Raw genomic sequence first — 65,781 nt, forward strand, 5'->3', positions numbered from 1 at the left:
AAATTTATAGTAGAAATTATATATAATTTTTAACAATACAACATATGTGAATCTAATTATTAAAAGTTCATAAATGAAAACCATTTTACCTAATTAACTCCAATAATATAATTTCAACTACATAATTTATGTATGAATTATTTGCATAGATTTCTAAAGAGGTAAAATTTTTAGCAGTGGGGTAAACTATAAATGAGAACATAATAAGCTATCAACTAGTTTGTGAATCAATTTGAGCTTGTTCAACCAAAAAATGAGCTAAGTTTGACCAAGTAATCTAGCGTGTTGATGAGCTTGAGCTCGACTTGTATTGGAATAAATTTTAATCAAACAATCTTGAACTTTTAATACTCAACTTGGCTTGGCTAGTTTACAACCATACTTTCAATTGAATTTGGCAAACTAAGGGTACTTACTATGTTCCAACAACCCTTCTAGTATTTGCTTGGTCTTCATCACCTCGAAAAATCCGAGCCGTACCAAAATCTGATATTTTTGGATGTAGCTCTTTATCCAACAAGATGTTACTTGCCTTTAGATCTCTATGAATAATCCTTAATCTAGAATCCCTATGAAGGTAGAGCAGACCTCGACCAATTCCTTCAATAATTTTGAAGCGTTTTCTCCAATCTAGCGGATTTTCTTTTTGTGGATCTAATGAATTAAAACAAAAGAAACAAGAGAAAGAAAGTGAGGGTTAAACTTATAAGGTGAATGAACATGAGGTTTGCAAAAGAAGTTCATTTGGTGGAAGTCATTAGAAAACTATGTTCCAAGTGAATTACCACAACAAAGAATATTGTTCCATCGTCTCCTAATATACTGACACTATTTCTAGGCACAAATTTAAAAATTTAAAAATATTTTGGTAACAACAAATTGTATCAAAATTAACTAACCGAAGAGAAATGCATCCAAACTTTTGTTTGGCATGTATTCATAAATCAACATCCAATCTTCTCCTTCAACACAGCAGCCGTGGAGCCTAACAAGATTCCGATGTTGGAGTCTAGAAATTACTACCACCTCATTCATAAATTCTTCTAACCCTTGTCCAGAGGTTTTGGAAAGTCTTTTTACTGCAATTTCTTGCCCATTTGACAACATTCCCTATAAACAAACATCAAATCATTAACTAGATATTCAAATTACAACACAAAAAACTTCTAGTAGAACAACCATTACCCTGTATACAGGACCAAATCCACCCTGCCCAAGCTTGTTAGATTGATGGAAGTTGTTTGTTGCACTCGCCAGCTTCTCAAAATTGAATAGCGGCAGCTCCTGGACTTCAACTTGGTTCAGGTTTTCTCCAAGCATGTTTTCATTTGGAAATGTTTTATGTGCTTCCCCTCTCTTCAACAATAAGATTCCCTTTGCTTTCTTTTTCCTTGCTGATTTCCACTGAAGTTGTCAGTAATCTCTAATATTTAGCAACACTTCCTAGTCCATTGTATTAATTTTAGTCGGAATATTACCTTTATGTTTAGCTATCCACCTCCACAATATGAAAGTGCAGATTGAAATGAAAACTGTTCCTATTACCACTGTGATTGTGACAATTTTTTTCAGATCTCCCTCTGTATCTGTTAACAGAGAAAAAGTATTATACTAATTTTGCGGGCATTGTTTATCGGGAAAAAAAAAAAATCTTACAATAAGGCTTATTAACTTATTTCTAGGCCCAAATTCTCAAGGCTTAATAAACTAAGTTGCTGGAATGTTTTCTAAGTAACAAAGAAAATACATAAAGTTGAGAGACAGGGGTTATTGAAGCAAGCATCTCAAAATTATTTGGGGTTTCTTTCAAGAAGTTGTTTGGAAGATTTCATTGCCGTGAAGGCAAGTTTTGTAAAACTCCCGGAGGTAATCTTATAAGTTGGTGATAAAACTATTAGGGTTAATTATAGCGCTCCACCTTTATAACCAAAGATATTAATTTATGATGTCCTTCCGGATTAATGGATAGCTATCTAAAGTAAACTATAGGAGTATAGGTAATGTACATACAAAACTACAAAAAATTATAAGATTGATTAAGATTAATTTGATCATATATGATACTTTTAACACTAATTTGGAAGGTAGGTGGATATTATATAGAAAGAAAGAAAGAAAGAAAGCAAGTATAAGAGGATGATGTGGTGGAAGTTGGATTTGGGTTCACGATGGAAATCTTAGGGGCAAAACCAAAGAGTGCGCGTTGTGTAGAAGACCATTGTAACTTGTTGATTACAGTGGATTATTTGAAGCTCGATCTATTGATGTACGTTCCATGTGTTTGATGATTTGTCTCTTTAAAATTATATATCTTGCTTGCTTAACCTTGGTATTTGTTGGGTTCAATCTGGTCTCCACCCTATCTCACAATTAAAAAATAATAATCACATGTTGGACCCCAATTAAAGGGTAGCTCAGGTAGCTCACATGTGAAGAGAGAGTGTAAGATTAAATGATTAAATTCATTATTTCTTAACAACTTAAGTTTTTGAGAGAATCGGTAATTTATCAACCGCTATGTTAGAAAATTTACACATGATTAAAGATATCTGTTGAGATTTTTCTCTCACCATGAGGTGGTATTTTTCCCAATATATTTTGTAAAAAATAGATTACTAGATATGTTTTCTTTTCTTTTCTTTTTTTGGTAAAATAAATTGGCTTTAACTAGGATTTCATTATCTAGGGGAACTGGGGGGTGGGTGGGTTGAAGTTGGAAGAAAAGGCAACCATTTTACCTAATTAACTCCAATAATATAATTTCAACTACATAATTTATGTATGAATTATTTGCATACATTTGTAAAGAGGTAAAATTTTTAGTAGTGGGGTAAACTATAAATGAGAACATAATAAGTTATCAACTAGTTTGTGAATCAATTTGAGCTTGTTCAACCAAAAAATGAGCTAAGTTTGACCAAGTAATCTTGTGTGTTGATGAGCTTGTTCATGGGAAGCGATCAAAATAAACCTCATGCCCCCTTTGTTGCCCACTAGTGCCCTTATGGGGTTGGGATAGCATCTATGGCTCATTAGATCCCCTATTTGCAGGTCGAGATGGTCATACCCAGTGGCCCAGGTAGGAATGCTACTCTGGTCACCCCTTCCTATCCTTTTTTTAATAATTAAAAAAAAAGAAGCAGTGCATGATTTGAAGCTTAAGATAAATTTAGACAGAAAACTAAATAACTCACCGAGTTCCAAATAGGCAAGACGAATGTAAAGATCAACTCCGCTGCTGGACGATTGGATTGTGTCAATTAAGTTTCTAGTCCATGACATACACCCTATGCCAATGTCATATGCATAAGCTATACATGAACAATTCTGTAAACACTGCTGCCTGCAGTCATCTTCAAGAGCAGCTGACCATTCTGCAAAGTCTGGCACCTTCATCATCTTCAGTTTCAAAAACCCATCCATTTTGCCGGCTTCACTGCCAGTACTGTTCACCCTCCCACACTGTAACGGTGTCCTCCTCACACATCCACTAGTCCAATTTCCTCTATTCCATTCTTTTGCGTCATTTGGCTTAAACCCCCATAAACAGCTGCAAATTGGTGAGTTCCGTGAATAACAGCTTCCAAATTCACCACACTTACCATAAAAATGGCACTCACTCTTCATAGCTTTCCACAAGACCTTCCAATCTTCCTTCTCATTATCCCAATATCTTAGCTCCATATCTCCTTGCGTAGTCAGGACAATATGTGACAAAGACATGTTCACATAAAAGAAACTTAAAACAAATGTTCCGTATTGATCCTCTACGAAACTAAATCCATTTTGAAATACACGATACATTTCTTGCATCCCACTAAAGGTCCGACCGCCCCATGGGCCACTGCGCCAAAATGGGCTCCCGTCTTTCCAAACGAATGCTTGAGGAGGATGTAGAGGTTGAACACCACTCAAGAAGCTTCCGATGGATGGATCAGAAGGGCTTTTCCATGATGTACACTGAACTTTCTTACCTGTTCTTACATTACTACTAATTTTCATATGGGGAAACATTGTTTTAGTAGGAAATTGGAAACTCTCCCATATGATTGTCCCTGTAATGTCTTGTAAGACAAGGTTCCCTGAATCTAAAAGCTGGGCTTTTGAATTGACAACAGAGTTTGTGACTTCTGATGACCAAAGAATCTTTTTTTGTCCATCTAATATGACAATATTTCCATCCTTAAATATAGTAAGAACCCCAGAAGCATCTTTGAGGGGTTTTTGTCTGTTAGCTACCCATACCCATTGGGCTGGGGAAACAGAATTTTTATTATACCATATTCCGACATAGCGATTGGTTGAATTTACTGGGCTGAAGAATCCCAGTTTGAACGTACTACCATTGGAGATTATGTAATCAGAGTCTTTGTCTTTGATGGATTGAGAAGATCTAATGGTGTCTATGGCAAGGACTAAGTTTAAACAAAGGCAACAAAGGACAGACAAGAAGTTTATCATACAAACAGGCCCCATAGCTTGTTCCAACAAACTTGGTGTGAGAATGCAGAACAGGGGGCCATGTTTACATAACAATTTATGGTTGGTTGCTTTCTAGGATAAATCTCCAGACTTTCGTGAGTCTAACAACCCATAAAATACGTCAAGTAATAAAAATTCAACAAAGACCTAAAAGTCTCCATTTGCTCTTTTCAATAACATTGTGTCACTTACTAAGGGTTTGTAACTCAACTAGCATTTTCTTATGTTTCTAATACAGATGTTCAAATTCTCCCTCACCAATTGTAACTATTAAATTATCAAAAGAAATATGGATTAATATTCATAGGCACACTTTACCACCCCATAATTTTATTACTAATTTCTTTCTTATACATAAATTAAAAGGGGAGCCCACAATTAAATGGATTTAATTGATTTGGGCCTAAGATATTTAAATTAGATAATTATTATAGTATAAGAGGCCCAAGCGAGACAGCATAAGTATATATATATATATATATATGGGCCTTGATAAGCTTTAAAAACCCTAACCTTTTTTCTCTTAAGCTACATGTGTATATATATAAGAGGATTCCTTTTGTTTCAACCACAACACATTGTTAAGCTTTTCTTTTCTTCTATGTGATATGGGTTTGTGCATGAATTTATTTTAGTACCTATAAGCGTCAGTCCATGAACCTAATCTATCATTATATTACAGGTAAAAGGACTCCTATGATTGTTACCATACTTAGACTAGGCAAGTACATATAGGCATGTGTCATGGAATGGAGCTAAGAGGCATTGGTCTCATGATTCTCCACCTATCCTTATATTAATGGAAAAGATGTCCTATAATTGTTATTATATTATATTAGGAATGATGCATATAGCTTTTTGTTTTTCCCCTGTTTTCATCCCCAAATATAAAAATGACCCTTTCAGCAACTTGCAGGTTGAGATGACTTCTTAAAACAAGAAATTTTCAACAAAGAAAACTATCTAGATATTTCTTATACCCTTTCCAATGACATCAAAATATGGCCTTCATTGTTTTTCTATATTAGCAAAGAAAACGTCCACTAACTGGGAATGAAATTGGGCAATAAAGAGGAAAAGAAATTTGAGCAGAACTAGGCCCTACATATAGTTTGAACTTATAAGGTAGCCTTCAGTGACTGCAATCAGAGTAGCGCAGCGGAAGTGTACCTCAAAGTATCTAACATCTCTGTAGGTTTTAGTATTGATAGATAATACTATTTAAGTGTGAAAATAGATTTTTAAGTGGGAAATTCGTGTTTTGATGGACCTATTTTTGGTGTTGCTAGGTTCTAATTCTATTGATTATTGTGACTCAAGGGTGGCTGATTTCATTTTTGCGAATAAGAGATAAGTGATGTTTACTATTTTTTTTTTTTGGGAGGGGGGGGGGGGGACCATATCTCCTTGCGTAGTCAGGACAATATGTGACAAAGACATGTTCACATAAAAGAAACTTAAAACAAATGTTCCGTATTGATCCTCTACGAAACTAAATCCATTTTGAAATACATGATACATTTCTTGCATCCCACTAAAGGTCCGACCTCCCCATGGGCCACTGCGCCAAAATGGGCTCCCGTCTTTCCAAACGAATGCTTGAGGAGGATGTTGAGGTTGAACACCACTCAAGAAGCTTCCGATGGATGGATCAGAAGGGCTTTTCCATGATGTATGCTGAACTTTCTTACCTGTTCTTACATTACTACTAATTTTCATATTGGGCAACATTGTATTAGTAGGAAATTGGAAACTCTCCCATATGATTGTACCTGTAGTGTCTTGTAAGACAAGGTTCCCTGAATCTAAAAGCTGGGCTTTTGAATTGACAACAGAGTTTGTGACTTCTGATGACCAAAGAATCTTTTTTTGTCCATCTAATATGACAATATTTCCATCCTTAAATATAGTAAGAACCCCAGAAGCATCTTTGAGGGGTTTTTGTCTGTTAGCTACCCATACCCATTGGGCAGGGGAAACAGAATTTTTATTATACCATATTCCGACATAGCGATTGGTTGAATTTACTGGGCTGAAGAATCCCAGTTTGAACGTACTACCATTGGAGATTATGTAATCAGAGTCTTTGTCTTTGATGGATTGAGAAGATCTAATGGTGTCTATGGCAAGGACTAAGTTTAAACAAAGGCAACAAAGGACAGACAAGAAGTTTATCATACAAACAGGCCCCATAGCTTGTTCGAACAAACTTGGTCTGAGAATGCAGAACAGGGGGCCATGTTTACGTAACAATTTATGGTTGGTTGCTTTCTAGGATAAATCTCCAGACTTTCGTGAGTCTAACAACCCATAAAATACGTCAAGTAATAAAAATTCAACAAAGACCTAAAAGTCTCCATTTGCTATTTTCAATAACATTGTCACTTACCAAGAGTTTGTAGCTCAACTTGAATTTTCTTATGTTTCTAATACAGATGTTCAAATTTTCCCTCACCAATTGTAACTATTAAATTATCAAAAGAAATATGGATTAATATTCACAGGCACACTGTAACACCCCATAATTTTATTACTAATTTCTTTTTTATACATAAATTAAAAGGGGGCTCACAATTAAATGGATTTAATTGATTTGGGCTTAAGATTTTTAAATTAGATAATTATTATAGTATAAGAGGCCCAAGTGAGATAGCATAAGTGTATATATATATATATATATGGGCCTTGATAAGCTTTAAAAACCCTAACATTTTTCCTCTTAAGCTACAAGTGTATATATATAAGAGGATTTCTTTTTGTTTCAACCGCAACACACTGTTAAGCTTTTCTTTTCTTCTATGTGATATGGGTTTGTGCATGAATTTATTTTAGTACCTATATGTGTCAGAACCTAATCTATCATTATATTAATGGTAAAAGGACTCTTATGATTGTTACCATACTTAGACTAGGCAAGTACATATAGGCATGTGTCATGGAATGGAGCTAAGAGGCGTTGGTCTCATGATTGTCCACCTCTCTTTATATTAATGGAAAAGATGTCCTATAATTGTTATTATATTATAGTAGGAATGATGCATATAGCTTTTTGTTTTTCCCCTGTTTTCATCCTCAAATATAAACATGACCCTTTCAGCAACTAGCAAGTTGAGATGACTTCTTAAGACAATAAATTTTCAACAAAGAAAAATATCTAGATATTTCTTATACCCTTTCCAATGACATCAAAATAATGCCTTCATTGTTTTTCTATATTAGCAAAGAAAACGTCCACTATCTTGGAATGAAATTGGGCAGTAGAGAGGAAAAGAAATTTGAGTAGAACTAGGCCTTGCATATAGTTTGAACTTATAAGGTAGCCTTCAGTGACTGCAATCAGAGTGTCGCAGTGGAAGTGTATCTCAAAGAATCTAACATCTCTGTAGGTTTTAGTATTGATAGATAAAACTATTTAAGTGTGAAAATAAATTTTTAAGTGGGAAATTCGTGTATTGATGGACTTATTTTTGGTGTTAGTAGGTTCAAATTCTACTAATTATTGTGACTCAAGGGTGGTTGATTTCATTTCTGCAAATAAGAGATAAGTGGTGTTTACTAATTTTGGGGGGTTTTCCCAAAACAGTTTTGATTATGAAACTATCCTTATATCAAAGAAATATGTTGATATTCTATAAATAGATTGATATCCTATAAATGTTTAATGTGCACATTGTATGGAAATGTTGACTATTTGTTATATGAAAAACTTGTGGGACAACCTAAACTTATTTAAATTTGTATGTGTGGGGAAATCTTTGTGTTTTTGAGTATTATGATGGGATTATTTGTTGTGAGCATCTTGAATTTGTTTTGAATCCTATGGCAAGTCGTGATTAAAGCTCAATGTTGTATTAGTCCTTAGTAAGGGACAATCATACTGTAGCTAGTCCTTAGCAAGGGGCGGTCTCAGAAAAGGGGACAATGCACATTTGGTAGCTTCTTAGCAAAGGAATATACCATTGAGGATCCGAAAAGGGAGCTCCTTAGCAAGGGAGTGCACCTTCAGGTTTCAAGGGAGCCATCCTAAAGAAAATGGACGAAAAGGAGGTTCTAGTCCCAAAAAGGAGATAGCATAGTCCTGTCAACGAGACATAAACATTGACCATAAGAAAAGTCTAGGAAATTTTATATATGATGGTGTTGGTATATTATGATGGCTCACAATATAATTATATTTTTTTTATATGAAATATTTGATGCTAATTATATGAAATATTTGATGCTAAAAATATAGATGGTTTGAAAGTTATAAATTTGTTGTATGGATTATTCATTTAAAAGGTTTGTTCCAACACCTCAATGTTAGTGAGAAACATTGAACAAAAAGATAGAAAGAATATTTACTTTTTAATTAGAAATATCTAAAAACATTGAACCAAATAAAACAAATTTTAATATTTAATTTTTTCTTATCTCTAATGTGGCACTTGAGAATATTTCAATTCTTTTTCCCAAGAATGTGCCACTTGGTAGAATCTCATCATTTCTCACATGAGGTCTTTGCTTTTATATATATTCTAGTACGTTGCCCATGTGATGCATAAATAATGTTGTCATGTTTTATGTAATTTTTCTTTGGAGAATGTTATACATATATTATAGTATTTGTTATAAATCTTTGTTGCTCGTGCGATGCACAGATAATGTTGTAATGTTTATGTAAATTTTTTTTGGGGAATGTTGTACATATATTATAGCATATTTGTTATAAAACTTTATTAATAATGAGTTCATCATAAGAAACAACAGTTATAAATTGCACATATATATCCATTATAATTATTCAGTTTAAGTAATGAGCAATAAAAAAAAAAAAAAAACTTTGGAGTAATTTTGTATAATAAAAGTTGATAAAATCATATTAATTCATTCCATATTGTTTATCTTTATTATGTGATGTAATAAAGAGCTTCATTATGAAATCTTGTTTTTTTTTTTTCTTCTTCAATGCTTTGTTATTGCAACATGATGACGCTTGTAAAGATTGTTAAGGGTATGTTATCATCATCTGTTTCTTCATCTTCAACATTTAAAGTTTGGTCCATCCATATTTGTTCATTTTTAACTTTCATCACTTTTCATTTTGTTTCATCATTTGCGTTAATCATTAAAGAATTTGCACTGGAAGATTCTTGATTGGATCTTACAAAGTTTGGACTTGCGGATTTGTTGTCGCTAAAATTTTTCATATGTATTTGCACTTATATTAAATTTCTGTGATGTGACAGTTTTTTGTAAATGTTTTTATATATTTTTTAATTTAGGAATAGTGTAGCAAAATAATTAATATAGCATATTGGATTGTGTATTTTTTTTCTTCCATATGTTTTTGTCATTTGAAGGTGCATAAAAAATCTTTGCAACTGTGTAATTTTCAAAATCATCCTTTAGATTGAATTCATTCAAGTGAAGTACAAAAATGCATTTTTTTTCCCTAAAATTTTCTTCAAATCATATGGGATTCCTTCCCCAATATCAATATGTATATGGGGAATTTAATATATGTTATGTTCAATAGTTTTACAATAATTTAATAATTTAAATAAGTTGTACCTTAGTTTATTTTTTTGCAAGACCTCTTGCAGATATATTTAGGATTTTCTAAGCATCTTGATCAAATATTACAAAAGTTTTTGTCAGTTGCATTTGAAACTTCAATTTGAATCTTGTATTTGAAGTAGTTTGCAATTGTATATATAGTAGTTATAGTGAGATGAATATATTATAAATATATGGAGATTGTATGTAGTTAATGTGAGTGCCTCTAGGATAGGGAGTTTTGTTTTTGTTTCACTTTTTGCACACCGAAATGATCCTGATTGTGGTTTGACCTTCCTTCCACAAAGCACACACGAAATGTAATACCAACCAATTGTTGTATCAATGTTGCTTATTGTTGCAATACTCCAGCTATTCACATCTTGCAATGAATTTTGAAGTTAATATGTATTATTTTTTAATGTAAATAAAATGATGTATTATTATTTTTTTCATGTAAATGATGAGTATAATTTGAAATGATTAACAAACTTGTTTCGTAGGATCTCATTCAATGCATTTTATTTCTACTATTGTTTTCATATTCTTTAAAGATAAATGCTCCTATGAAAATTGTTTTGTTTGTATTTTTGGTATTTCTTGTATAGGATCATGTTTTTGACCATTCCTATCATTGATTTGTTTTATAGAAAATATTATGTAAATGGAATTTTGTGAGATATTTTATGCTATTTGTTAGACCCTTTTTGTTATTATAAATTTAAAAAATATGCACTTGTCAATTATTTTAGCAACCTTAGGAATCTCAAGATTTATATAAATTTTTGTTGCACTAGTTGATGACAAAGAGAATTTGCTAGCATAAATTGCATAGAATGTTATTAATAGACAAAAGCTATTGAATTAAAATTGAGAACAAAGGAAGACATGATTTCATGAGAATGAGATTTTCTAGAAGTATTATTTATATGTGGGGGAGGAGGAAGAAAGTTTGTAAATGGGTAGGAGTTTTGGCCTTGATTTACACGTGAGAAGGGTTAGACTTGAGTCATAATATGTAAGGTAATAACTGGGCTTGTGATTTTCATAAGGTTTTGTTTATTTTTAAAAGGTAGTCCATTTTGTAGAGAATAAAATTTGGTCTAATTGTCAAGAGCAGCTCATATTTTATATAACAGTAAAAATAAGTTACTATAATCTATTGGGTAAGGGTAAAAAAACTTAATAAAAAGAGGTAAAAATGACTAAATGCAAAATTAGAGCACCATATGGCAGGATCTCATGCACTCCTACATGAGGTCTCTACTTATATATATATATATATATGTATGTATGTATGTATATATTGACTAGTAACTTGCCCGTTCGATGCTCGGATAATGTTGTAATGTTCTATGTAAATTTTTTTTGGAGAATATTGTACATATACTATAGCATTTTTTTGTAAAACTTTGTTAGTAATGAGTTCATCATAAGAAGTAACAATTATAAATTATTTTGTTCAAGTAATAAGCAATTAAAAAAAAAAAAAACAACTTTGGAGTAATATTGTATAATAAAAGTTGATAAAAGCATATTAATTCATTTCATATTATTGATTTTTATTATGTGATGTAATAAAGAGCTTCATTACAAAATCTTGTTTTTTAGTTTCTTCAATGCTTTTTTTATTGCGGTATGGTGATGCTTGTAAAGCTTGTTGAGGGGTATGTTATCATTATTTGTTTCTTCATCTTCAACGTTTGAAGTTTAGTTTGTTCCTTAGTTCCTAGTTGTTCAATTTTTGAGCTTTCATCACTTTTTCTTTTTGTTGCGTCATTTGTGTTAGTTACCAATGAATTGGCATTGGAAGATCTTGACTGGATCTTACAAAAAGTTTGGACTTGCGGATTTGTTGTCACTAAGATTTTTCTTAGGTATTTGCATTCATATTAAATTTCAGTGCTGTGACAGTTTTTGTTAAAAGTTTTTATATTTTTTTTATTAATTTTGGAATAGTGTAGCAAAAGAATTAATATAGCATATTGGATTGTGTGTATTTTTTTTTTTTTTCCTTCCATACCTTTTTGTCATTTGAAGATACATAAAAAATCTTAGCAACTGTGTAAATTTTCAAAACCATTCTTCCTTTTTTTTTTTAATTATGAAAATTCATTTTTTTCCTAAAATTTTCTTCAAATCATGTGGGATTTCTCTCCAATATCAATAGTTTTACAATAATTTAATAATTTAAATAAGTTGTACCTCAGTTTGTTTTTAGCAAGATCTCTTGTAGATTTATTTAGGATTTTCTCGGCATCTCGATCAAATATCATAAAGTTATTTTGTCAATTGCATCAAAAACTTCACTTTGAATCCTGTATCTTAAGTAGTTTGCAATCTATATAGTTATAGTGAGATGAATATATTATAAATATTTGAAGAGTATGTAGTTAATGTGAGTGCCAAAATGATCCTGATTGTGGTTTGACACTCCTTCCACATAGCACGAATGAAATGTAATGCCAACCTATTGTTGTATCAATGTTGCTTATTGTTGCAATACCCTAGCAATTCGCATCCTACAATAAACTACTAAGGTATTGAAATTGATAAAAAATGAAGACATGATTTCGTGAGAATGAAATTTTCTAGAAGTATCATCTATACGTGGGGGAGGAGGAAGAGAGTTTGTAAGTGGGTAAGAGTTTTGGCTTTGATTTATGCAGGGTTAGACTAATATGTAAGGTAATAACTGGGCTTGAGCTTTCCATAAGGTTTTGTCTATTTTTAAAATGTAGTCCATTTTGTAGAGAACAACTTTTGGTCTAATTGTCAAGAGCAGCCCATATTTTATATAATAGTAAAAAGAAGTTACTATGATCTATTGGGTTATAGCAAAAAAACTTAATAAAAAGAGGTAAAAATGGCTAAATGAAAAATTAGAGCGCCACGTAGCAGGACATCATGCTTTGCTGCATGAGGTCTCTACTTATATATATATATATATATATTGATTGATTGATTGATTTGCTTTTACTACCTTAGCAGATCTCTTCCATTCAAATGTTAGATATCCCTATAGATTATATAGATAATAATTATTGTAGTGTTGCATTTAGTTAGTTAGTTGGTTAGTTAGTTACAATTCCAAGCATGTTAATCACGGATGACATGGTATCATTTGATATAAAATACTTTTTCCTTTAACAAAGTCTCAACCTCACAAACTATCTACGGTGCATATGTATAAGCTACTGAAAAATTGTGTTTTTAGTTTAAAATGAGTGTTAGTAAAAAGGTTCAAAAAAAATAATGGATAGGTATATCTCTCTGACATCATAAGTTCATCCACACGGATTCAATGATGTGGACCATCTTCCTAGATAATCGATTATTCAAATTCCTTCTTGAATTATGCTTTAACTAATATTTAAATATCAAAGGATTTGATTGCGTTTTCTATAAAATTATTATTTATAGAACTATCTGTTAATTATGAATTTTGAAAAACGTATATTAAAAGTTTAGGTAAGTTTTAGAATATGTTTTAGCTCAATGATGATTATATCAATAAATCACTAGCAACAGACCAAAAAAAAAAAAAAAAAATGGAAAAAAATATACAAAATTCCCATGTGGTTTCTTTGTAAAACATGTAACTCCCTGAAATTTTGAATGTAACACTTAGCCTCTTTATGGCAATCTTTTATATACAAACCATTAATTGTATAAGAGTTAATCACTTTTGGCTTTTAAATGTAATACAAATTGGACAAAGTTTGGTTACAAACTTGGTTGTAGCCAATGACTACAACTTCCACTTAAAAAATTAACATGGGTACATATTTTGAAAATGTAATCATTTGATTACATTTTTTTATTTTTTATTTTTTGTGTTCTTAATACATGTAAAATTTTGTGTCAATCGGATGTTATTTACTATTAGATCTATAAACTTCATTATTATGCATAATGTCAAACTACAAAAATTTGAAATTTAAACATTTAATTGATGACATAGATATTGATCTTTGATTTTCTAGAAATTTTTTTATTATGAAGGATATAAGGAGAAAATGTGATCTATGGCGGATTTATCAATGTTTACATTCAATAACAATATATTTGTTGGGTTCTAAATATTTGGATATAAATATTTAGATTTTAAATACTTTATGTGTTGACAAACCGAGTACATAAACTTGTCTAGGAATAGATCTTAGTGTCTATGAAGTGTTTTAGACATTGCTCAAAGTGCTACAAGTTAGAATTCAAGAACATACAAGTAGTAGAAAGAAGTGTTGAAAATCTGAAGAGCTCAATCGATTGAGAGAAAGGCTCGACTAATCGCGCAAAATGTTTAGGGTTACAGTCCAAAACTACATGGTATATAAGGAAAACCCTAAAACACATTTTTTAAGTCTTGGAGAGATACTCTTTTGAGATCTAAGCGGTTATTGTACTTTCTAACTTTCAAGCATCTACTAGAGATCTCACTCATATTGCTAGAACTGGAGGGATAAAGTTGCAGCAAAGCTTCAACTATCAAGTGCACTAAAGATCAAAGACGTTAACTGGAGGTTCATATTGGAGCAAATCTACATCAAAGAAGTCTGAGAGGTTCAGAGCTAGACTTGATGATCTTAGTTAAGTTTACTACGAATGGTATATTTTTAACTGTAAACTTCTATTTGAAATAGTGGATTGTTCTTTCCCCAAGTTTTTTTTAATCTTGAAACTAGTTTGTTTCATTGGTTTTCTTAGGTCATCATATCTTGTGTTATTTATATTTTCTGTTGCATAATATGTGTGATGAATGTTTAACCTAGATCTACATAATTGACCTAAGTAACAACTTGACTATTAAATTAGGTTAAACACTGTGTTTTCAAGGGTCTAAAAACTAACAATATTGAATGGAGAAACTACACTGGGGGGTTTTTGTATACTTCTGAAAATTAATTTTTTTGATTTGATATTATCCAGAATTTGATATCCCACTGTCTCTCATATTGACAAAAAGACCTTTGAATAATGAATGTTAGATCAAGGACTAATAGGGATGTCGTTGGAAACGTACTGTTTTAGGTTTGACTGTGAGAGATCATGACTCATTCATCATGACTGTGTACGTGCAATGTCCATGTCCAGGCCCGGCGGCCTGGCCGAGCTCCACATATTCATTCTTCATGACTGTGAGAGATCGTGACTCATGAGAGATCTGGTCCTTGCAATTTATAGCTGGAACTCATGTCAAATATATTAGGTTTGAGGACAGTTGAATGAAAGGAATGTAATATACATTCATTGAACCTAACGGCATATTTTCTCCTTGAAGTTGATATGAGGATTCAATCCTCATCTTACTCATTAAGTCATCATAAAAAAAAGAAAAAGAAAAAGAAAAAGAAAAAAGAACATTTATTTTCAATTCAAATGTTCACTTTCATTGACGAATGATTAGTCAGGGACAAAATGTCAAAAACTCTATTTGTTGTTGTTATTATTATTATTTGATTTTTTTCCCTTTAAAATTTCAAATATTTGTTCCTTTCGTTTGAAGTCTCCATTCTCCTTTGCCTTCGTAGGCCAGCATTGGTTATGTGTGTGTGTGTTTTTTTTGGATAAATCACTAAGCTTTCATGGATAAGAAACCAACAATACAAAACAAAGGCCAATACAGGCCCAGACAACAAAACCAGGGGAAAAGAGAGGCTCCAAAGAATACAAACAGAGTCATTGAAGGCCCAAACCACTGATGCAGCCTATAGCCTATGGATTATGGCCACTCTCATTGATCATTCATTTTGAAACTTTCTTAAGAGCTCCAACGACTTCTTAAGCCCTTTTCAATGGAGTTGAAGAGCTCTCCATTGGCCTCAACTTCGTACTTTTTTTTTTTCTCATTGCCTTACAATTTTTATAATAGTTCGATATATACTTTTAGTTTACTAAATCATTCAAATTCCACCAATGGTGTTTATATATAAACATCCTTTTAATTGATATACATGAAATTTTGTAATTGATACTAACATAAAATCATGAAAGAGTGATAAATAAGGGAACCTTTGGCCTTAACTTTTTTCCCCCACCAAATATCATCTTTCTAAATTGACCTCTGTTGTGTGTACGTGTTATAATATGCATGGAACAAATTTTAGCTACAAAACTGGTTAATAAACATTACTACATATTTTAAAAATTTAAGCATTAAATTTCATGTTTTATACGCTTTTAATATACGTGTCAAATTTTGTGTTGTTTGGTTTTTTTTTTTTTTTTTTCAATATGAACTATAAGCTTATGTTTTTAGTATAATTTTAAACTATAAAAACTTGTAATTTAAACAATTTCTCTCTTCTCCATTTTCTATCCTCTCTATTCCACCTCAATCAAATAGACATTGTATTAGGTATCTTTCACTTAGCACAATTGGTTAATAAAGGACAAATTTATTAAGCTACACGAGAGTGACATGACATGGGAGACCTTTTAGACCTATCTAGCACGTAAGAAGAAAAAAAAAAAAAAAAAAAAAACTTAGCAGGTCTAGCACGTTGAGGAGGAGGAGGAGGATAGTTCAGGTATTACCTACAACTTAATGCCTATAAAATTAGTTTTTCTCCACTATTCTCTTCTCCATTTTCTATTCTCTTGTTTCACCTCAATCAAATGGACATTGTATCAGGTATCTTTCATTTAGCACAATTGGTTAATAAAGGAAAAATTTATTAAGCTACATGAGAGTGACATGACATGGGGAGACCTTTTAGCCTATCTAGCACGACGAAAAAAAAAAAAAAAAACTTAGCAGGTCTAGCATGTTAGAGGAGGAGGGATAGTTTAGTCATTACCTGCTACTAAATGCCTATAAAATTAGTTGTTTCTCTACTATTCTCTTCTCCATTTTCTATCCTCTCTATTTCACCTCAATCAAATGGACATTGTATTAGGTATCTTTCACTTAGCACAATTGGTTAATAAAGCACAAATTTATTAAGCTACACGAGAGTGACATGACATGGGGAGACCTTTTAGCATGTCTAGCATGAAAATAATTCATCTCTTTGTGTTGAATTTTATGTGATTCGGAAATATTTCTAAATCTTATATTTAATTGGAAAATTTGAGGACAATCAGCTAAAAATCTATCTTCAACTTTATTTAAAATGCCTATAAAATAGGGTATTTTCTTACTAATTCATGACATTAAAACAAACTTTTCAAAATTTAAGTTAAAAGAAAAAGAAAAAAAATTATGATACTTAAAAAAAAAAAAAAAAAAAAAAAAAAACCTTATGTACATGCATAGGGTGTCTGATGAAGCTAGTTTTATGTAAGAATTTAGCCAATAATCATGACTTTAACATGTGTCAATTATAGGATGAGTTTTGAGTACATGTTGCTTGCAGTTGAAGAGAGTAGGCCACGACCGCCAATCTAACAATGGATCTGGGTTGAGGTGTTACGTATGATATTGTAAGTGAGGTATTTGTGGCTTTAGTATCATGCGCATGTGATACGANATTGATGACATAGTTATTGATCTTTTAATACATATGTCAAATTTGTGTTGTTTGGATATATTTTTTTAATATGAACTATAAGCTTATGTTTATAGTATAATTTTAAACTATAAAAACTTGTAATTTAAACAATTTATTGATGACATAGTTATTGATTTTTAATTTTCTAGAAATTTGCAAGCATGGAAGATATATGAAGAAGATATAGTCTAATGGTAGATTTGTCAAACTTCACTTCCAATAAAAAAGATATTGAATAAGATTGCAGTTTAAGGGTACAACCACTTTGTAGCTAAACTATGTCCATATGGTGAAGGTAATTTGGTGTTGATTACTTAGGCAAATGCATATGATGAATGCACTACTGGAATTAGTTGGAGTTCGGACAAAATGAAAAAGGTAATGCTATTTTTTTTATTAAAATAAAAAATACTACTTTTTTAAGGCTAAATTATAAGTTGCACCATTTAAGTTTGACTGAAATTCATTTCAATCCTTTAACTTTAATTCAATTGAGTTCTTTAAGTTTCAAATTTTGTTCATTAAGGCATTTTTTCCAATTCCGTTAAAAAATTTACTGTTAAGTATGCAATTAACTAATGAAAAAGTTAGTTTGAAAAAAATTATCTTTAGTATCATGCGCATGTGATACGAATTGAATCAACTACGTGAAAAAAGATACGAATCGCAGATAAGTATTGATCATATTTATGAATCGTATGCTATACGTATTGTATAAAATCGAGTGACAACTGTACAGAAATAGATGGCTTAGAATTACTTGTGCAAAACGTCTAGGACCAAGACCACACATATAAAACCACAACTCTCTGTGTGGTAGGCAACGAGTAATAGAGAAAAAGTTGTAGGTCCATTTAAAAGTAACAAACAATTAATCATGATCAATTATGAGACGTGTTACGTTTATAATATTTTTACTAGTTATGGGTATATTTTTTTGAGAAAAAAGTGAAATTTACATCTATTATAATTTGAGGATTACTATATATTTCAATTCCAAAATACTTAGGGGTGCGATAAAAAAATAACTAAGACTGTAGTGAGTATTATGCGTTTGTGGATGAAATATTTTTTTTATCACACTCTTAGTTATTTCGTGATTGAAAAATGTAATAATCCCAAATTATAATAGATGTAAATTATTATTTTTTCTTAAAATAATAAAAGAGCCTCTAAGCATGCACATTAAAGGATCTTTTCTTTTTTTTGATAGTATCTATTTACTTTTTTTTTTTTTTGGGATAAACTTGAGGACGTTAAAAAAAAAAATTTTAATTTGAAGATAAACTTGAGGATGATTTATTTTAAAGGGAAAAAAAAAATGAAAAAACAACACCAACAAACGTATAGTTGACGTGATATAGTTTTTTTTTTTTTTTTTCCTCAAAGAAACTGTAAGACGAAGAGAGAAAAATTAAATTAAAATAATATAAAATAGAAAATGCAGCCACAAAAGATGATACCAAGAGGAGGGGTCATTCTACGGTACCCATGCTTTTTTTAGGGGGGTACGGTACCCATGTAAATTTTGACCGTAGATCTTACTTGTTTTAATCTTGGCCATTTATTTATTTTTAATGGAATACTTGTCACCGGTCAAGTAGGTAATGTATAAATTTAAAAAAAAAAAAAAAAAATCTTTGCTCTTGCATTCTCTCTCAAATTGCTTCCCTCTCTTGCATTCGGTGAAAGATTCTCAGAAAAAACAGACTTACCCCATTCTCTCTTGCATTCTCTCTCAAATTGCTTCCCTCTCTTGCATTCGGTGAAAGATTCTCAAAAAAAACAGACTTACCCCATTCTCTCTTGCATTCTCTCCCTCAAAATTCTTCTCTCTTAAACTTGTTTGATCGAAATTGGTTTGTTATCATTGAAGCTAAGGATGAAAATGACAAAACCCTAAGTTGTGAAATCTCAGAATTAATTATTAGCATGTTTGTTTTCTTTCCCCAAGTTGTTTGTTAGTTTTTTGGATTCAACTATTTTTTAGATCAACTGATTAGAGTTTATTGCACCTCTAATCATTGATCCCTCTCTCTATTTGATATGGCCGTAGTCTAATTTTGTATTGTGGGTATTGTGTATGGGGTGGGTGGGGAGGAGGACTAGAGGTACAGGTTCTGGCAGCAAAAGATGATGCTATATTTGGTTAATTAAATTATCTCTATAAACTTCTACTCGTTTTTTTTTTTTTTTTTTCATTTTACTTTATTTGGTTAATTTAAATAGGTCAAGTAGGTAATGTATAAATGAAAAAAAAAAAAAAAAAAAAAAATCTTTTCTCTCGCGTTCTCTCTCAAATTGCTTCCCTCTCTTGCATTCGGTGAAAGATTCTCAGAAAAAACAGACTTACCCCATTCTCTCTTGCATTCTCTCCCTCAAAATTCTTCTCTCTTAAACTTGTTTGATCGAAATTGGTTTGTTATCATTGAAGGTAAGGATGAAAATGACAAAACCCTAATTTCATGCAAGTTGTGAAATCTCAGAATTAATTATTAGCATGTTTGTTTTCTTTCCCCAAGTTGTTTGTTAGTTTTTTGGATTCAACTATTTTTTAGATCAACTGATTAGAGTCTATTGCACCTCTAATCATTGATCCCTCTCTCTATTTGATATGGCCGTAGTCTAATTTTGTACTGTGGGTATTGTGTACGGGGTGGGTGGGGAGGAGGACTAGAGGTACAGGTTCTGGTAGTAAAAGATGATGCTATATTTGGTTAATTAAATTATCTCTATAAACTTCTACTCGTTTATTTATTTATTTATTTATTTAAATTTTACTTTATTTGGTTAATTTAAATTATCATCTCGATAGTAGTAGAGATGCCATATCCATCTGTGCCAACAATTTATATGTTTTTTAGTTTTCTAAAGTACATGAATTATATTAACTAGAACATCTAAGTAAAGTATTATGAATTTATGATTCATATTGCTTGTTGGGAGAAATTGCCTTCCTATATATGTTTGGATTTATATGTTCTCTTTACTATTAAAACAATAAGACCTAATTTTCTTTTGTAATATTCTAGATCTGTGTTCCTATTACTGCAATAATGGTCTATACTACTCATTGTTAACTAGAGCAATCCAAACTCATTGACAACCATATATCTCAACCCCTAGACTTAAAGACTGTTTGTTAAAAAAAAAATGATAGGTAAGACTCTTTGAATTTATGCTGGATTTCCCCTGTTTTTGAGTAGGGGTTTATTTTGCTTTAGGTTGGTCTTTGTGATTTAGAGGTCTGATGGTTTGGTTGTTTCAAGTGTGAGGTCTGATGGCCTAGACTTTGTAAAGTTTTAAATTGATACCCTTTCGGTTAATTAGGAGAAGAAAGGCCTAAAGCTTTCAGATCGCTTTCTGCAAGTGTTGTTTGTGGACCTTGAATGTTTTGATCTTTAGGATGCAAATATGATAAGGCTTTTGGTAGATAGTTACAACAAGCTAATTCTAGTTATTATGGAGATTCCTTCCAAAGACCATCCTTCTGATCCTGCACATGATTTTGTTCTTTTAGGAGTAAAGTACTTACTCTCTGTAGAATCAATGGCATCTTGGAGGCACTAGTCACAGATATTTGCTTGATGCATCATTGTTAAGTCATGTTTTATCCATCTTCCTAAATTCTACATTAAGATGTTGTCTTGAGTTACGCAATGCCAATTATAAAATTCCAATTTACATTTCTAATAATTTGTATGCAAATTGTGATACTTATTCTAATAAATGATATTTTAAAACAATTACAAAGGTAGAGTTCTAAATCCAAAAAAAAATGTGAGTTCTAATGTTACAAGTATTGAATTTAATCAATGTTCAAGCTATGCAAGCTTCTCACTGTCATTCATTGACAGATATTTACCTGAATCCTTGCATGTTTATGCATGTCAAATAGAGAGAAACAGTTGGCCACATTGATGTAGATGCAAGTTTTCTCTTACTAGCTTCTCACTATCACTCATTGACAAATATTTCCTTGAAACCTTGCATGTTCATGCATGTCAATTTTTTTTTGCTTGGGCTTGACTTGTTTATTAAACGAGCCTAAAACTAAGGCTCAAGCTTCGCTTATTTAAAATTAAGGCTCAAGTTGAATGCTAGAAAATACCAACTTATCTATGTTTTGGCAATGAACTTTGAGAAAGTAACTTGTGCTTAATTGTTAAAGAAATTTTAATCATGGATTTCTTGCTGTTTCTTTACATATAAATTTTTTTTTTTAAATGCTTCACATATTATAATTTTATTTTTGAATGATAAAAAAACTAGTCTCCCTTTCAAAAGAAAAAAGAAAAAGAAAAAGACAATTCACTAAATCACCAAAGATAAACATTCAATCTCCCATTCATTAAATATAAAAACAATTCACTAAATCATAAACAGTCTCTCAGTCATCATTTAAAACAAATCATTGTCATTTTAGTAACCAAAAATAATCATGTAGCAGAATTTTTCTAGCATTTTCTATAATTTTGGAACATTCATTTTCTTTTGAAAGTACTAGATTTGATGCTAACTTATATCACAAATGTTCAGACTAGTTGTGCTTGGCAAAAAGCAATTATTAAGTACAAAACTTAACAAAATTACATATCAAATTATTATTAAGCACTAAGAGAAAGAAATAATACCACTGTTTGCACGCTTTTTGTTCGCATGTCTTGCCCAGTTGTGCTTGGCAAAAAGTCCAATATATGTATACATCTTTCTAAACTAAAGTCAATGATACATAAGTACTAGTGATTATTATTGTCATTCATAGGGATATAAATCTACAAGTACAAATTAACAATGTATTAGTATGTGTTAACGCAAAATACAAAGTGCGTTGAGTAAAATTACATGTTCACAAAACATCAATTATGACATATACTTGTCATCGTCCTTATACGTATTTTTAAACCATTCCAGTGTGGGATTGCCATCTTCATCAATCAATTTTTGCTTCAAGCATATATATAAAGAAATAAGTAAGTATAAAAGTACTATTAGATGTGATATTGGTACTACTCAGTGTGACAATGGAACTATCAAATGTGAGAAAAAAATTAAGGGAACCACTAAATGTGACAAAAGATCTGTCAAATGTGATGTTGGTACTGCCAAATGTGACAATGGAACCTTCAATGTGAGGAAAAAAAAAAAGAGAACCACCAAATGTGACAAAATAACAGTCACATGTGATGTTGGAACTGTACAATGTGAAGATGAAACCGTTAAATGTGAGAAAAAATAAAGGAACTATTGAATGTGACAAAAGTATAGTCATATGTGATGTTGGTACTGCACAATGTGAGGAAGAAATCGTCAAATGTGAGAAAAAAAATAAGGGAACCACCAAATGTGACAAAAGTACTGTTAAATGTGATGTTGAAACTGCAATATGTGAGGATGAAACCGTTAAATGTGAGAAAAAAAATAAGGGAACCATCAAATATGACAAAAAAATTGTCACATGTGATATTGAAACTGCATAATGTAAGGATAGAACTGTCAAATGTAAGAAAAAAAAAATAAGGGAAACATCAAATGTGACAAAAGTATTGTCAAATGTGATGTTGAAACTGTACAATGTAAGGATGAAACTATCAAATGTGAGAAAAAGAATAAAGGAACCACCAAATGTGAGAAAATAACTGTCACATATGATGTTGAAACTGCACAATGTGAGGATGAAACCGTCAAGTGTGAGAAAAACATAAGGGAACCACCCAATGTGACAAAAGAACTATCATATGTGATATTGAAACCGCAAAATGTGAGGATGGAACCGTCAAATGTGAGAAACAAAGGTAAAGGAAGCACCAAATGTGAGAAAAAAAACTATCACATGTAATGTTGGAACTACACAATGTGAGGATAGAACCGTCAAATGTGATAAAAAAGTAAAGGAACCACTAAATGTGAGAAAAGAACTATCACATGTAATGTTGGAACTGCACAATGTGAAGATGAAACCATCAAGTGTGAGAAAAAAGTAAGGGAATCACCCAGTGTGACAAAATAACTTTTATATGTGATGTTAGAACCGCACAATGTGAGGATGGAACCATTAAATGTGAGAAAAAGAAAGTAAGAGAACTACCAAATTTGAGAAAAAAACAATCACATGTAATGTTGGAACTGCATAATGTGAGGATGGAACTATCAAATGTAAGAAAAAAGTAAGGGAACCACCAAATGTGAGAAAAGAACTATCACATGTGATGTTGGAACTGCATAATGTGAGGATGGAACTATCAAGTGTGAGAAAAAAGTAAAGAAACCACCCAATGTGACAAAATAACTATTATATGCAATGTTGGAATCACACAATATGAGGATGCAACCGTCAAATGTGAGAAAAAAACAGTAAGGGAACCACCAAATATGAGAAAAAAACTATCATATGTGATGTTGGAATTGCACAATGTGAGGATGAAATTGTCAAATGTGAGAAAAAAATTAAGGGAACCACCAAATGTGAGAAAAGAACTGTCACTTGTGATGTTGGAACTACACAATGTAAGGATGGAACCGTCAAGTGTGAGAAAAAAAATTTCACCGTGATGTTAGAACTATACGATATGAGGATGGAACCGTCGAATGTGAGAAAAAAAGTAAGGAAACCACCAAATGTGAAAAAAAAACTGTTACATGCGATGTTAGAACTGCACATTGTGAAAATGGAACCGTCAAATGTGAGAAAAAAGTAACCTAGTGTAACAGGTTACCTACTAGTGGGTACCGTACCCCTTTTTTAGGGGTACCATACAATTACTCTTCATTTAAAGGTTCCCAACTGAAGTGTCCATATGTTGGTGTATACCACATCTTGAAAGGAAGCTTTAATTTCCTAAAATTATTTTGAAGATCTTTGTCATTATTTAATTTGAGTCTTAAAAAGAATTTATTTCTATGCGAATTTTTTTTTCCTAAAAGATAAAAAAGAGATTTCTTAAACAAAAACTATCTCTGAGAATAAAATAATTTTATTTCAATCTTGTTTCCAAGGATAATGATAAAATTTCATTAATATCACAATGTGGATAAGAGCTCATTAGTCCATATTCTTTCTGTATCAATAGATTTAATATAAAACCATATCTAGCTAACACATAGGCATCTGTGCTGGAAATCTTTGAGGCTATCCACATACCCATAACTTTCAAAAGTCTTCCTTTATATAATTTAAGAGGAAAAAACACAAACGACATTTCTGTTGGAAAATTTAGAGCCCAGTTGATAGAATTAACAAGTTTTAAACTCAAGTTGTTAATTAGATTTATTATGAATAAAACTTGTTAAAAATAAAAAAACATCAATATCATGTCAAAATCATGTAGCGGAAATAATAAATAAGACAAGATATGATGACCCAAGAAAACTAATGAAACCAACCAGTTTCACAATAAAAAACCTAGGGGGAAACCTTCCCAAAAAGCAATCCACTATAGTAAAGAGAAGTTTCAAATCTAGTACAAAACCTTTGTCCCTAGACTCTACAATCCCTGTAGATGAACTCACAGCAGAAATCTTCTACTACTTCAGAACCTCTGAACTCTTCAATATATGAACGCCACCCTTTGATGTTGCACGAATCCCAATATATGACTAACTCCTTTGCACGAATCCTAGTACGTGACTCACTCACCAACTTGAGGAAAAAGAATGTTGGCTGCAAAGCTTTTCACTTCATCAACAATAAAGATCAATAAGTACTTGGTTACAAAACCCTAAGGCGCAAAGACGCAGTAGCTTCTTTCAGAGAGAATAAAGCATCGGTCACCTATTGTATATGTTCTCCTTGTATTATTTTATGTGACGGCCTCTAAAATAAACCTTATATAGGTCTAGGGTTGTGAAAAAAGAAACCCTACACAAATACATAAGCTTAGCCCAAAAACAGAAATCTGAATTTTTGTAACCTCGACAGATAGCAGGTGTCGAGCAGGTGTCGAGAAGGTGTCGAGGTTTAATGAATCTCAACAGATACAGCTATCGAGAAGGTGTCGAGCAGGTGTCGAGGGAACAGAAGCTTTCTCGATTGATCGGCCAGCTATCGAGAAGCTATCGAGATTGCGATAAGAATCAGCTGAAGAGCTCGATAGATAGCTAGGTGTCGAGGAGGTGTCGAGCAGCTATCGAGCTATAAAATTCAGCACTTTCTCACTTGATTCTTGGATAAACTTGCATGGCTTTAACACTTGAACTTGAAACAAGGTTTCTTTAAGTATTAAACACATCCTAGATCTACCTAAATACAAGTAAAGTGCGTTTTGTCAAAGGATTAGCCAATTACATAAAAGAATGACATATGTTCTTTAACAAATGAAATCACATATGTCCTAACAATCTCCCCTTTTGGCAATCCGTGACAAAATCACAACAAACAAATGAACATATGAAAGAAGTCATAAATCACTCAACTCATACTCACTTGTTGAATACAATAAAATCTATCCTAACACAAACTCTTGAAAAACTTTGCATGAAGAGAGTTTATGGCAAGTAGACTTTGACAATCCGTATTTCTGAAACACTTTAAACAAAACTCATCAAGACATCTTTGTGTAAAACAAAAATAATAGATTGTATACATGTATAATGAACATGCGTATAAAGATAGAGATGAAACAACACATGAAGAGAGAGGTGAAAGAATCATACATCCACATATAGAGAGAAAATAAGTACAATGTATGTAAAATTGGTCACAAGACCTCACATACAAGATCAATGTATCTATAAAGAATAGAAAAGAAAAGATACATCAAAACCTCACTACATCTCTTAAATATCAACACTCCCCCTATCAGTCAACACTCCCCCTATCAAAATGAAACACATCTCCCCCTTACAAAGGAATGTATTTCTCCCCCTACATGTAGAATATTTAAAAAGAAACACATATTTCCACAATTTCTCCCCCTTTTTGTCATGATTGACAAAGGGTACAAGAAGCTAGAAAGCTTCACCTGAGAAACATAAAGATGATCAAGGATGATCAAGGGGGTACAAAGAAATCCATAAAAATGCATGAATGTAATGAAATAAGATGCTATGGATGACAAGATAAAAGAAGGATGCAAAACACACACACACACACACACACACACACACACTAAACAAGTCTAACAAATTTTATATTTCAAAAACAAGTTAAGATAGTTTAGTGAGCATACATTAGCACATGTAAAACCTTGTGATGGCCAAATCACATTGTACCTGCATGTGTATCAAAAGTAGCAAAGAATATTGCATGTTGTGTGTGAAAAACATCGCAAAATTGCATATGTGTATACATGTTATGACGATCTGAGATATGAGAAAATAACTTTAACTGACACACAATTGTAATTATTTGATGGGGACTATCACCTTCGAGGTACATCCTATAACTCCTACATCTCCTAGAATACACGTTTACAACCATATTTAAAGCATTTTTTTTTAAATCTTTTTGCTTTTTATTTTTCTTTACATATTTTCTTTTATTTTAGCATATCATGCATGAGCATATAAAAGAGAGAAAAGAAATACCCAAGATGTTAAGCATAGACATTGCACTTTTGCTATGCCGAAGCATACGAATGTCTTTGACACTGCACTTTTGCTATGCCGAAGCATACAAATGTCATATTATGATTGGCGGGAAACAGTGGTAAGATCGTTATTTATACCTTTCTCTTAGGATTTTCTAGTCCTACCCGCAAGAAAGAGTGATACGAGTGTTAAGTTTAAGAGATAACTTAATCTTACTCATCACAAACAAGAGTCACAAAGCTCACTTGCTTAGTTGTGCATAGAGATGCTCATCTAAGCTACACAAGATACAAAGTTTAGAAACTTTATTTCAATGGCCATCCAAGGTACATAAGTACCAAAGTACACAAAACACACACTGTTTTTGTATTTTTATGATTTTTCTCTTTCTTTTTATTATTTTATTTTGAAAACAAAACAAAAAACTAAACAACCAAACAAAAAACAGACAAACAGCATGAAAGCATGAAAGAAATATGCATATGCATGAAGGTATGATAGAAAGATGTAGATGCATGAAAACATGATTCCAAAAGTAGATAAGAAATCAAGCAAAGAAAGTCCTACTATAGATAGAAAGAATTTAAAGGAGAGGACAAACAGAGAAGACAATTAAGTCTTAGGCTCCTTTCTCACCCATACAGCACGAGTCTTTGGCCGTGAAGATGAAAATGCACGTGTCCTAGTATGTCTACTAAAGGATATAGAAGAATTAGAATTCTCCTGAAATTGAGTTAAAAAGTTCAAGACTTTTAATAACTCTCCAAACAAAGGTGCAAGTCCTTGAGAGGAAACCTGTGACCGTTTGGACAATTGCTTATGAGGATACAACTTAAAGCAATTAGGACGAATGTGTCCAAAAACACCACAATGGTGACAAACATGAGGTTTAGCAAAGGATTTAGAATTAGCTAAAACAGTTTTGGATTTTATACCTTTATCACCTTTCTCAAATTGGAGCATAAAGATAGTCTTTGATCTAGAAGCCGTGAAAGAGGAGGGGCTGGAGGAAACAGCATATCCTAAGCCAGTCATATTAGAATTAGGCTTTTGAGCACTTAATACCTTATCAAGCTTTGCACTAGACATCCTCTCTATTTGAGTTCTAGCTTGACTAAGCTCAACCTCAAGATTCTTGACCTTCTCTTCTAATGAGGTGTTCTCCAAAATAAGAGTCTCAACTAACCTTGTAGTCTCATCTAGCTTAACTAATAGATCAGTTTTTTCAGTTTTTACCGCAGTAAGCTCTTTTCTACAAAGATGAGAAGTCTTTTAAGATTTTATGAACTCCGTGCATAGCGTATCATAGGCTTTTTGAAGGGTCATCTTCTTGAGTACTTCATCATCAAAAGAATCCTCATTGTCACTAGCACTCTCCATAGTCACCTTATTGGTTGTGGCAGCAAAGGCCATAACGTGATGACATTCATCCACAAACTCATCAGAAGAGTCATCCTCAGTGTTACTTCAAGTAGCAACCAACCATTTATCTTCTGACTTCTTGGTCTTTTCCTTCGTTAGGTAGTTTGGACACTTTATCCTCGTATGACCAAAACCTTTGCACTCATGGCATTGGATGAGGGGTTTCTCATTCTTGCCCTTCCTTGAGGATTTAGATTTCCTAGGAGGTTTTCCTTTATCCTTTTCCTAAATTGAAGAAGTTTGATAATCTCATCAGTTATGAATGATAGATCCTCATCCTCATTATCATCTTCATCTTCATCTTTGCTTTCAGAGTCCTCAATCTCTTCCTCTATACCCTTAAGAGCCAAGTTTTTGCTCTTTCCACCTTTTTCCATTGAGCCTAATCCCATCTCATAGGTTTGAAGGTTCCCTACAAGCTTAGTCAAAGGAATTTGATCAATGTCCTTGACTTCTTCAATGACAGTGATCTTGGCATGGAATCTTTCAGGTAAGGACCTAAATATTTTCCTAATAATTTTAGATTCTGCTATAAATTCTCCAAGGTTAAAAGCAGAATTCACAATATCCATGAGTTGAGCATAGAACTCATCAAAGGTCTCATCCTCCTCCATCCTTATTTTTTCAAAACTACTGGTGAGTCTTTGAAGCTTCACAGTCTTTACTGCCTTGGTACCTTTATAGGTGGTCTCAATAATGGTCCATGCTTCCTTGACAACTTCTGTGGATGATATTTTCTTGAATTCCTCATTGGTCACCCCACAAAACAAAGCATTCAAGGCCCATACTGTTGAAATTTGCCGCAATGATTGTTGCATCATCCCAATCCACCGACGCTTCCTTTGGCTTAATCCAACCAACTTCAACAGCTTGCCATACCTATTCACCTAAAGCCTGCAAAAAAACTTTCATACGAACTTTTCTAGTATGCATAATTAGTTCCATCAAATAAAGGATGAATTAAAAGAGATTGTCCACGATCCATGACAACGTGGGTCAAGGATCACACTCAGGAAATTAATCCAATCAGAGTGAACCCGCTCTGATACCACTTGTTGGAAAATTTAGACCCCGGTTGATAGAATTAACAAGTTTTAAACCCAAGTTGTTAATTAGATTTATTATGAATAAAACTTGTTAAAAACAAACAAACATCAATATCACGTCAACATCATGCAGCGGAAATAATAAATAAGAAAAGATATGATGACCTAGGAAAACTAATGAAACAAACTAGTTTCACAGTAAAAAACCTAGGGGGAAACCTTCCCAAAAAGCAATCCACTATAGTAAAGAGAAGTTTCAGATCTAGTACAAAACCTTTGTCCCTAGACTCTACAATCCCTGTAGATGAACTCACAACAGAAACCTTCTACTGCTTCAGAACCTCTGAACTCTTCAATAGATGAACACCACCCTTTGATGTTGCACGAATCCCAATACGTGACTAACTCCTTTGCACGAATCCTAGTACGTGACTCACTCACCAACTTGAGGAAGTTATTACCTAATTAATACTAGCATTCTCTCTCTCCTTATTTATTACTTTCTACCAAATAATATTTTCTTCAACACAATCTAACAAAAAAAAATTGAAAACTAATCCCATTTTACACCATCTCTCTCTCTCTCTCTCTCTCTCTCTCTCTCTCTCTCTCTATATATATATATATATATATATAAGCTACGTTATTACAGCTTAAGCTATATATAAAAAAAAAATGATCTGCAGTACATGGAAAATCCAAACAATTCTATATAAAACCTGACAAGTTGAACGGGCTACAAGAGTATATGGAGTTTCATCAGATTTGAAGGAGTTATAAAAAATTTAATTATATATCTAGATTGATAGAAGAATTGGGTCCTTGGTTCAGCGGTCGAATTGCCGTTTGTTTTGAAAAAAAATAATTTTCGAAAACTTTTTTTTTTAGGTGTATGTTTGCAAGTAAAATATAGTCATACTTGTAAAATATTTTCCATTAACAATTAAATCTTTTTATAAAAAAAGTTTAAAATGTTTTATCTTTAAAAATTTGGTAAAACATATTCCAAAAACATATAGTGACTTCCCCTCTCCCATCTAATCACAAGGTCACAAATCCTGTGATTAAAGACATTGCTCTGATGATTGGTGCCTGCGGTCTGGTGGAGAGGGGAGAAGTCACTATATGTTTTACCAAATTTTTAAAGATAAAACATTTTACAACTTTTTTCATAAAAGATTTTATTGTTAATGAAAAATATTTTACAAGTTTGACTATATTTTACTTGCAAACAAACATCTAAAAATGGAAAAAAAAAACATCTTTCTAATTTTTTTTTCTTTTTCAAAACAAACAGAACGTTAGATTCAATACCTATGGTAATAAGCCTCTAAACCTATATTAGTTGGGCTTGATTGGCCAATTTGACCGCTGAACCAAGGACCCAATTCTTCTATCAATCTAGATAAATAATTAAATTTTTTATATAACTCCTTCAAATCTGATGAAACTCCACATATTTCTTGTAGCCCGTTCTACTTGTCAGGTTTTATATAGAATTGTTTAAATTTTCCATGAAATGCAAATCATTTTTTTTTAATATAGCTTAAGGTGTAATAACGTAGCTTATATATATCTATATATATATATATATATAGAGAGAGAGAGAGAGAGAGAGATGGTGTAAAATGGGATTATCTTTCAATTTTTTTTTTTGTTAGATTGTGTTGAAGAAAATATTATTTGGTGGAAAGCAATAAATAAGGAGAGAGAGAATGCTAGTAATAATTAGGTAATAAGGTGGAAAACAATAGCATTTAATGGTGTTTTTTAACCATTAGATCTCTTAGAAATCTATGGTGTAAAAAAAGTGTAAGTTTATAAGAGTTACACCAGGTGTAACTTGAACCCATCTCATAATCTATATATCTATATAATATCCAAAAGTACAATATTTACTGTTATTATACTTTTATTGAGCCACATCAACATAACATTTTGGTTAATTTAGTCCACTTGGCCCATTTCAGTCCAATTATGTCCACTTCAGTCAATTCGGCCCACTCCGGTCCATTCGGTCAACTTTAGTCCATTCTGTCTACTTCAGTACACTTTGGTCTGCTTTTTGGTCTATTTCGGTCCATTTAGTCCTTTTAGTCCATTCAGTCCACTTATGTCAGATTCTCAGCATAATGTTGGTAGGATCTTTATAAAATTACGTTTTTCTTATATGTTATTAAAGTCTTGTATTTTTCTTTTCTAATGTTAGTAATGAATTTACTTATATTTGTTTCATCTTTAGGTCATTCCAGACATGTAGAGGATGAATTTTTTGTAAATAATACTAGAAAAATATTCTAACCACACATTATATTATTTAAAATATATCTAATCTTATAATATAATTGAGTGTAAAATGTATTATGTTTTCTTGTAAAAAATCTTACAAAATATAAAACACATTCAAATAACAAATACACTTAATTTATAAAATCTAATATATTGTATAAACTATAATTTGTTAGAAAATAATCACATTATTTTAAGAAGATTTTGGGACTAATACTTATAAGTTGTCAAATTTTTTCTGCACATGACTCTGGTCTCTGACTAGTACTATATATATATATATATAAAAGGTGAAATGTAACATTTATTTTTGTTGTACTTCTGTTAAGCCACATCATCATTTATTTTCTCCTTATTAATTTATCTCCTTTTTTTATGGAGATTTTTAATTTATAACCTTAAAATTACACTTCCCCTCACTTCTATCATTTATCTTCCATTTCCTTTATATCTTAATGACTAATGTTACAATTCCTCCATCCATTTATTTTTCTTTTATTTTGACTCTTCTTCTCATCATTTTATTTACTATAAAAATGTACTATTCTCTCTTTTTTTTCAATCCATATTTTGCCACAAAAATGATGAATACTCTCTCTCTCTCTCTCTCTCTCTCTCTCTCTCTACTTTAGGTTGATAAATTTTTGTGTTGAAGTCTACTTTGGGTTGATGTGATTTGATCGAGTTTTAATTTTTGTTATCTTTTCTCTTTAAATTTTTATTTATTTATTTATTTTATTTTATTTTAGAATCATCTTTGTTTTGATTGTTAAATGTTATCTTCTGAAATTATATAGTATAAAATGTTATAATGTTATTTTATTACGTAGCATTACTCGGATAATTTAGCGTTTACAATTTTACATTTTTTCTTTCAGTATTCTTCATTTCTTCTACTCATCTTTTTTTTTTTTATTATAAAAATTTGCTATTTCTATTACATTATCTCAAAAAAAAAAAGTAATTATTCCTCCGCTCCTCTCTCTCTCTCTCTCTCTCTCTCTCTCTCTCAATTATTTATTCTTTATTGTAACTCTACTTAGATTGATGAGTTTTGGTGCTTTTGTATCTCTACTTTGGGTTAATACATTTTGGCGGTGTGCCTTTTGAGTTCTTCATCACATGTACTTTCTCTTTCTCTTATAGTTTTGTTTGAATTAATTCTTCGATATTTTGAAAGTGAGAATTTGAATTTATGTCAAATACACGGTACATGGCTAAGTATTTGAATGTGCTTATCAATTATAAATTTATGATGATGTTTGATTATCATGATAATCTCTTTACGAAAATGAGAAATTTGAATAATTAATTTGAAACTTAAAATAGTTTAAGATGGAGGAGACCAAGAACCAGTTGTTGTTTCTATACCAATGATTCTTACCGGTATTATTTGTTACTCAATAACCTTGGTATCTGTCATGTTCACCGGCCACCTTGGTGACTTGAGCTTGCAGGTGCTAAGATATCCAAAGAAATAGTAGTCAAACAAATGCAAGGCTGTATTAAATATAGGAAGTACGTAGGGTACTGTACCCGTGTCATATCTATGTCATACTAGAGTCATATCATTCATTCCATGTTATAATCTTTCAAGAAATTGCTGGTGTCACCATGTCAAACCCTTACCCATGTCTGTGTTCATGCTTCCTAGATATCAATGTATTATATATGTTTTCTGGGGTACAAATAAGTATCAAAGCATAATAAATAGACCTAAGATTTGGTGTGTGTATATATATATAGAGGGTTGCTACGTTCACAACAATTTTACAACATTTTCACAACAAATCATAGGTAGTTAGTTGTTACTGGTTCAAATTTGAACCTAACACTAAGATTACTTTTTTGCCCCAACAATAACAACCAGTAACAATCTGCCACTTAAGATTTGTTGTGAAAATGTTGTAAAAATGTTGTGGACATATCATTTCTCATATATATATATATATATATATCTTGTGGAGGAAGAAGGCTTAAATAGGAGAGCAAAAGTAGCAGGAGAAATTGTTTGTTGCTATTTTTTTATTTTAAAAGTTGTTTTCTCCTTCATGGACAGTTTTTTTCTGGCTTGATCCTACAGAAAGAGCACATACAAACAGACTTCTTGTGAAGGATGAGTTTATTTACAACAGCTTATATTGCTTAAAAATTAAGCTAGGAAAATACTTAAAAGATGTGAAATTTGAAAATTTGTACTTGAGCTAATAAGTCAGAAGATGAGCCATATACCGTTGTTGCTAGCTATAGGCAGCCACTCCTCCTTTCCCAAGCATCCAATTTGGATATCAAACAGTTTAGCTGATGATGTATTGTTAGTGGCAGTGTCACAGATAATTCTAATACCAAATTTTGGAGAAGAGGGTCTTTCGGATGTCAATTGTCATGCCAGGAAAATATATTGTGTGTGTATGTGTGTATATATAGATATATATTGATCAATTTGATGTCCATTTCCCACTTAGTATCTCATTAAAAGGTCGAGGTTCCCTCTTAAAATGGAGGATTTTTTTTTTCTCAAATCCCATGAGCTGTCAACAGAACATGTAACCTTGAAAATCGATCTACCCTTCAACAAATAGGCATGGAGCCATGCAACCTGTATAGAGTCTAATGTTTCAAATAGCCTCCGTATGAACCACATAATGGCAGCCATGTTCCACTCAACCAGATTAGTAGCCTCAATAGAATCTTTGTTAGCAGCAGCAAAACATATGTGAGACAGATTCACTTAGGATGGTACATGAAACCATTGCATCCTGCTCTTTCTTGCTGCGTGAAACTTGTGAAAACTAGCATAATCAATGCAGAAAGGTAGGCGGGCAAATGATCCTCGCTGCATCTCTTCTTCACTTCAAAATATTCAAATAAACCACCTCTTAAAGCTATAGAATATTAGAAGATATACAAGTTTTGACAGAAGAAACAAATGTTTGAGGGATAACCAATAGCAACTAGCATATCAAGAATATATCCGCACTCCACAGAAACATAAGCTTGGAGAATACCAACCTTGTTTATACACCTACGAGGTTTTTTATTTTATTGTTATTTTTCAACCAGTTCTTGGAGCCAATAATAGATGTTACAGATCCAGGTATAAATGCAGTTTGTCAAGGGCTCACAAAATCATTCAAACATAACTTCATTCTCTTAGCCAAAATCTTAGTAATATATTGTATTGCAATATAGGCTGAGGTCAGTCAATTTTGAGGGGATTAGAACTAGAGTTAAAAATAGTAGTATTGGCCTCTCTATGAGCTTACAAGATAAAAATGAACCTTGAACAGCTTCAATTACTTCTCCAATAATAGGCTAGGCAGATTTGAAAAGATGAGCATTAAAACCATCAGGGCCAGGGCACTTCTAACCACTAAGAGAACACAAAATAGATTTTATTTCCTCAGTTGAAACATCCTTCGGTAAATCACTCTTGGAGACTCAGGGAACTGGTAATTAAGGATTTGAGATAACTTTCCCTCCATACTTGTTAGGATTCCTGCTGGAATGCCAAGAAAATTTTGATGGAAATTCACAGCCATACAGCTATCTGTTACATACATATTATGGCCCAGAAAGACCGTGTTCTTATAAAACAAGCAAACTAACCATGGGTAACATGTTGGTCTATGCTTAGCTTAGGGTTTTGAAGTAGATAATCCCTACATTAGGTTCATAGTGAAATGAAGTGCTTAGTAGTAAAGATGTAGCTGTTAAAGGCTTTTTAGTTTTTGCTATCTCTCTTTCAATCTCTCAATCATTCAAAAACTTCAACACATCTTCAATCTTGTTTACATCATCACTATAACAAATCTGACTTTTTTCAAGGGTCAAAACCCTTAAAAAAAGTATTAAAAAACCTTGAAAAAAATTATTTTAAGAGTCCAATTGACCTTTGATAACCTTCGAAACATGTACCGTCGAAAAAGAAATTTTAAAGGCCTTCATGACCCTTAAAAATTTAATTGAATTCTGAATGCCTCAAATCCTTACCACTTAGTGAATCTGAACTGTTTTGATCACCTAAATTAAGCCACCTTACTCTTGCTTTCTGTCTCAAGTAGCCTTGGTATTTCTCAAAGTCACAGCAATGATATTTTTCCCCTTTATGGCAGTGTTCTGATTTTGACCAGGATTATTAAATAGCCCCTATTGCACCTCTTCAAGATCTCTTTTTGCCTTGTTAACATTTTCAGTCAAACCCCCATCCTGTTGCGTATTAAACTTTTCAAATAAAATTTTAAGCCACTTCATCTTTCTAAAAACTATATGCATGGTCACACCATAGACGTCTCTGTTCTTAGTAATTCTGACTATATCCCACACTCAGTTCCCAAAAGTTGTAACACATTATTTCAGAACTCTATGTATTCAGTATTAGAGAGTATTTCACTTTATTTTATGAAGGTAATATAAGTGCAGAATTTTCTTTCAAAAGCCATTAATTTTGCTATAGCAGAACTAAAGACACTTACAGCCTGGCTGCAAAGAAAAAGAAAGCTCAAACAAAATCTCTGATACAAGTTAACAGCAGGTATTTTTTGGCAAGTATTAGCAACATATTAGCCTAGCCGGATCATTGATGATACATATATATTGACACTGGATATCCCAATTCAACAAAGGCATCTATTTCGAATAGTGTAACTGATCTTCATAGGCAATCCTCCTGGCATTTAAATTTTGTTCTTCACAACATCTACTTCACTTCTAATATTGTTTTTGTAAACTCTAGTATATTTCTTTACAACCAAATATTATATATAGCAGCTGACCAAGCTAGCACCATTAAATTTTTTATAACTTTTGCGCTCAATCTTTCAGAATGCTGATGTTAACTCATCCTCCAATTTCCAATCCGCTCATTTGATCTAAAAAATCTCATGCTCCTCTTCCAGCTCCTTCTCTAAATGAAAATTGACAAACAATTGCAAGCTAACTTTTCAATGATTCTGCACAGTTGACACTTACATTATAATTATTTGTTTTTCATTCTAGATTGGGTTAAGTGGATGTCTTGAAACACTTTGTGGGCAAGGATTTGGAGTAACAGAATAAATAATGCTGTGGATTCATTTACAAGCCTCTTCTATCATATCCATGCCCTTTGCTATCATCACAACCATCATCTGGTTCTATACAGAATCCATACTGATCTTACTTCATCAAGATACTGACATTGCAAAGATGGCCGCTCTCTTTATAAGGTTTCTCATTCTTGGATTATTTGCATATGGCTTCCTGCAAAACATCTTGAGGTCAATCTAATTGTGTGGCCCCTGGTCATAGTCACAGGACTAACATTGGTTATTCATGTGGAATCGCATATGCACTGGACATCTCTCAGTTTTGTGAGAGCACCAGTGGCAGCTTCAGTTTCATTATGGCTATCAGTCCTTATGTTGTCCATCTATTTGACTTGTTCAAAGAAATTTGAGCGTTCATGGCAGGGATTTTCATTGGAATCATTCCAATACATTCCTACAGACTTGAAAATAAGTGAGATTTTAATCCTATTGTGTCCACTATTCTTAATAATCTTTTTTTTAAAACCTAAAATTTGACATAGCCTTATTTTGATATCAGAATATATTTTTGAATGACAAGATATGAGGAATTTTTGATAAGATATAAATATGAACAAAACACTCACCAATGCTTGATGAAGTGGTTTAAATTTTAGAAATTATTCTTTATATTGGTGATATACCATGAATAAAATAAATTCTAAACTGATCTCAAATTAAACAGGCTAAAAGAACCTGGTCCATATTGAAATTAGCATTGTGACTAAAATCAACCCAATACATAAGTTGAACCCTAGGACATGGTATCAACCAAGGGGTTCTGGCACCAGGTCATTTAAGCATGATAACTTTTTGATCTGCCAGGTTATCATAAGCACAGACCTAATAAATATTACAAGTCCCCTAATTAAGGATTTTTGCTAGTTTGGAGCATTGGGCTTTCTAGATTATGGTTTTCTTAGCGGGACTTTTTGAAAAACTCAAGAACAACCACTTCATTGATTTCTATTTGGTAAGTTTCACTGTCCTTTTCCCTGGCTATACCAGTACAGATCTGATCTTTTTGCTTTAATAATTCTTTTCTGGATTAAAACTTCAACGTGAATACAGAAGCCTTTGCTTACATGTTCTCATATGGTCTCAGTGCTGCTGTAAGGTTAGTTGGAATAATACCTTTTCTTAAGTTGTCTTATTCTGTTGAAGGTCTGCATTTTTTTTTTTTTCATTTTCAGTGGGTAAAACTTGAAGGAAAATTCCTCCAACCCAATATAAATGTGGCATTTGAAATAACTATCAACATGTACTTAGTCACATAAATTTTTACCAGTTATATGACTTGTTCAAATGATTTAATGAAGTAATTAAGCATATGTGGATGGTCATCTAAGTGCCACATAATTTGTTGGAAGAGATTCTTCAAAACTGTTTATAGGAAAACTTTGTCCTTTCTCTAGTATGTTCCAAATATTGAAAAAAATATTACACTTATTGGGACAGCACAAGGGTGTCTAATGAGTTGGGAGCAAGCCTTCCTGATCAGGCTAAGAATGCCATGGGTGTGAGTCTAAAGCTCTCTCTCCTTGTTGCATTTATACTTGTTTTGGCTATTGGATTTGGTCACAAAACATGGATTGGTTTCTTCAGAGATAGTTCAAATATCATTATGCAATTTACATCAATGATTCCTCTGCTTTTGATTTCAATTTTCATTGATTCAGTGCTAGGTGTCATATCAGGTATGAATCTTACAATTTTATATGCCACGTCATTTCAATTATATATTCTCAGTTTCAATGCTATTGATTTTGATGTTGCAGGGGTGGCCAGAGGATGTGGCTGGTAGTGCTTGGCTGTCTATGTTAACTTCGCAACCATCCACATGAACTTTGAAAAGAATGTTCTTTGGTTGGGTAGAAGCATAAATTTAAATAAATTGTTAGATTCTAAATGTTTAGGATTAAATATTTAGATTTCTACTTTTGTGTATGTTGGCAAACCGAGATCAAAACATGTCTAGACTATGTATTAGACATGCTCATGATAAGTACAAGTTAGGATTCAAGAACTTACAAGCTGCAGAAAGGAGAAGTTAATTTCAATGAGGTTCAACTGATTGAAATTAAACTTTGACTGATCAAAAATCGCAGTCAGGATTTTATTTGCAGAATTTTATTTCAACCCAGGCACTATAAAAACGTCTAGGGTTTTAAGTGAAACACTTCTTGATATAAAAGAATAACCCTAACTACATTTTAGAGGTTCTTGGATGACTTTGGAGGTGCTCTTGTGAGATCTAAAAGGTACTATGCCTTTTCCTGGCAAAGTCACTACTTGAAATCATTCTTATACCATTAGAATTAGTAGATTTGAAGTTGCTGCAACAAGATCATACATAACTGATGATTTAAACCATCAAGGCAAACTGAAGAGTTTGAGTTGCTAAACCTTTGAGTAGGATCTCAGAGTCACAAACGGGGAGTTTGTGTTCAACAAATCTAAGATAGAAGAGTTCGGAGCTTCATATGTTTGTATTAGTATATTCTACATGAGGTAACTTTAGATTTAGGGTTTAAATCTATTGTAATCTTCCATTCTATCATAGTAAATTTGTTTACCTTGAGGATAGCTAGGTTAAATCCTCCCTAAGTTTTTACCTAGAAACGGTTGTTTTCATTGGTTTTCCTATGTGATCATATTACTGTCTTCTTTATTTTCCCCACTAAGTAATATGTTTGCATGTGTTTAACCTAGATCTCATAATTAACCTAAGTAAATACTTGGCTAATTCATTAGGTTAAACAAATCTAGTTTGTAGGGATCTAAACAAACAAACATAAATGATTCAAAAGAAATATTTATTCAATTTTGCATAGTCCAGCATGCCCAATTGTGGGGCAGACCATTAAATGAGCATTTGAACGGACCATCCTGAGCACAAGATGGGCTTGATATCAGAGCATCAATTACAAATTTGGCATCACCTTCAAAGAGAATGGATTTACATCCTTGATTTGCAGCAATGGAGGCCAAGAGAAAGGCTGCCCTTAGCTTTGGCTTTATTTTAGGGACCCAAATGAAATCTTCAGATGGGGTTGATGGAATATGGATTTTTTGAATGTGGATGGCTATATTGGTGTCAAAAAAAAAAAAATGTAAAGAAGTCATTGTTCCATTGCAATGAAGCAGGAAGGATGAGGTCTGCCAAATGGTTAATTATTAAGGATTATATGAAACCATGGATCAGTCCATATATAATATATTGGTATTTGAGCCTGATCCAATGCGGTGGTACAGACAAACCCTCGTTATTGTTAAGCAATGGAATTGAGTTGTGAATTCCTTTCTAGTTGGGAGCAGTTGATTTCTTCAATCTTGAAGATATTTGAATTTAGGGAGATGAACCCATGTCTTGTCTGCATTAGAAGCTACTGATCAACCAAACTTAGAGATCAAGGCTTTATTTAGATCATTAGTTCTTTTGAGGCCAAGATCGTCAACTACTCTTGGGTATAGGTGCCTATTTGAATAGCTAAAACCCTATGAATGGATAAAACCCCAAAAAAGTATGCTGTCTATTTTGTGGCAAATGCACTTTCAAATTAATAAGAATGTTCATTTGTTATTGGTAGGTACTTGAGAAATTGCTGTTGATACTCTTCGCTAATTAAACCCCTGCTAACCAATTTTAAGTCATAATCACTTTTACCCTAAATTAACAATTAATGCTTAATATAAGTGATTAACCAATTTTCATTGCATTGCATGCATATTCAAATAGCAATAAATGAATATAAAGCAATATAAAGTGTGGAATAAAAGAAGGGAAGGAAGCCAAAAATAACACCTGATGTGTTATTGAAGAGAAAATCAGAGTTCTCGATGACAAACCTCTTCTAAGCACCACCATTGAATCTCCACTAGTGAATAGTTGCAATGCTGGTTTCCTAAAGACCATCCAAGCCTAAAGTTCCCCTAGTATTTGAGCCCTACAATTTCCAACTATAACCAAATTTATCGAAATCCTTTCTTCACCTAGTATTGGATTCCATGCATTGAGAGGCCACAATAAGCCACCAAGACCTCTTGGATATGTGGTGTAGCTTCTCTAACAATTTCCAGCACCAATCACTCAAGGAATATCACTCAAAGGTAACATGGAGTGTTTGGAGAATTACCTCTCAAGATACGGAAATGGTGAGAGGGAAAGAGAAGAAAAAAGGCTATGGATTCACTCAAGGAATATGGGTTTTCTCTCTCTCAAAGGATGAGCACAATAAACTCTCACAATGGTTCACAATCTGCTCTATAGGGTTTTCCCTTTAGCTCTCTTGCAGATTGGAATGGGTTGTTTTTTGGATAAGAATGATATGGCTGCAAATAAGATTGTAGTGCTGAAAGTTTGTCCTCAAGCAGGTTGCGACTTGCATAAATACAAATGCTTCCTTTTTTTTTTCCCCACATGTGCACCTTACAACCTAGGATGTAGCTTGCAAGGGCAACTCGAACTACTCAGCAACAGTAGCAAAGGCTCAACTGCTAAAGTAAATCTACCCCAGTAAATTGCAATCCCCAATCAAAATTAAGAAGATTTACAAGTAAATTTGGTATGAAATAAAGCCAACAAAACATGGACTTTATAGGTGCCATAAAGTTAGCATTTTAAGTTTACCAGGAAGAGAATATGGTTTAATGGTTTTTTTCTTCTTAGATTGGACTAACAGTGGACATTGAAGAGGTAATAGAGAAGGCAATATCTACACCATATGAGATTCTTGGGAAAGTGTTCAAAATGAATATGAAACCCCAAGATTATGATGTCAATAACAAATGCTGCCTATCGACCTTGAATCATTGTAATTGTAACATTGTTAACCAAGCTTTTTCTTTGGCTAGGTTTAGAGGACTCTATATCTAATCCAATCTGCCTTTCAGTAAATGCTGGTTTCTTTGGACGGGGGAAGATCAACAATCTCACTTTTAAGCATGGAAATTACAGTAGATGCAGTTGGCCTATCTTTAGCAAATTCTTGCACACACAACAAGCCAACATGTATGCATCTCAAAATCTCCATTTCATAGCATGGTTCAGATATCATTGGGTCTATTAAGGCCACAGTTTTGTCTGCTTTCCACAATTTCCATGCCTAGAAACATACAAAGAGGATTGAAATTCTTAGCATCAATAATAAAACTTAAAAGAAACAAGCATTGGAGGTTGTATAAAGTAAGGGAACGAGATAAGGGTGACTTACACTTCCTAGAAGGCTCATGGATTGCTCATCATGATAAAAGCTAGAGTTTTTTCTTCGGCTAACTATCTCTAGTAACAACACTCCAAAGCTAAAGACATCCGATTTCTCTGAAAATCGTCCTTCCATTGCATATTCAGGAGACATGTAGCCACTAAATTTCAACAAAACACAACCAAATCTTGTAATTTCTAATATTAGCATTAGTATATAACTGAATTGGCAAATCTGAAAGATACTTACTAAGTTCCAACGACCCTATTAGTATTGGCTTGGTCTTCATTACTTCTAAAAACCGGGCCATACCAAAATTTGATATTTTTGGGTTTAGATCTTTATCCAACAAGATGTTACTTGCCTTTAGATCTCTATGAATAATTCTTAATCTAGAATCCCTATGAAGATATAGCAGACCTCTAGCAATTCCTTCTATAATGATGAAGCATTTTCTCCAATCTAGCAGTATTTCTTTTTGTGAATCTATTGAATTTGAACAAAAGAAACAAGAGAAAGAAAGTGAGGATTAAACTTACAAGGTGAATGAACATGAAGAAGAAGTTCATTTGGTTGAAATCATCAAAAAAACTGTTTCAAGTGAAGTACCACAACAAAGAATATTGTTTGATTGTCTCAAAATACACTACTTTTGTCCACAATTTTTTTTTTAAAATAATTTAAAATATTTTTGTAATAAGATATGATATCAAAATTAACTAACCAAAGAGAAATGCATCCAAACTTTTATCTGGCATGTATTCATAGATTAACATCCTCTCTTCTCCTTCAACACAACAGCCAAGGATCCTAACAAGATTCCGATGTTGGAGCTTAGAAATTACTACCACCTCATTCATAAACTCCTCCAACCCTTGTCCAGAAGTTTTGGAAAGTCTTTTTATTGCAATTTTTTGCGCATCTGACAATTTTCCCTACAAACGAACATCAAATCGTTAAAATACATATTCACTATCAGACAAGAAACTCTATAAGAGCAACCATTACTCTGTATACGGGACCAAATCCACCCTGCCCAAGCTTGTTAGATTCATGGAAGTTGTTTGCTGCACTCGCTAGCTTCTCAAAATCGAATAGTGGTAGTTCATGGACTTTCACTTGGTTCAGATTGTCTCCAAGCATGTCTTCACTTGGAAATTTTTTATGTGCTTCTCTATTGAACGTTAACATCTCCTGCTCTTTCTTTCTCCTTGCTGATTTCCACTAACATTTGTGAGTATAATATACAACAACATTTCCAAGTACATTGTTTCAGTTCTAGTCAAAATATTACCTTTGTGTTTTGCAATCCACCTCCACAATAAGTATGTGAAGATTGAAATGAAAATTGTTCCTATGATAACTGTAATAGTGACAATTTTCCTCACATCCCCATTTGTATCTGTAAATCATAAAATCGTATTACACTAATTAAAAAAAAAAAAAGATAACTAATATGGGGGGGGGGGGGTTCGTTATGGGTGCTTGATTTGAAGCATAAGATAAATTTTTGACAGAGAGCAAAACAACTCACCAAGTTCCGAATGGGCAACACGAATATAAAGATCAACTCCGCTTCTGTTAGAGAATTTCTCTGTGTTAATTAAGGTTCGAGTCAATGTCATACAACCTGTACCTGAATCAATAGCATAAGCTATACAAGAACAATTTTGCAAACACGGCTGCCTGCAATCATCTTCCTGAGCAGCTGACCATTCTACAAAATCTGGCACCTTCATCATGTTCAGTTTCAAAAAGCCATCCATTTTGCCAGCTTCACCACTGGTGTCCACCCTCCCACATTGCAACGGTGTCCTTCTCACACATCCACTAGTCCAATTTTGTCTATTCCATTCTTCTGTGTTCTTTGGCTCAAACCCCTCTAAACAACTGCAAATTGGGGAATTCATTGAATTACAGCTTCCAAATACCATAAACATCGCACTCACTGAGCACAGCTTTCCACTCAACCTCCCAAACCTCCTTCTCACTATCCCAATATCTTGCCACTGTATTTCCTTCCATAGTCAGGACAACGTGTGAAGAATGAGCGAAAAAAGATGAAACTAAATAAGTAGTTCCATCTTGGTTTTGCACCATATTAAATTTGTCACGATATAGAATTGGTTTTGCTCCAATGAACTGTGGACCATTCCATGGACCAAAGCGGAAATATGGTCTATCATCTTTCCAAATGAATTCCTGAGAAAGTCTTTGACTAGAAATTCTGGCAGAGAAGCTTCCAATGGATGGATCAGAAGGGCTTTTCCATGACGTCAACTTCACTTTCTCACCTGTTCTTTCATTAGTACTAATTTTCATCTCGGGTAACATTATATGAGAAGGATTGTTAAAACTCTCCCATAGGATTGTCCCTGTAGTGTTATCTTTTAAGACAAGGTTCCCCAAATCTAAAAGCTAGGTTCTTGAATTGGCTACAGAGTTGTTAACATTCGATGACCAAAGAATCTCCTTTTGTCCATTTAATACTACAAGGTTGCCCTCCTCAGATATAGTAAGAACTCCAGAAGAATCATTGAGGGGTTTCTGTCTGTTTGCTACCCATACGGCTGTGAATGTAGAAATGTTGTTATACCATATCCCTAGGTAGCGGTTGGTAGAATTCACTGGGCTGAAGAATCCTAGTTTGAAAGCACTTCCATTGGAGATCATGTAGTCAGAGTCTTCATCTTTGATGGATTGAGAAGACCTGATTGTGTCTACAGCAGCAACGCCTACATTGAAACAAAGGCAACAAAGGACAGACAACAAGTTAGTCTTGCTAAGACGTCCCATAACTTTGTTTGAACCTACTTTGTGTGAGAATTCAGAAAAGGGATCTGGGAGGCTCTGTTTATCTAACTATTTATGCAAAGTGTGTGTAACAGACATGCTACTCCAGACTTTCGTTAGTCTAACATTGCAAAAAATAAGTCAGTCTTTGTCCTTAGTGTATACTACAATTTGCTTATATCTCATTCTCTTCTCTTGCCCAAAAAAATGCGGTTGAATATATACTTACGGAGCTAGGACTACGGCTGAAATTAAGGAGAGATTTTCATTTTCATTTTCCTAAAATGTGGAGGAGGATGATTTAATTTAAAATTGAAATCTTTATGTAACAAAAACAAATTAGTTATGTTGAACTAAAAAGCTCTTGACTAAATTGGAAAAAGAATACCGCTCACTATTTGTCCTAGTTAACATAGTTGGTAAATACACGTAAGGTACCCGTATGGATTGCGTACGTCCGTAGTATTGAAATAAACTCCTACGCGTTTATTGCATACTAAAAGTAATATATGTCGACTGTTACGGAAAATGAAGAATCGTCTAGTAAAAGAAGAATTGGAAGAGGAAGACAGGGCTTCTTAAAAGATAAATCTTGATGAAACAGGCCAATTGGCTATTGGCGTCGAAGTATCTCTGTAAGGTTGAATTTAATCAACCATCTAATTGGCTTTATTCCGTGACCAATTTGCTTGTAATTTAGCACTTAGTAACCCTGTATTTAGGTGGGAAAATTGTAAGGTAGTGTGTGAGAAGATGTGAAGAAAAGCTCAAGAGTGTGCAAGAAAAACAGAGTCTCGCGACTAGGACTCGCGGGTGGTTCGCAACTGGCAAGCCGCGAAATGCAGTCACGTGAGAGGAACACTGGGAAGCTGAAGGGTCGCGCCAGCTGTCACGCTACAGGACAAAAGTTCCAGTCTGGCTAGGCCGTTATGTCGCGACTTGATTTCGCGACTTGGCCAAGCCGCGAGTTCAAGTCACCAACTTGCCCTGTTTGGCAAAAACTGACGTTTTGCATTCCCTTCTCACCCTGCTATATATACACCCTTATACCCATCATTTTGAGAGAGCTTCCAGAGAGAATTTTGTGAGAGAAAACCCTAGAGAAATACAAGATTGATTCATCCCCAATCTTTATCTAAAGAGACTCTACAAATTCCTCTACTCTCTTCCTCTCCATTGTCATACCCTTGAGAGGTCATTTACCAAACCCTTGTCTCACCACACCCACGTCTGTGAGGAGGTCCATTTGGTGCTTTGGGAAGCAGTTTGGAAAGGAACCAATATACATTGGTTGATGCTATGGTCAAGTAGCGGAATCCGGGAAGCTAGAGAAGAAATAGGTTCAGCGTAACCTCGTTGGAGCAAGAAGCTTGGAGGGCTTAGGTACTTGGGTAGATTAGGCTTGGAGGGTCTTCTGCTGTTCATGTATCCCAACTACATTCTTTAGTGGATTATTTGACCGCTTGGAGGGCGGCGGAGAGGTTTTACGCCGAGGACTTCGGTTTCCTCTTCGATAACACATCGTGTGTTGTCTGTGTGTTTGCATCTTCTTTCCCTTTACCTTTGCCGTATATTTACTGCTGTGGATGTGTTTATATTTGGCTTAGATTGTTTATCAATTCTGTGTTTAGCTTATATTCATGTTCTGCACGTTAATCGTTTGATATTAAGCTTGAATTGATAATTTTGTAATTTGGGGTCTAAACGTTCAAGGGTGTTTCATACCCATATTGAACTTTCAATTGGTATCAAAACGGGTGCACTTGTTGTGGTTTTAATACCTGAGTGTGATCCTTGACCCCTTTGTGAGATGGATAGGTCTCAATCTCTCAATGTTCCACCATTTTTTTATGGTAATAATTATGCATTTTGGAAAGTCTGAATGAGGGCGTTTTTGTGTTCTATGGATGAGACTGTGTGGGATGCAGTTGATATAGGTTGGACTAAACCGGAGGCTCCTAAGGCAAATTGGGATAAGGATGCTCTTGCAGCGGCAAATGCAAATAGCAAGGCATTGAATGCTATCTTCTACGGTGTTTCTCCAGAAGAATTCCACCGGATTTCTCACATCTCCATTGCTAAGGAAGCATGGGAAATTCTGGAGACAACCTATGAGGGAACTAAGAAAGTGAAGGACACAAAACTTCAAATGCTGACCACTCATTTTAAGGAGTTAAAAATGAGTGAGGAAGAGTCATTTGATTCATTTTATAGCAAACTGAATGAAGTGGTTGTTGGTAAATTTAACTTGGGAGAAAAGACGGAGGACTCAAAGATTGTAAGGAAGATCCTTCGGTCACTACCAGAAAGTTTTTGTGCTAAAGTTATAGCCATTGAAGAGAGCAAAGATCTTGATGAAATCAAGGTTCAGGAGCTGGTCGGTTCTCTACAGACATATGAGTTGTCTCTTCCTTCAGCAAAGAAGAGTAGATCCTTTGCTCTTAAGACTATTGATGAGAGGACAGGGTCTCATGAATCTTCAGAAGAGGATACAGTAGATAATGATGTGGCGTATCTTGTAAAAAACTTCCGGAAATTCTTAAAGCTCAAAAATAGTGGAAAATTTGGTGACAAAAGAAAATTTTAGAGTGCTGAAAAAGAGAAGAAAGTTTTCCGAAGAAAAGATGGTAAAGATTCCCAATCCTCACAAGGAATTACATGTTTTGAATGTAATGGGCATGGGCATTTTAAAAAGGAATGTCCAAACTGCTTGAAGTCGAAGGGAAAGGTGTATGCCACCACTTTAAGTGATTCGGACTCATCAAATTCTGATTCTGACGAGAGCTGTGATGGAGAAGGAAATTTCTCCGCATTTATGACCATCGCTCATGTGGAATCCTCTGATGACTTGAATACACTTGTGAAGGAGCTTGGTGAACATTCTGATTTGGAATCTATTGGAGTTGTAGAGGAATCTGAAGCTGAAGAGGATGAAGGTACCTTGAGTATTCAAGAGAATTACACTTTACTTCTTGAGAAATCAGGTGAGTATGCAAGGGTTGCAAAGACGGCGGTAAAGAAGATGAAAAGGGCTGAAGAGGACTACAAAAGTTTACTGTCTAGATATAAAGAAGCTAAATGCGAGATTGAGACACTAAATGGAGAGTTATCGGAAGCTTGCACCAAAGTAAGATTCCTTGAGCAAGAAATGGTGCAAGCGCAAGCCAAGATTGAAAGGGTCTCCTCTAGAAAGCTGGAAGATGTTATATCATCTCAAAAACATTTTTCAGATAAGTCCGGAGTGGGGTATACCGGAGGAAGTAGCTCATCAGCCAAAGCTATCAAAGAAGTGAAATTTGTGAAGGCCAAAGAGCCTACTGTAGAAGAAATCATTCCTGAGAATGTTATAACTGAGAAGGAGAATGTGAGAAAGCGACGGATGGTGAATAAGCCCCGAAATCAATCTATGGGCAGATACGAAACCAGAGCAAGATCTCTCTCAAGACCACAATGAGGGCCTAGAACTGAGTATGTGTGTCACTATTGCGGACTACGAGGGCATACTAGACCCAACTGTCAAAAGCTGAGAGCAGATAACAATGCAAGCGCACCTCAGTCACGAGGAAGAAGGAATGACAAGAGGTCTTGGGGTGGTGAGAAACCAAGAAGTCAAAGCAATGATCCAGGAATGACGGACGTGATGAAGATGATCGATGCCTTCACCACCTGCTTGGAGAGCTTCAACAGGAGGTTTGAAAGTCCTAACACTCGTACCCAATCCATCAAGGATATCACCCCAAACGCACGTGACGTGTGGGTGACAAAGGGTACTCATGCATAAGCATCATAACGTGTCCATGCATCAATTCTTCCTATGAGTTGTGGATAAGATTGGTTAGTTGCTTTGTGTTTTTGAGCAGTTGTTTAATTTGTGGTTTGTTTGTGTTTAAGTTTTTTTTCTAATTTTTCTTCTACTGTTTTTGTGTCAAAAATCCATAAACACATAAAAAGTTGAAAATCCAAAAAGTTTGATCACTTTGTTGAGTTTTGTCTCCAACCATGTTTTGCCCTGTACCTTTGTACTTATGGCTTTGTGCATTTAACGAGCATAGCTTGTCTATCATGCACTCATATCATTGTGAAAGAAATTCTGAAATCTATGTGATTGTTGTAAATAGATCTTCAACCTTGTCATGAATGATTAGTGAATGATTTTGTTGATCTTGATACATGCATAGACTCATGACTATATATCTTCCTACTTTTTATTTTTTTTGCTTTAAAAGAGCTCTCTAAATGTAAATCTCCAAATGAAAAGAGATATAGAGCTGCAAAAGCCTGTCGCACACACTAGTATTTGACTAGGAAAAAGGGAAAGCGACCAAAATAAAATGTGTGTTGCTCAAAAAGCCAAAGGCTAACTCATCAATTGAAATATCAAAAATTTCAGGCATCTATCTCACAATGAGATTCTCTTTGCTCAAGTTTGTAAACAATATGCTGAATATGGAGCCAAATGAAAAGCTTCAAAGTAGTGGTATCAAGTACTTGTGGGAGGTCATATATGCATGTTTCTATAATTGAGATAGGTCACATTATCTAGTGCTAGTTGTGTATGCCTTGATTGAATTGATCATTGAAGCTTCACATTGGACTAAGAACTATCTCATTTTTGATATCCACACACATCACACAAGTCTATGTTCAACGAATGCCATATTCATTTGTGTGATTGTACTTGTCTAAATGTGTTTTCACATGCTCAATCTTAGTAGACAAACACAAAAAGATTTTTGAGTATTTTTGTTTTTGTTTTTGGAAAGTACTTTGTTTTTACAAAATTGTGAATTTTTCTCAAAAACAGTGGTACCCTGTTTTGGCGACTAAGTCGCGGGTCAGCACAGTCGCAAGCCCCAGTCGCGAGCTCAGTCAGAGATTTTAGCGACTTACTGGCGAGTTACTACTCTAGTCGCGAAAAATACTTAGAAAATTTTTGAAAAATTTGTGTTTTGCTCTTTTCGCGGCTCATTTTGGCGGTTTGTTCGTGGGTGGAAGGTCCAATCGCGAGGGTTACTCAGTGATTTTTGCGGCTCAGCTCGCGACTCCTTCGCGCCTAAACCTTCCAGTCGCGAAAAACACTTAGAAGATTTTTCTAAAATTTTTCCTTCACAGTGTTTCGCGGCTTGATCTGGCGACTTACTGGCGACTTGTATGAGTCGCGAAAAACGCGTGTTTTGCGTTTTAAAGACAGTTTTTAAAATCGTTTTTTCAATTTTCCCTCGATTTTTAGCGACTGTTCATTGCCTTCTTCACTCTCTCTCTCATAGCTTTCAAATATCACTGAAAAATCTCTCATTTCTGCATCATCTCTGTGCAAATCTTCTAGGAAAAGGTATGGGCTTTCTTGTTCTTTACTCCATTCTCATGATTTATGAAAACCTCTCTTGAATCTCTGTGTTGTTCTGTTCGGATTGCTATAAGGGTATTCTGATCTGTTATGCTTAAAATTAGAGTTTTAATGGTGTGGGTTGTTCTTTTTTAGTAATGCCTAGCTTCTTGGGGTTACTCTGTTATGGTATTCCATTTTTTTCTATCTTCTCATTCATGGTTTTCATGTTTGTCATTTGTTTCTCTATGGGTATGTCCTTTGGGTATACTGTGTGTTGGATGCTATGTGATGTTTTCTCAAATGTATTGTGTGCCTGTCTTGTGTGTGACCTTGGTTATGTGGTTCAATCTATTCTGTGTGTGTTTTTACACATCTTGTGCATGATCCTGCTTCTAGGGATTAGCTTTCACTCTTCATGTTCTGTTGGTTACTTTTCAGTGATAGCTGTTTTCATTTGTCTGAATGAAAATTTCATCTTTACAGACTGAATTTGGTTAATCTGTTGGTCATTATCTATTCTTGGTTTGTGTTGTTGCTCAATACCCTGTTCTTCCTGAAAATTACATGGTCACTAATTTGTGTATATTTCCACATATTGTCTTGTGCCCTTGTTGTGAACTTTTCTGAGTGTTTACAGATGGCTTCCACATCCTCTAAGAAGAAGACTCCTGCAAAGAAGGCTGATAAGAGATTAAAAATGGATAGCAACCTGTTTAGATCAGTCAAACATTTTGAGAGATACAGAGATTCCTTTGTAAAAGGAACAATTATCCAGGAGAGATTTGTGGATTTGCATGATTTGAGGGGTACATTCATTCCACAATGCTTTGAAGGAGAGGCTGGGAGAAACTTCTGGGTGACTTACCTTTAGTGTGTGAACCTCTTATCAGAGAATTCTATGCCAACGCTGTGATAAGGGAGGAAAAGTTGAGTTGTTGGGTGAGGAAAAAGGAGTTTTCCTTAGATGCTCATGACATAGATAAGGTTTTGGGACTGGAGGGTTTAGAGGATGATGAATTTACAAACTATAAGGACAGGATGGTCTCTCTGGAAACTGTCCAGAAAAAGATAGGTGGAGTTTTAGAAAGGAGATGTCTCAACACTTCTGACTTTCCCAAAGACATGAGGTGTTTAACAACAATTATGATGTACAATCTATACCCCATAAGGAAAATGACTACATTGACGAATGCCAGAGCCATCTTTCTTATGGATCTTAAGGAAAATACTTTTATTGACATCAGTTCCCACATTTTTGACACTATAGTGGAAGAAACTAAAACCACCTCGAGGCCCAAGCTAGTGTTTCCAAGCCTTCTCATGAGAATTTTCAAAGAAAGGGTGGTAATCCCACAAGATATCAGTCCCATGCCTCCTCTATCAGCCATCAACAAATTTACTCTAGTACGGATCCAGAGTCGTCTTCCAGAGAAGAAGAAGAGGGTGTCCATGAAGAAGGAGATCCTATGGAGACTGAAGCAGAAGGAGCAGGACCAGTTTCCACACCTAGAGTAAGAGTCAAAAGGAGCAGACCCTCTACCTCACCATCTGTTCCTCCTGATACCCTTCAGATCATTCTGGAGAGACTTGATACTATTCGTGATGTTCAAAATCAACAGACAGAGAGGATGACAGCAATGCAGGACCAGCTTGATGTACTCTCTGCAAAGTTTGATAGCATTCATACCAGCCAGATCACTGACTCTTTGGCCATTCCGGTCAAAAAGGGGGAGATCAACTTTTGGGGCAGCTCTTGAGGGGGAGTTTAATTATGTTATATGTTTTCTTTAAGTGTGATACATTTTGTTTGTTTTAAATATCTGTGCCTTAAGTTTGGTACACTTGTGAATCCTTGTGGTTTACTTATATAGTATGATGTTATTCAGCTTTTAGCATTGTTTGTTTGTCATTTTGTACCCATTGTTGCTTTTGTAAGTTTTGAGGGTTGTTTCTAGCACTTTTGCATGATTGTAGGCTTATATGGTATGTGCCATGTATTTGCAAAAACTTTGCTTATGCAGCCTTTGTGCTTTGTGCTTTGGTACTTGTTAATGCTTTGCATTACCATAAGTACAACACTCTTGTGCCCTTGTAGGATTGTTCCTAGATGCATATATGTTGTATGCATTGGTTGAGTGTTGGACTTGCAAATGATTCTCTTCAATTGAGTTTATCATTTTTGCATGTCCAGATGTTCATTCCTTGTGTGAATGAACATAGTAATCACTTTTGCTTAAGTGACTACTGGTGTTGATCTTGCCATGAATTATTGCTTTTATGCCTATGTTCATTTTTGCTTGATCATGCTTACTTTGCTCCATATGCATATTAAGTTTTCTGCGTACAATGATATTGCTATGTTATTGTATTTTAGGAGTTACTTATTCATATGTTCAAGAGCTTTTCAGAATCTAGAGTTAGGTGTGAGTGAGTTTTCCAACTGTTCCCAACTCACGTTTAAGTCTAGAGTTTGTTGTAGGGTTTTGTCACGGAATAGCCAAAGGGGGAGATTGTAAGGTTGAATTTAATCAACCATCTAATTGGCTTTATTCCGTGACCAATTTGCTTGTAATTTAGCACTCAGTAACCCTGTATTTAGGTGGGAAAATTGTAAGGGTAGTGTGTGAGAAGATGTGAAGAAAAGCTCAAGAGTGTGCAAGAAAACAGAGTCTCGCGACTAGGACTCGCGGGTGGTTCGCGACTGGCAAGCCGCAAAATGCAGTCACGTGAGAGGCACACTGGGAAGCTGAAGGGTCGTGCCAGCTGTCACGCTACAGGACAAAAGTTCTAGTCTGGCCAGGCCGTTACATCGCGACTTGATTTCGCGACTTGGCCAAGCCGCGAGTTCAAGTCGCCAACTTGCCCTGTTTGGCAAAAACTGACGTTTTGCATTCCCTTCTCACCTACTATATATACACCCTTATACCCATCATTTTGAGAGAGCTTCCAGAGATAAATTTGTGAGAGAAAACCCTAGAGAATACAAGATTGATTCATCCCCAATCTTCATCTAAAGAGACTCTACAAATTCCTCTACCTCTCCATTGTCATACCCTTGAGAGGTCATTTACCAAACCCTTGTCTCACCACACCCACGTCTGTGAGAAGGTCCATTTGGTGCTTTGGGAAGCAGTTTGGAAAGGAACCAATATACATTGGTTGATGCTATGGTCAAGTAGCGGAATCCGGGAAGCTAGAGAAGAAATAGGTTCGGCGTAACCTCGTTGGAGCAAGAAGCTTGGAGGGCTTAGGTACTTGGGTAGATTAGGCTTAGAGGGTCTTCTGCTGTTCATGTATCCCAACTACATTCTTTAGTGGATTATTTGACCGCTTGGAGGGCGGCGGAGAGGTTTTACGCCGAAGACTTCGGTTTCCTCTTCGATAACACATCATGTGTTGTCCGTGTGTTTGCATCTTCTTTCCCTTTACCTTTGCCGTATATTTACTGCTGTGGATGTGTTTATATTTGGCTTAGATTATTTATCAATTCTGTGTTTAGCTTATATTCATGTTCCGCACGTTAATCGTTTGATATTAAGCTTGAATTGATAATTTTGTAATTTGGGGTCTAAACGTTCAAGGGTGTTTCATACCCATATTGAACTTTCAATCTCAATTCTTAAACACTCAAAATATTAAAGAATAAATGAGAGGTATTCATATCAAACACAATGTGTCTGGTAAATAAAAACATAAGCTGCACACACACACACACACACACACACACAAAACATAAGCTGCCAAATGTCATATTTACCTTTAGTTTTTAGTATTTATTTTATTAAAATTGTAATGTGTCTAGCAATAAAAACACAAGCCTGCCAAATGTCATATTTACTTTCTAGCATCTATTTATTAAAATTGTTAACCCAAAATAAAAACAAAAGCGGCCAAAACAAAACAAAAATCGTTCAATATCAAAAAAAAAAAATATATATATATATATATAAAGGATTCAAAAGTTAGTTATAATTTCAATATATGTCAAAAATACTCTTAATCTAATTAGATAATCCTTATTCTTAAAAAATAAAAATAGGGTTAAAACTGTAACTCAAAAAAAAAAAAAAAAAAAACTACCAAAAAAACTTTTTTCCTAAAAATTAGCACACTTTGTATCTAAACATATCTCACCATTTGATACAATTTTTTCCTAAAAACTAGCACACACTAAACCCAATAGTTTATTCCATTTCAAATCCTAATTTTAGTTTTATAAAAATCCTTTTCTATGTAACCTCACTAACAATAGATACATTCAAATTGAAAAATTATATTAAACTCAAGAAAAACAAAATAAGAGCCCCATTAGAGATTAGGCTAGTCATATCATATACTATGGGTCCGTTTGGATACAACTTATTTTGCTGAAAACTAAAAACTGAAAACACTGTAGCAAAATAATTTTTAAATAGGTGAATAGTGCTGTGGGACCTGTGAACAATGTGCGCACTGTTCATGAACAGTAAATTTTGTCTTTAAAAGCAGTAACAAGTGTAGGGAAAAAAAAAAAAGAAGAAGGCAGAAAACGCAAAACGTACAGACGCGAAACGCAAACTTTGAATCCAAACCCATACTATATATAATAGCAGAAGCTAAGAGAAAGTTGATTCCTGCAATTAAGGAGGTGCTGCCATGTAGGAAAAATGCCCATCTAAAATTCAGCCATGTATAAGTTAAAAAGTGGTAAATTACATTGTTTGATAACGTTACAACACTATTTAAAAGTGATAAATTATAATGTTTCAGAACGTAAAAACACTATTTTAGAGCCCACTTGGTATAAAAGGAAACTAACCGCTTAGAAAAAAAATAAATAAAAAGATTGGTACATGGAGAAAGGAGAAAGAGAGATAGAGAAATAGAGAGACAGAGATAGAGAGAAGGGCGCCACCCAAATCTTCTGCCATCACTGTAAGCCTCCACTCACTACCCAACCATCGGAATCGCTACTAGTAAAATTCTATTTTAAATTTAAAAATTTAGGGTTTTTGGTTTTTATTTGGAGAACCAATTGGGTGTTTATTATGATTTAGATTGGTATTTTGGGTTAGATTTGGTTTTGATTAAGGCATATGAAGATAGAGGAACCAAGCAGAGTTCGTAGGCTCCAAGAGAGAGAAGAAATATCTAAGGTCAGCCATTGTCCGTTCCTTTGCCAAACTTGGGCCACCAGAATCGCAAGCACACAGGAATAAAAAACTATGGTCCATCAACACTGTTAGGCCATATATCTGCCACCTAGATCATTAGAATTGGAATCTGTACAATTTTTTCCCCAATTTTTAGATTTTGGCATTTGGGTATGAAATGTTACTTTTGATTGAGTTTTTTTGTTGATATGTTTACATTTTATTCATTTCTGTTTTGGGTTTTTGGGTTCTCTATCAAAATGTTTGTTATCTCAATTTTAGATATTTGCTTTTGGTCTGTTTTTTAGATTACAAAAATCACTAAAAATATTGATTTCAGTTTGGGTGCTTCTGTTTCTAATCTTTACGAAACCATTGAGATTAAATAAGTATAGGATTGAAATCATTGGGTATTTCCGTTTCTAATATTTATTTTCCTTTTTCAATCTTATTTTAGGTCTTTCTACTGGAACATCATACACCCAGATAGAGTCCGTAAGGCACAGAGAGACAGGTCGTATACCTATAATCGGTAAAGTTGTTGATTTTGGTTTTTACCCTTTCGTTTTCAAATATGTGGATTGAATATGATTTAGGTTTGAATTTCTTGGTTGGATTGGTTTAAATTTAGCTATTTCAATTAGATTTGGTTTTGAGTTAGGCTTCCATTAGCATGTCGTTGATAGCTAATTTGGCCAGTTTTTAATTTTTAACATTTTAAATTATTGTTGTGTTAGTTTTGGCTTGAATTAGATTGGTTTGGTTTTGAGTGATCATTTATGAAATTCATTACGATTAGTATTTTTTCCTTTTTTGAAGATTGAGACTACTAAGTTTTTGAAATTGATAGCACTGATCAGCTTTGCAATGCCTAAGATAGTAATCAGTATATACATTTTAGTAATATGCACACCAATTTTTTTATAAAATTCTGCTGTTGTTTTTTATTCTTAAATTTATTTTTATTGTTTATAATTTAAGTTTAAGATGTGAATAATGTATTAGAACTTCAATTTGTATTACATTGGCAAACCATGATCAAAACTTAGAGTCTAGAATTAGGCTACTCAAAGTGTGTTTATATGTAAAGTTGGAATCAAGTGTACTGTAGGATTTATTGTGTAAATCTAAAAGGCTTGTTCGATCGAAAATTAGACTTGATCGATTGAAACTCATGCAGATTGTTTTTTTGTAGAATTTCCAACTAAGCCCAAGCCCGTATGACTTGTAGGGTTTTATGTTTTGCCTTAAGGATAAAAGGAAAACCCTAGCCACATTTTATTGTTGTTGTTTATGTTGTGTGCATGAATCTTTTGTGAGATCTAGAGGTGTTTGCCTTCATACATACTTAGGGTTTCCAATCTCAAGATTGATGCCAAGAGCTTGGTGATTGCTTCAGTTGCTGCATAAAGAGCTTAAAGAAAACACAGGTGGGAGTACTTGTGGTTGCTGTGAATCCAAGAAAGAAGTAGTCCGTGGACTTGGAGCTGTCACGTAGTTGTGGTAGTAAGTTTCCTACTCGAGGTAGCAATAGGATGTTAGTGGTCTAAGTCGCTATTTTGTAAACTTCAATTCTTTTATAGTGGATTTGTTTTACCTTGAGGATAGCTAAGTTAAACCCTTCCCAGGTTTTTTACTGGCTTGGTTTTCCTGGGTTATCATATTGTTGTGTTATTTATTTTCCACATTGTTCAATAGTATGATTTACTTGTGTTAACTTAGACCTGAATAATTTACCTAAGTTAATTACTTGGCTAAATAACTAGATTAATATGTTTGTGTTTAAGGGGTCTAAAAAGATACAAGTGGTATCAGAGCAGGTTAGCTCTAGTTTGTAGAACTTTTGATCCAAGAGTTGATCCTTGACTTCTATTGTCATGGAACATGGTCAATCTCTTGTGATCCCACCTCACTTTGATGGTAATAACTATTCCTACTGGAAAGTAAGGATAAAAGCATTCCTGAAATCTATTGGTGAGAAAGTCTGGAACTCCGTTGAATACGGATGGGAGAAGCCCACTACTCCATGTAGTGAGTGGCAAGCTTCTCAGAAAGAAGCAACCGCTTTTAATAGCAAAGCCATGAATTTAATGCTGTTTCTATGGAGGAATTCTAGAGAATCTCTAATGTTGAGGTTACTCATATTGCTTGGAATATTCTCCAAACTGTGCATGAAGGCACAAAGGCAATTAAGATTAACATATTGTAGCAGTTAACTTCTAGATTTGAAAGTATTAGAATGTCTAATAATGAATGTTTTGATGAATTCTATGCTAAATTGAATGATATTGCCAACTCTGCTTATAATTTAGGTGAAATCTGTGATCAACCTAAAATTGTTAGGAAGATACTTAGATCTTTGACTGAGGACTTTAGACCCAAAGTGATTACCATAACTAAAAGCAAGAATGTGGACTCTATCCCTGTTGATGAACTTCTCTAGTCCTATGAGTTGGACCTACCTAAGACAAGCAAATCCAAATCAATGACTTTTAAGTCTGTTGATGATGTTGATGTGAATGAATTTGATGATGAACTCTCTACTACAGAGATTGCTTACCTTGCCATGAACTTTATAAATTTTCTTAGGAACAATAACAGAAGGGCAAGAGGTAAAAACAATGATGAACGTAGAAATTTTAGGAGGAATGAACCCACTAAGGTGAACAAAAATGAAAAACCTAAAGAGAAAGTAGGTCAAACCTCTAATAATTCTATAGGTCAACAATGCTTTGGTTGTCAAGGGTTTGGTCATGTGAAATCATAATGTCCTACATTCTTGAGATCAAAGGGTAAGACAATGGCTGTAACTCTTAGTGATGATTAAGTTTCTGACAATGAGTTTGGTAGTGATGAGGATAGAAACTTCATTACTTTCACAGCTACTATTGTAGTTGATGAAAGTGTTGTGGCTGCTGAGAACCCTTCTGATGGGAAACTCTCTAAGAATGCTGATTTGCAAGAAGCCTATAATAAGCTTTGCAAGGTTGCTACAAAGGATGCTATGAATGTTGCTTCTCTTGAACTCGATAAGAAAAATTTGCTCTTGAAATTATTTGATGCTGATGAATTGCTTGATAAGGTGAAGATTGAGAACATGTTATTGCTTGATAAGGTTACAAATTTGGAACTTGAATTATCTATTACTAGAGAACAAAAAAATAAGTCTACTAGTTCCAAACTTGAACATGTGTTGAGTATTCAAAAGTCTCCCTTAGACAAAATTGGTCTAGGTTTTGAAGATAGCATCTATGTGACTAAAACACACTCCACAAACTTTGTTTCTTCTTTTGAGCCTCCTGTGAGAGAGATTGTCAAACCAGCAAAAGTTACACCTCCTAAGAAGATTGGGGTTGATCTTCAAGAGTCTAAACCAAAGACTCCTAACCCTCCTAAGGACAAGTTGCATGATAGACCTGCATGGGTTTGTCATTTTTGTGAAAATTCTGGACATATCTGTACAAATTGTTTCAAGCTGCAAGCTGCTAAGCAAGCAAATAAACCAAAAGTACCTATGCCTCAAGCACAAGATCCTATGGTACTTATTGGTGAGTTGGTAAAGGTTTTAAACCTTCATTCCAATCTTGAAGTTGCTCAGCATTCTAATATGAATAATAGCTCCAATGCAAGAGTTGCATCTAAAAAGTTTTGGATGCAAAAGGCTCGATCTAATTGAGTCTTTTTGATATGGTCCTTGTGTTTCATCGCTCTATTTTTTTGTGAAAATTCCTCTTTGTTATTTTTCTAGGATTTGCATTGCATAACATTCATGCATTTCATATTAGGATGTTTTTGTTATTCTTTTCCAAAAAAAAAAGGGGGAAGAAAAATGAGTTTTGCATTAATTATTCTTGGATTTGAAATCAAGGTTGGCTATATTATCTTTACATAACATGTTTTTGTACATTGTTTAGCTTGGATGAGCTTATTTTATTGCACTTTACTAGTTTGAGCTTTCTAGTACATGTTGTGTGGGAGTTGTTTATAGTTTTTAATCACATGATCTTGATCTTGAAGTCACATGCTTTTGATAGTTGGACTTGAATTTAATAAGAAAGGCATAAATAACCATCTCACTACTGTTTAGTAGTCAATCATGAACACCTTAGTGCATATTATAAGATTTTATACTCGAGAAAGTGTAGCACATGCACAAAAAGAACATAAGGTGTAGCCTGCGATTAAATGCTAAAAATTGGTGTGTACAATATTTATTTTATTTTATTTTATTTTATTGATGAAGGTGTGTACAGTATTGGGCTATAATAACTTCACAATCAAATAAAATTGGTGTGTACATTATCTTGGCTATTTTAATAAGTTTCAAATCAAATAAAATTGGTGTATACATTATGAGGCAAATCAAGAAACTTACATGATTGCAAACTTTTATTCTAGGAGATGTGAGAGTTATATGATGTAACTCTTTAGGTGATAGTCTCTTTCAAAACTATGTGATGAATTTTGTAGAGATTGTGATTGATTACTATCTACTTATCACCTCACATGTATCTCAAGTTTTTGCCAGCTGCACACACTACACAAGTTACTCTTTGTTAAACTTGGTACAATATATTGTGTGTGATTGTGTTGTGGCCATCCAAGATTGAATGTTCCTTGATTTTAATGCAAATTGTGTCTAAACTTTGAGATTTGAGGACAAATTGATTGAAAATCTTGTTTTTGGAAGATTTGGGTTAAATTCAAGGGTTTTTGGAAAACTGTTCATCTCATACTCATGCATTTTATTCATAAAACATTGTGCTTTGAGGAGTTTCTACATTAAAATGCTTTTTTTTTTCAAAAATTTGTTTTTTCTAGATTTTCGATCGATCGAACATGTTGCTCGACAGATCAAAATTGCGATTAAAATTTTGGTTTGAATTTGCCTAGCTCAATCGATGCTCGATCGCTACTGGATCAATCGAATGTAATTTTCGATCGATTGAATCTATTTTTTGATCAATCAAAAATCGTTCAGAGAGTTTTTTAAACCTTGAGTTTTTCACATGTTCTTCACTATTCAAACTTTTTCAAAAGCTCTTTCTTTCTCTCTCTTCGACCGGTCCAGATTCAAAGCCAATGTTTTTTCATTTTTCCCTCAATTTTTCTTCAAGGTCTTTGTCATCTAGCACCTGTAAGACCCTTTTACCCTTTCTTTTTGGGTTTAATCTCATTTTTCATGCATTTAAAGGTAAAATTTTGAACCGATGGGATTTTGGGGTTTTTGGTGATTTCAATGTTTTCTTTCAAAATTGATCAATGGGTTTTTGTTATGGGATGATTTTAACATGATCTTTGTGATTTAATTAGATCAATTTGATGAATTGGGAAAATTGAAATTTCTAGGTCTTGAAACTACCCAAATTGGGGATTTTGTTTAATTAAGCTTAATTTGATTAAACTGGCTTGTGTAATTGCTTCATTTTATCATTATATACTATTATCTACCTTGTGTAATGATAAATTAATCAATTTGTTGGGTTTTGTGAAATTGGATTTTTCATAATTTGGGGTTTATGATATAAACTCTATGTTCAAGCCAACTTCTGTGTTTTTCAAGTACAGTTGAACTATTCTCACTGCATTAAAGCATGCATCATGTGTTAATTCTGTTCATGCATCATATAGATTGTAATTTTATATATTGTTTTTGCTCTAATTGTGTCTGATGTAGTTTGACCTTGGGTTTTTCTTGTTTTTATCTTTTGTTTCTTTTCTGTCTATACTTTTTGATCTTTAGAATCATGATTAGGAAGACTAGAGCCCATGGGACATCCACTTCTTCTTCTACTCCTTTTGATAGTGAGAGGTTTTTGAGTGAGAAAAACCAGGAAATGTATAAGAAGCTGAACATTCGTAGGAATGTGTGGGCTGAGAGAAAGGTAGTTTTAGATGAGCTTGATCTGAAGATTAGGAGAAACTTTCTATCCTTATGATGAGTCTCCTCCCCTTGATGACATTATGTCATATCTTACTGGATCTTCTATCCAATGGGGTTCTGATCCTCGGATCACCTCTCACGAGTTGACCGAGATTCATTATCTCTTTTTTCAGATTTCTTGCCATTCTATCTGGCCCATCTCTCATTTGTATACTATTCCTATCGAGAGATGTACATTTTTGTATGCTCTTATCATAGATGCTCCTATGAGTTTTCCTCATCTTTTCATTCGTTCTTTGGTTGAGGTTCATAGAGTAGTTCTTCTACTCATGCTCTTTTCTTTCTAGTTTTTATTCATCGTATTTTGTTACATTTAGGTTTAGATGATTTTCTAGCTTTTGAGCCCGTACATATCATAGCTCCCATAGGTGACACCTTTCTTAGGTAGAGGGCTACTTAAATGCAAGCTAGTTCTAAACGCCCTAGAGTAGATTCTTCCTCTTCGGGTGTTGCACGTCCTCCTTTGCCTCCTTCTACAGGTGATCTGGCTACTGATGCGTTTGTTGATTTGACTGCTGCTGTTGCTCCTCCACCTTCTATTTCGGATGATTCCAGCATTCGTCATATGTTGGACACTGTCATGATTGTTCAGGCTGCTCATGGTTAGCTTTTGGTGGACGTACTCACGGAGCTTCAAGCTTTGTGTGAAGAGTTGGCGAGTTTTAGACGGTCACCTCCACCACCTCCTTTTGATGATGAGTCTTGATTTCCCTTTGGCAATTCGTCACAAAAAGGAGGAGTACATATGGATGGAGTTAGAGGGAGTTTTTTTTTTTTTTTTTTTTGGTAGTAGTAGTTATTTTTGATGTCTTTATTCTTTTATGAGTTGTATATGATAGGGGGAGACATCTTGTTTTTTATTTATGTTTCTTGTTTCACATTGTGCTACATTGATTATTGATTTATATTTATGAGGTTATTCATGATATATGTCTTTTATTTTATGTTATGTGAAATCAAGAATTTACTTTGTTTTATTTGTATTTTCCATACATGTGTTTATGTGTTTGTTAAGTGTTACAGGAATATATAGATTGATTCAGTCGTGCTGCTATCTACACTTGTAACTGATAGATAGTAGTTAGGGTGAATTGTTTATGGTTGGGTTGTTTTTTGTAACTTTGAGCATTTTGTTTTATTATGTGTTTTGTCATGGATTGCCAAAGGGGGAGTTTGTTAGGTTCTAAGGAACTAGGTACTAATGTATTAGAACTTCAATTTGTATTATGTTGGCAAACCATGATCAAAACTTAGTGTCTAGAATTAGGCTACTCAAAGTGTGTTTATATGTAAAGTTGGAATCAAGTGTACTACAGGATTTATTGTGTAAATCTGCAAGGCTCGATCGATCGAAAATTAGACTCGATTGATTGAAACTCGTACAGATTGTTTTTCTGCAGAATTTCCAACTCAGCCCAAGTCCGTATGACATGTAGGGTTTTATGTTTTGCTTTAAGTATAAAAGGAAAAACCCTAGCCATGTTTTATTGTTGTTGTTTATGCTGTGTGTATGAATCTCTTGTGAGATCTAGAGGTTTTTGCCTACATACATACTTAGGGTTTCCAATCTCAAGATTGATGTGAAGAATTTGGTGATCGCATCAGTTGCTGCATCAAGAGCTTAAAGAAAACACAAATGGGAGTACTTGTGGTTGCTGTGATTCCAAGAAAGAAGTAGTCCGTGGACTCGGAGCTATCACGTGGTTGTGGTAGTAAGTTTCCTACTCGAGGTAGCAATAGGATGTTAGTGGTCTAAGTTGCTATTGTGTAAACTTCAATTCTTTCATAGTGGATTTGTTTTACCTTGAGGATAGCTAGGTTAAATCCTCCCCAGGGTTATCATATTGTTGTGTTATTTATTTTCCGCACTGTTCAACGATATGATTTACTTGTGTTAACCTAGATCTGAATAATTTACTTAAGTTAATCACTTGGCTAAATAACTAGATTAATTTGTTTGTGTTTAAGGGGTCTAAAAAGTACACTTCATGTCTATTTGGTTCTTTAACTTGCTTCTTCAACTTTTTTTAAAAATTTTATATATATATATATTTAGGGATTCTAATCGTAGTGTACTTTTGACAGTTGTTTCATTGTTATAAACTTCAGTATGTGTGTAACTGACTTGATTCTATTTTTTGGCTCCTAAGTTATTTGGTCCAATTTTTATTTTTCTTTTTAAAAATTTAAATATGAAGTGTAGCCTTTGTCCAACTTCTTTAAATTTATTTTCCTCAACTTTCTGTTTCAAATTCTATAATCAAATATTTTCTTTTATCCCCCTCTGAGTCTAAATGGCCTTTTGTACTAAAAAGAAGGCAGCTTCCAGTGTCTGTTTGCTTTTTTGAATCTATAGTTTTTTGATGTCTTTGTTTCTCCATTACTTTCTTTGGGGCTTGATTTAATTTTTATTTGATTTAAAGTTTGGTTGAGTGGGCTGTTAGGATATGAGTTGCATTACAACATAATGCTTACCAATTTAAATTATGCTCTTGCAATATATATAATTTGATTCCTTATACTCATCTAATCTTATCTTCTTTTGTTTCTATTTAGCTTAGAGGTTATATACCACATTTGGAAGCTAAGATACATTAACAAAATAACCCAATGTTTCTTTATGTTTCTCTCTCACGTTAATTTTCAACTAATCGAATAATTGATCAACATCCTAGGGAAAATAGGATTTGGGTGTATGCTTTCTGGAAAGTAGACTGACAATGAAGTATTTCTTGCAACTCAATGTGATTTTGGGTGTCTATTATAAATGAGGTCAGTCCTAATTTTTACTTTTGTTAAAGCTAGAGAAGCTATTGCTGCATCCACTGCTGTGTTAAGCAGTAGTTCAAACTTTAAACCTCTTCACAAAACTACTCGGTTTTTCATAGATAGTCTTAGAAGCTTTATTTCAACCATGCAGTTACTATCTGTTTTCTTGGACCATAATTCATAAGCAAAATTGGTTAATTAGTTACTAGACATTATTGGTTAAAATGTTGAAATTCATTAGTTTTACGCTTCCTACATAAAGATGCATATATATATATATGTGTGTGTGTGTGTGCAAGCGTGACTATGCCTACAAAAGGTATAGTTGCTTTAAAATAGGTAGAACTAAATTTGTACTAAGAATGGCTGCATCCAACATATTAATGTAAATAATATGTTATTCCTAGGAACCACAATGAATTCCATAACTTGGGTGTGGGCATAATCTAATATATTTTTTTTGTTTATCACTACGAGGGTTGTTGTTAATAGATTTTCTCTGTATCATTGCAACTTTGGGATTGTGAGCTCCTTCTTTTTCTTTTTTTGTTTTGCAATTGAAATTTAGGGTCAAGATTAAGATTCGATGTCATTTTTATGGGTTATGACTTATGAATTGGTTAGGTTTTAGAATTTTAGATTCCCATCTACTATTTATTATGCATTTTATTTGTTGCAGGTGAAATTATGTTATGTTTATATATTGTGGCTTGATTATGCACTACAACTTTTTCTTTTGCAATTAAAACGTTGGATTCAATGTCCCTTTTAAGGGTTATATATTGGTTTGGTTTTAGAATTTGAAATTCCCATGTACTATTGATTATGCATTATTATTTGACTAATATTTTCCTGACTTTCTGTTTCATAAACCTATAGCCATTTTTCTCTTTTAATCTATTTGGTTGTAAAAAATTTTCTAATCTCATGGTCTAATTCATTGTGGTTCCTAGGAATGGTAGACTTGGTATTTGAAATTGTCTTGCAAGTTTTAGTTCGATGTGATTCATTGTGGATCCTAGGAATAGCAGATTTGCTATTTGAAATTGTCATGTAAATTCTTCCTGAATGCTATATTTACAAAAAGCTATATTCGGCTATTAAACTACTTGAGATGTTCCTTAAAATTTTGGGATATAAGTTAATAAGAAACATCTTTTACATTATACTTTCAGATACAATTTTTATTCAGCTTTGATGTTGGCTTTTGTTGTGAAATTTTAAAGTACTTGCAAGTGTACGAACCGTACCGAAGTATAGTTTGACAAGAATGAGGTCGAACCCACAGGGACTTGAATGAATGTAGGAAAATTAATTAAATCTTAACCAAATTAATCGTAATCTAGTTTAATAAAAATTGGTTGTTTTGAAATTAAATAAACTAAGCAAATAATAAAATTAAGCAAATAGTTAAACTAAGCAAGAGATATAAAACAATAAAAAGATGTAAACAATCAAGGGAAAGGAATTAAGGTTTTGGAATCAGCCTTGTTAATTCATATCAGCATATATTTATGATCATTAATTTTTCCCAACTCACTACATGATAATCTAGAAATCAATCTTGCTATCATGGAATATATCCTCATTAAAATCCTTATTTTAAAAATCAAAATCATGTTCTTCTTCTCTTCTTAAGTATAAAACCAAATCATCAATTGTATCCGTAGCCAAACAAATCACAAGATATATCCAATTCTAAAAATCAAATCATAACTTGTATCCATTGACAGACAAATCACAAAC

At 33.6% G+C, this 65,781-nt stretch overlaps 2 protein-coding genes and 2 pseudogenes across 2 annotated transcripts in view; 1 reads left to right on the forward strand and 3 right to left on the reverse strand.

The window, feature by feature from the left end:
- Nucleotides 1-4,476, reverse strand: part of LOC112022910 (G-type lectin S-receptor-like serine/threonine-protein kinase At1g11300) — a 5,390-nt gene extending 914 nt beyond the window's left edge. Inside the window, exons 1-5 of the mRNA XM_024055535.2 lie at nt 3,195-4,476; nt 1,479-1,586; nt 1,186-1,394; nt 900-1,110; nt 417-654 (exon numbers count right to left, since the gene is read on the reverse strand). Of these exons, the coding sequence (XP_023911303.2) occupies nt 417-654; nt 900-1,110; nt 1,186-1,394; nt 1,479-1,586; nt 3,195-4,476 (2,048 nt within the window). The remainder of the gene's footprint in view (nt 1-416; nt 655-899; nt 1,111-1,185; nt 1,395-1,478; nt 1,587-3,194) is intronic.
- Nucleotides 4,477-5,600: 1,124 nt separating this feature from the next.
- Nucleotides 5,601-6,703, reverse strand: LOC136061824 (G-type lectin S-receptor-like serine/threonine-protein kinase SD1-13). Its single transcript, XM_065760156.1, has 2 exons — nt 5,881-6,703; nt 5,601-5,621 (listed from the first exon to the last, which is right to left on the reverse strand). Exons 1-2 carry the CDS (start codon nt 6,673-6,675, stop codon nt 5,601-5,603), a joined length of 816 nt encoding a protein of 271 aa, XP_065616228.1. The 5' UTR covers nt 6,676-6,703.
- Nucleotides 6,704-33,133: 26,430 nt separating this feature from the next.
- LOC111985855 (protein DETOXIFICATION 19-like) lies at nt 33,134-39,940 on the forward strand (annotated as a pseudogene).
- A 1,719-nt stretch (nt 39,941-41,659) lies between these two features.
- LOC111985854 (G-type lectin S-receptor-like serine/threonine-protein kinase At1g11330) lies at nt 41,660-44,864 on the reverse strand (annotated as a pseudogene).
- Nucleotides 44,865-65,781: the final 20,917 nt, after the last annotated feature.

The sequence above is a fragment of the Quercus suber genome, unplaced genomic scaffold (assembly GCF_002906115.3).
Source record: "Quercus suber isolate HL8 unplaced genomic scaffold, Cork oak 2.0 scaffold_355, whole genome shotgun sequence".
NCBI classification, from domain to species: Eukaryota; Viridiplantae; Streptophyta; class Magnoliopsida; order Fagales; family Fagaceae; genus Quercus; species Quercus suber.

Coding starts and splice junctions, on each gene's coding strand:
- LOC136061824 (XM_065760156.1), bottom strand. CDS start 6,675: ATGGGGCCTGTTTGTATGATAAACTTCTTGTCTGTCCTTTGTTGCCTT. Junction 5,622..5,880: donor TGACTACGCAAGGAGATATG/GTCCCCCCCCCC, acceptor CTCTGATTGCAG/TCACTGAAGGCTACCTTATA.